The 72,089-nt window shown below is 39.0% G+C and overlaps 1 protein-coding gene and 1 long non-coding RNA gene across 3 annotated transcripts; both read left to right on the plus strand.

The window, feature by feature from the left end:
* Window positions 1–26,073: 26,073 nt before the first annotated feature.
* Window positions 26,074–26,919, plus strand: LOC104220170 (uncharacterized). The gene has a single exon (XM_009770988.2). The coding sequence runs from the start codon at window positions 26,197–26,199 to the stop codon at window positions 26,806–26,808; it is 612 nt and encodes a 203-aa protein (XP_009769290.1). The 5' UTR covers window positions 26,074–26,196; the 3' UTR covers window positions 26,809–26,919.
* Window positions 26,920–32,331: 5,412 nt separating this feature from the next.
* LOC104220167 (uncharacterized) lies at window positions 32,332–34,629 on the plus strand. Of its 2 annotated transcripts, none has more exons than XR_709450.2 (3): window positions 32,332–32,557; window positions 32,638–32,708; window positions 34,403–34,629. It is a non-coding gene; the product is annotated as an uncharacterized lncRNA (long non-coding RNA). The 2 variants fall into 2 exon arrangements; XR_709449.2 differs by lacking the exon at window positions 34,403–34,629 and adding an exon at window positions 33,200–33,286.
* Window positions 34,630–72,089: the final 37,460 nt, after the last annotated feature.

Consider the following 72,089-nt stretch of genomic DNA (forward strand, 5'->3'; position numbering starts at 1 on the left):
TACTTTCTTTATTTAAGTGATTTAAAAAAATAACTTCATCTTTTCTTGCTGAGTTCCTAATTGATTAGAAGTTGTACTCCACTTATGTTATGTAAATCAGACTCCTTGAACACCTTAATTGCATTGGTTATAGAACCTATGAACTGAATAACATGAGAACGTTATTGTGTAAAGTGAGATAGAAATATGTGGGCACAAAGTGCCGGGTGTGCTAAAAGTTTGGTAATTGAGGTTATGATATGAGACATCGATCTTTGAGATGGCTGGGAATTTTGCATCAGAAACGATATGAGTTATTGAGCTGGCACCGCCTTCCTTGTTTGAGTACATTTTCCTTTACTTGTCTGTGTTCCAACTATGTTGGTGTTAATTTATTTGGTTATCTTCGTTTCCACCCGTGTTTCTCTTTATTATTTCTACTGATTGTAGTTCGCTCTTTCCCTGCTGTTGATATTACTATGTCATTTTTAGATTGATTGTTTATTATCAAATCTTGTTCAATTTATTTGACCAATAGGTGTCTGGACTGTTCCTCGTCACTACCCCACCAAGGTTAGTCTTGATACTTATTGGGCACCGCCGTGGTGTGCTCATACTACACTTCTATATATTTTTATGTACAGATCCAGGTATTTGATCGGTAGCAGCTGTGCGGGTCGTTGCGGTGGAGACTCAAGGTAAACCTGCTACAACGTTCGCAGGCCTTGGAGTCACCTTCATTTCTATTTATTTCCGTTTGTTCCTTTTTTTTCGAAGCAGTGATGTATTTATTTTGTATAACTACTCTTAGAAAGGCTTGTGACTTGTACCACCAGTTTTGGGAATTGTAATTTGTTCAGAGTAATTTAATTTAAAGTTAGTAAATATCAACGTTATTTCAGTTTATGTTAGGCTTACCTAGTTTAAAGATTATGTGTCATCACGACTCCTTCGGAGGATTTTTGGATCGTGACAGATAATTTCACCATTGTTCCAAGGCCCCTTCTAATAACTCTAAACAATGATAAATGAAAAACACCAGTATACCTTTATGATAGATAAACTTTGAGCTCGGATGATGAAAGTGACTTGATCTGGTAATGCATGCATGTGAATTGAGCACGTGCTAGCTGGAAAGATGGGTCTCATAGGAGTTGCTGTATTTGAGCTAAGCAACAGGGTCAGAAGAGCTGCTACATGATCAGTGACAATGATTGGTGCACATGTGCTCGGTCGAGGTGAATTTTACAGGGCCAGTTATGCGAAACTACGAGTTTGGAACCACAGTGTGATATTTTTGGACTCAAAGCATAAAAATAGGTAAAAAAAATAACATGCGACCATTTTATGGATAGCGCATGGATGTACCTTAACGACACATTTTTCTGTTAAGGTATAGCGCATGCCATCCATACGCTATATTTAAATTTTAAATGTTGGTCAAAATATAAGCAAAGCGCATATACTAAATACACAATACCTGAAGTTGAAAAGACAGGTGGGTATAGCGCATCGCATTAGGCGCTATACTTATATTAAAAATGGCCCAGCCTTCTTCCCTCAGCCGCCACTCTCCCTCCCCACTTTCTTACTCCTATTTCTTTCTTTTAATATTACAGCATTAATTCAAGGTGGGGAGAAAGATAAAGAGGATCAACAAGAGTGTATCCCCATTGCGATCTTCATTTATGGACAGAAATTCTAACTTGTTGGTTCGTCTCTTTCCCAGTAAGCTCATGTCTTTATATCATAGTATTTCTGAATCTTCTTACGCCTACTTGAGTTTGGGGTTTTTACTTCAATTTTACGGGTTATTCCAACAATTTGATAGATATTATGCCTTATTTTTTGATAAGTGGTGAGTGCAAGTTTAAAGATTTTGTGCCTTATACCTAATTGACTTGGGTTTCTGCTTTGATTGTTTGTTTTTGATTTACAATAGTCAAATCATCATTTTTTCTCAATTCAAAAAACTCTAAAACGAGGTATTCTGACTCACTTTTATATTAAAACTCATGTATATAAATTACTAATTAGTTGTTTTTACTGTGTTGTATGATTTTTGTGATCGTTTTTTTATATAGCTATTTTTTATTTTTTATCCGGATTAGTTTATTTATGTGAAAAATATGAAAATTATATAATGTTCTTTTGTTGAATAATTAGTGCTATATATGACTTTAGTATTGTACATATAATAATATGTGACTTTATTATTTTTAGTACCCTCTAGTGTTATGTTGTGCCTTATATTGTTACTTTAGTGCCCTTTAGCTTAGTAGAACTGATAATAAATTTTAGTTTATGTTAGTTAATGTTGTTTATGACAATTTAGAGCTATGTGACTTTAGTTCTCTTTAGGATTCTTTAGTCTAGAATAAAACCAATGTGCCCTCATTAAGTAACTTGGTTAGAGTACTCAATTATGGATTAAATGTATTACTAGATAATTATCAAATATTACATATGAATCATAAAATAATTACTTGACATTACAAAAGAGACGATGTCGTATTATTGGGCAAAATATAAAAGTTAACAAGCAAATCGTTACGAATGAAATAAACTGAATATTATTTAGTATTAAATTTGTAGTATTTTTTATATGAATAATTATTAAATATATCTTGATTAGTTATGAAAATTAAATATTAATTATTTTATAACCAAAAAATCTAGAAAACAAATGACAGCTTAAACAAAATCCTTCCGAATTTTAGTCAAAAAATGTAAGAAACTAACATATAAAATATTAATATAAAAAAATTATCAACCTAAATATTTTTTATATGAATATTTATAAAATATATCTTGATTAATTATGAAAATTAAATATTTAATTCTCTTATAACCCAAAGTATCTGAAAAATATATGAGAGTTCACAATGCATCCATGTGTTTGTTTAGTCACTATCGCCCATTATTCTATGCTTCAACCACTGAAATTTTTCTTCCGGCCAATTATATTCTTCTTCTGCCTCTTTCAGTTTCTCCTTCACTGCCACAAGTTGTTCTTGCAGTTTCAAGATCTTAAGTTCGTACTCACCGGTCAGATTTCAAATGTTTAGCAAACATGATTTGTAGTACTCCTGATTAATGGGTTCATCATACTATTCTTCAAAATCACATTGATTTTCGTCCTACAAATAGGATGACAACAAAATACTATTAATTAACATGTTTTAAAAAATCTATTAACCAACATAACTTTCAATAATAATAGCTTACAACTTGTTTACACATCGATGCCACCAATGAGCATGCTTCATATGTGCAGACTCCACCTCTTGTTAGATTCAGGGTGTACGAGTCCCATGTGCCCTTTTATTCAAGGGTGTTATGTGTATTGTCATGTCGACCTGAAAAAGCTGTCGACTTGAAAAAGTTGCACCGACTTGTACCATAAAGAATCATTTGCACGCGAAACATAGCGCATCAATAATATGTATTATGTAACCTAAATCATTCTTAGCTGCATATAAAATCCCGCGCATTTTGCATTATTATTTTCTGCGTAACCAAACGAAGAAAATAACTTTCCACAAAATTTTCAAGCTTGATCATTACGACATCTCTAGACGCAATTGTGTGTGCAATTGAGTAAAAATAAGACCTTCAAGTTGCTCGTTTTTACTGCACAACCAATAAAATAATGAGTTTCTCAAATTCATCGTAACATTATATATTAACTTTATCTCTTAACTTACAATTCATAATCTGTTGATATCCCATGATGCACATTATCGAGTTATTGATGACTCCCGGATGGACTACCATGATTCAACACACCAAAATTGGACATATTCCAACTATTTGTTGATTCATAACTTGCAAAATTCATATCTGGACGGTACCCCCTTTGGGATATATGAGTGTTAGTACGAATATGTTACATAAAAAAACATACTAAGACAAAGGAAAATTAAAATTTACCATTCGGCGTGTGAATTATATAAACTTGGGGAGAAATTATGTTCTTGCTCCTCATTCGCCCGTGGAGATAAGTTTAGATCTGGCCAAACTCTTTCAAACGGAACCTGCTCGGATAAAATTGCTCCAAAAGCACCACCCAATGATCGAGTTCTATCCGTATTTACGAAACCTAAATATTGCAAACGTCTTCAGACTTGACGTACATTTTTAGCATTTTTATCACAAGAAATTTTCGGTGTTCATCCGGAGTCCTCAAAAAAACTTTCAGAGTTTCATCGTCTTTGTATATGGTCAAAATCAAGGAACCCAATTCGAAGTCTTAAATTGGGCTATAAATGCGAGTCCGGGTGACTTAAAGAGGGGGTCGGGTCTGACTATGAAGCACATACATCGAGGGAGAAAATCGAAGGCCTGACACGACCTACATTGATGGCAGTACAATTTCGATGACACTCAAGAAAGAGCAAAAATTTCTCAAGGGAGCGTGGATCAAGGCATGAATTAAAGGATAAGATTTGTACGAGTCGGTAGAGGTCGGTACTAGGTTGTTGTACACCTGTACCAATAGAATTCTTTACCACAATTAGGAATGTACTATATTGGAGTTTTCTCCGCCTATATAAAGGGGACCCCAATCATTTGTAAAAAACACATCTGATTCACTATAATAGAACATTCTACTCTGTTTTTCTCGTGCTCCACTATTGTTCTTCAGCTTTATTGTTTTAACTTTATTGTTCTTACTTTATTTGCACTTAACTCACCTCGAGGCCCCCAAGATAATCGAGCTCGAGGTCCCCGTTGCTCTGACAATACTGGTTTGGTTCATCAATTCTTCTTACTTAAACCTAATATTACTTGTATATTTATTGGTATTGGAATAAATCACATATCTTTAAAACCACAAATTATATTTAATTGTTACTCACATTTTTTGAGGTAAACAATTTGGCACCTACCGTGAGGCAAAAGATAATAGTGATTATTTCTTTACTAATTCTTGTTACACACGCTATCTTTACACTTTTTCTTGTCAAGATTTTTTGATTCTCAGGCTTAGACATGTCTAGCACATAGAATGCATCTATTCACAACGACGAAGGACTTGGAGAAAACAACGGTATAGGGGTCGGTTTACCACCCATAAACCCTGAGGAAGTGCCAAATATGGAGCTAGTTGATATCGGCTTGCATAATGCTCTAAACGCGGATTCAGGTGCAGACCCGTAGGGAATGCGCAGAAAGAAGCCCGACCCGATGGCCAAAGAACACAAGGAATGGAAGAAGGAGGAGTCATCATCCAGGTGATATTCTAAATGTTGCAAGCCCAGCAAGTCGCCATTGCTCAACTTCAAAGTCAAAATAAAACTCCAAACATAGCCGAACCAGTGAACACTCAGTGTGCTGAGCTAGTGCTTGAAAGGCCCACTGAAATCGGCTCGGGGACTGACCCCACGGTTTTGAGAATTCTCAAAGAGCTTTCCAAAAGGATCGAGACCGAAGAAAAAAGATTGAAGAAAATGACAAAAAGGTGGAGACATATAACTTTATGGTCGACCAGATACCGGGAGCACCTCCAATTTTGGAAGGACTGGACTCGAAGAAGTTCGTGCAAAAATCATTCCCCCTGAGTGCGGCTCCAAAGCCCATCCCAAAGAAGTTTCGGATGCAAAATCCCAAAATACAACGAAACCACAGATCCCAACGAGCACATCACCACATATACTTGTGGCATAAAGGAAATAATTTGGAAAACGATGAGATTGAGTCTGTTTTGCTAAAAATGTTTGGGGAAACTCTGTCTAAGGGTGCCATTATTTGGTACCATAACTTATCCCCGAACTCTATTGATTCATTTGCCATGTTGAAAAACTCTTTTGTAAAGGCACACGCCGGTGCCATAAAAGTTGAAACAAGGAAATCCGATGTATTTGAAATAAAGCAAAGGGAGAACGAGATGTTGAGGGGGTTTGTTTCCCGTTTCCAGTTAGAACGAATGGAGTTACCACCAGTCTACGATGACTGGGCCGTACAAGCCTTCACTCAGGGGCTAAATGAACGAAGTTCGATAGCTTCGAAGCAGTTGAAGTAGAACTTGATCGAGTATCCCACCGTGACTTGGGTGGATGTGCATAACAGGTACCAATCAAAAATTAGAGTCGAGGATGACCAGTTGGGAGCCCCCTCGGGCTTAGTTTATCCAAAAAGGTTACTATCAAATGAGTCAGGAAATGTAGACAGGGGGTCAAGGACGAGTAAGGAAAGATATCAGCCATACATCGAGGATTGAAAGACCATTCCAAGGCGTATCGTACCTCGGAATGATCGTAGAGTAGATCGAGGTCAAAGTTCCCAGGGGCTCATGAGCAAAATCGGGTTTGATAGGTACTTGGGACCGGCGGAGGCACCCCGATTATCGGAGTACAACTTCAGTGTCGATACCTCAGGTATCATCTTAGCCATTGGCAAAATTAGACATACTAAATGGCCCAAGCCTATACAGATTGATCCTTTTTAGAGGAACCCCAACTTGATGTACAAGTATCATGGTACACATGGTCATAGGACCGAGGATTGCAGGCAGCTTAGAGAGGAGGTAGCCCGGCTATTCAACGAGGGGCATCTTCATGAATTTCTCAGCGACCGGGCTAAGAACCATTTCCGAGAAAGAGATGCAAACGGGAAGAATAACCTGAAGAACCTCAACATGTCATTCACATGATCATCGATGGAGTCGATGTCCCATAGGGACCTATATTCAAACATACCAAAGTATCCATCACAAGGGATAAACAGACTCGGGACTACATGCCCGAGGACACCCTCACATTCAGCAAGGAAGACATCGAGGCCTTATCTCAGCCTCACAATGATGCACTAGTAATTTCTATCCTTTTAAATAAAGTTCAAGTTAAACGTGTTCTCGTGGATCCAGGTAGTTCAGCAAATCAGATCAAGGGTCGTGGAGCAGCTCAGGCTGCTTGACCAAATCATACCTGCCTCTCGCATCCTGAATGGATTCAACATGGCTAGTGAAACGACGAAAGGGGAAATCATCCTCCTAGTCAATGTGGCCGGAACCATACAAGACACCAAATTTCACGTCATCGAAGGAGATATAAGGTATAATGCTTTACTTGGAAGGCCGTGGATCCATAGCATGAGGGCAGTGCCATCAACCCTTCATCAAATGATAAAGTTCCCAACAAAGGATGGCGTGAAAACAGTATATATAGAGCAGCATGCAGCTACAGAGATGTTTACAGTACACGAATTGGCACCGGTATCGACACCATCCACATCGGAGAAGTTAAAGGACAAACAGGTCGCCAAATAGCAATCATTGCCCATACCCTCGGTTGAGCCCGAGGGACAGGTGGCTGATGAACAGGTGGTCGAGGACGAAGAAGAAGATTTCCTCACCCTCTGAGCCTTCGTTGCCCCCGAGGAATCGGATGCGATGAAGTTCGTAGTTGAAGAACTCGAGCAGGCCATATTGATCAAGCATCTTCCAGAACGAAAGGTATACCTGGGGATGGGGTTAACCCCCAAACTCAGGAAAAAACTCATTCAATTTCTTTTTGATAACATTTATTGCTCTGCTTGGTCCTACTTAGATATGACAGGGATCCCACCGGAGATAACTACCGATCGACTAAGTGTCGATCCCAAATTTAAACCGGTGAAGCAAAAGAGGAGACCTCAGTCCGAGGTAAAGCATGCATTCATCAAAGAAGAGGTAACCAAACTTCTCAAAATAGGGTCCATTAGGGAAGTAAAGTATCCCGAATGGCTAGCTAACGTAGTAGTGGTCCCTAAAAAGGAAAACAAGCTTAGAATGTGTGTAGACTACAAAGATTTGAACAAAGCATGCCCTAAAGATTCTTTCCCATTGCCCAACATCGATCGTTTGATCGATGCTACATCCAGCCATGAGATCCTTATTTTTCTCGATGTTTACTCCAGGTACAACCAAATTCAAATGAACCCGGAGGACCAGGAAAAGGCTTCGTTCATCACGAAGTATGGTACATATTTTTATAATGTAATGCCCTTCGGGCTAAAAAATGCAGGAGTCATATATAAATGCCTAGTTAATAAGATGTTCGAAAATCAAATAGGCAAATTTATGGAATTTTATATTGATAACATGTTAGTTAAGTCCCTACGTGCAGAGGACTATGTGACTCATTTGCAGGTGACGTTCGATATACTAAGAAAGTACAACATGAAGCTCAACCCCGAGAAATGTGCTTTTGGAGTCGGCTCGGGCAAGTTTTTGGGGTTCATGGTGTCTAACAGGGGGGATCAAGATCAACCCCGATAAAATCAAAGCCACCGAAGAAATCACTATGGTGAACAATGTGAAAGTCGTACAACGACTGACCGGAAGGATAGCTGCCCTAGGCCGATTTATCTCGAGGTCATCAAATCGGAGCCATCACTTCTTTTCCCTACTCAAGAAGAACAACAACTTCGTATGGACTCCGGAGTTCCAACAGGCCTTGGAAGAATTAAAACGGTACCTCTCGATCCCACCCCTACTCCATACTCCGAAGGAGGATGAAACACTCTACTTGTATTTAGCCGTGTCCGAGGTGGCGGTAAGTGGCATGTTGGTTCAAGAAGAACAAGGTAGGCAATTTCCTGTCTATTATGTGAGTCAGACCCTAGGAGATGCTGAGACCAGGTACCCACATTTGGAAAAGTTAGCCCTTGCATTGATAAGCGCATCTAGAAAGTTAAAACCATATTTTCAATGTCATTCTATACTACATACCCACTTCAAAATATCTTGCATAAGCCCGAATTATTAGGCCGGTTGGCCAAATGGGCCATCGAACTTGGGGGTATGATATCGTGTATCATTCCCGAACGGCTATCAAGTCTCAAATTTTAGCAGTCTTCGTGGCCAATTTTTCGCATGCCCTCGTACCCGAAGTAGAAAAGAAACTCTTGCTAAAAACGGGTACGTCATCAAGGGTATGGACCCTCTTCACAGATGTTGCCTCGAATGTGAAAGGATCCGGGTACGTTATCAAAGGCCGAGTATGAGGCCATGATTGCAGGTCTAGAATTAGCCAAGGGCCTTAGAGCAGAGGTCATCGAGATAAAGTGTGACTCCATTTTGGTAGTAAATCAAGTAAATGGGAGCTTCGAGGTTCAAGATGATTGAATGCAGAGGTGTGAGCACGTGATTTTTGCCCTACGAGAACTACTCCCAGAAAATTCAAAATAAAAATAATTTTGTGTTGTTTGCAATTGTTGTGAATTTTGTATTGTTTGCATTCGTTTGTGCCTGTTTATTTGTTAAATTAAGAATAAAATACCAAAAAATATGTCATTTGCATTTAGGATTTGATTTTACATTTGTTTAGTTAATCAGAAAATTGTTGTTTTGGCAAAAATGAAAAAATCACAAAAAGATAATGTACTTTGCATTAGCATTTAAGGTCTAGTTGTGTGATCTTATTTTTATTGGTACTTAATCATGTTTGATAATTATTATTAAGAGCTAACTAGTATTTTAATAAGTTACTTTGATTTATAATTTAACTTAGAATTTTAGTTTTAACAATTAGAAAATAAAAAGGAAAAGAAAATTAAAGAAAAAGAAGGAACAAGATAAAAGGGTAAGAAACCGGACTGGGCCAGTTTTAAAAGGGAAAATGTTCAGGCCCAAAGTCACACCCCATGTCCAGGCGCAAAGTCACACCAAGAGGCCATACCAAACGACGCCGTTTTATCACCAATCAATCTCGACCGTTCAATCATCCAATCCAACGGTCCAGATCACCCCTCCCATAACCCGTGTTGACCCATTCCCCATACCTGTTCCAGTACCCGGACTGCCCCAGTACTACTCCAAATGACACCGTTCCTCCTTAGTGAAGAGATCAAGGTCGTTGATCGTAAATGATCCAACGGCCAAGATCAAATCCCCACCTCCACTATATATTCCTAAACCATACCCCGCCCCTAAGCCATACCCCCCCCCCTTTGCCTTCGTCTCTAACCTAGAGACATGCCCCTACACCGCCACCTTCAACCACCACCTTCCGCCCACCGGAAATTGCCTCACGGTGGTTCCGGTGGTCCAAACAGCCCCAAAATTACACCATAGCCTCCCACGACGTCCTCTTTCCAAATCCTGTATCGGTTTCCCTCGAATCAGTACCCAACGTCTCGAATATTCAATCGAAGAATCATCCTAAAACCTCACCTCCTCCGATGACTACCAAATTAACACCCCTAAGCCATCTGACCACCCTCGTTGCAAATCCAGTATTCGTTTGCTTCGAATCATCCTCAAACTTCTCGAATCTTCATTTGAAGATTCGAGCAAAACCTGGACCTACCCCAAGCCGCCCTGAACTCACACCCTGGCACCCCCTAACCTCCCTTATGCCCAAAACACACTTGGTTTGGTTCGAATCTGACCAGAACCGTTCGAACCCCAAATCGAACCCCCAAGAACCCTATAAAACCAAAGGCTGAAATCTGTCCAAATTAAAGGAAGTTGGGTGTCTAGTGGACCTTAGTCGAAGTGTTCTCAGTTGAGAACACTCGATTAAGGTCCGTTCGACCTCAATTAAAGGTCCGAGTCAGAGTCCAAGTCAGGGTCGTCCAGTTTCTGAGTTCCTGAGGTATTTTCCTTTTTCCTGTTTGTTTCCATTTTTGTGTTTGTTTGTTCAGTTTACTTTGTTTAAGTGTAGCTTTATTGATTTTTCAGTTTTTTGTCGATTGATTCTGTCCTTCTTCATCAGACCTTTTAATTGGTCCAATTTCATTATTGTTTCTGTTTGTTGTCGATTGTTATATGTTATAATTTGTATAAGCGTCGTCGATTAGTCTGTTATGTTTGAATGGTAGATTAGCATGATAATAGTTTAAGTTTTGGTTCATCCCCGTAGGTTTCCTTTCCTATTTCTTCTCTGTTCTAATGTTGTGTTGAAGTAAGCCTATTGGTATCAGTTGTCTCCAAGTATTCCAATTTCCCTTTCTCATTGTTATCCACCATGTTTTTTTTCTTCGTATGAGTTCAGTTTGTTTTCGTTCAGTGTTCATCTATTTTGTCTAGGTTAGAATTGTGTTAGCTTAATCCCTGTATCAACGCGATGTTTGAATCAGTTTCGGTTTTTGCTTCAATGATTCTGTTGGGGTCTGTGTGGTGTTAATATGGTTTTGATTCAAGTTCAGTCTGTTGGTTCCAGTTAGAATTCAGCCTTAGTCATTTAGTTGTTAGAAATTTGGTAGGCTGGATTGATTATAGCTGTTGTAGTTTGTTGAATTCAGATTAGTTAGTGGGTAGATTTGAATATGTTAGAGTTGAAAGGTTCAATGCAGAATGAAAGGGATTGGGTAGGACAAAAGTTTCAGGACTTTAGAGGGTAATTTGGGAATTGAAAACAGGAAGAAATGGGTAGTTTGAGTGTTCTGTCCACTAAGTATTAAAGTACCATTAAACTAATGAATTGTTTAGTATTAGTGGGGAACAAAACATAAAAGCATGGGGGATTAATTGAATAGTGTAAGATGCCCATACCTTTGGGCATAGGACACTTGATAATGGGCTGTAAGGGAATATCATGGGAAGAAAATCTGATAGGGTAGAGGGGGCAGGGTCAGTGTTTGGTGATAAATAGAGTCACTTAAGACAGATTCGGGGGGATTCCTTCTAAGAAAAAGATCTGGAGAGGAGGTTTTTACACAGGATAAGAGGATAATTTCTGAAAATCTGGGGAGAAACCTTAGATTGGAAAAAATCTGGAGAGAGTTTCCCTTCTTGAACCATTTTCTGAGAACTGGAACTCATAGAAAGATTTGAGGATCAGTTGTCTTGAGAGCTTTTAAAACTAAATTCTTCTACACTTTAGAACCTTAAGAGCTTGAGAGAGTGCTTTAGACAATCAGCTCACACTGTTACATTAATTGCAAGAGCAGAAATAGTTCAAATCTCTCTGTTCTTGTTCTGTACTTGGGTGTTCAGGACACTTGAAGGAATTTGGTGATTTATTTGAGGGTTGTTGGGTATTATCTGATTGTTAAAAGGTGTTCTATTACTGTCTAGTCTAATTCCTAGTAGATTCAGTGTTTTGGGTTAAGCTTACTTTCTTCCTGGGCTTTGTGACTATGGTTTGGTCTTGAGCTTGGCCTTGTTTGTTGCTGCTGTTGTTGTATTGCTGTGGCTGATCTCTTCTTCTTCTATTGTAACTGATTTCTAGGTACACAACTGTAACTCTGGCATTTGTAAGCTGAAAACATGGAGTTCGAATATACGTGAAGAGTTGAAATTTTGTTTTGGTTTCTATATGACTGATGTATTTAAATTATTCAGTCACTGCTGTTAGTATATAGATCCCTGTTGGTATGTAGTAAGTGGACTGAAATGGAGTTGTATGAGAATTTTTTTTAAGTTCGTACTGAAACATGTTAGCATATGGTAACTGATCCCTGTAGTTAAAAATGAGCTTGATGGACTGTTAAATTAATTGGGACTGTGACTGTTAGATTGCTGGATCATTGGATTATGTTCGACTAAGTCTGAATGTCAGTTTTTATGCCAATGGCTAATTCTGGAAAGTACCACATCAATTGAAAGGAAAAGGAAAGTGTAGAATGCAAATAGTATTAGAATTCTGTTAAAGCGTCGATTGTAGGCATTAGCTATAGTTAGTTTAGTGTGTGTGTTCAGTTTAAATATTTAAAGCTAGAAATAACTGGAATTAGCATTCTATTTTGGAACCTGTGATATTGTGTTTGCATTAAGGGCCGTTGTTCAAATTAGTAATAGTAGTCATGTAAATATCGAACTAGATGTTAGGATGGCAGTGGCATAAGACGTTGGCTGGTCCGTTAGTTAAAAACAGAGTTGGGGTGTCAATTGCATGTTTTGGAAATATAAATCATTTTGCGAGTTGTTTACCTACTTTCAGTGCATTATTAACTCGTTTTAATTACAATAGGTAATGAATTAGTGAATTGGTATTAAACTAATGGCTTAGAAACTTCATTCAGGACCGTTTAAGTTAATATGAGCAATCGGGGCCATACCGTGGCCCAATTGTACGGATCATTCGAATTTGGTAACAAGCCCATTCCCCCTTAGGCCTCTAACATGTTTGCTAGCCCGATGCTTTGATCAAAGGCCCCAAAATTGGGAATTTTTAAACACGCGGGTTTATTTTAATATAGTAGTTCATAAATTAACTAAGTTTTTTTTATTATTATTAGAGACAATGATATTAAATAGAAAATCATAGTCGCTTTTAGGTTTGCCTTTTAAATAATAAATGAGACGAGCCTCGATAAATAGAACACATAAGTCGCGGGGCCCTCATCAAATGTATATTTGAAATACTTAGATTTCGGGGCGAGCCGTTTAGTGAATTTCATGGTCTTCCCCAAAATAATCATGCGTTAGTCTCTTTAGGCGCGCATTTTAATAACGTTACCTCCTTAAACCCGGGTGCACATTTATGTGACCCAAATCCAAATCTCAACGAAGTCGAAATATGTCGACAATCACGGGTGCATTGATTGTGACGTGATTCGAGATGCGTTTCCATGACATTGCAATTCTTTTTTAATAATGAATGAGACGAGCCTTGACAAACGAAATACATAAGTTGTGGGGCCCTCTATAAGTATTTGTAAAAGTCCTTAGACTTCGGGATGGGTCGATTAGCAAAAGTTCACGGCCTTCCCCAAAATGACGATGCGCTAGTCGCTTTAGGCGCGCCTTTAATAATTTACTTTCTTAAACTCGGGTGTACATTTATGTTACCCAAATCCAAATCTCAACGGAGTCGAAATGTGTCGATAACCACGGGTACATTGATGTGACGTGGTTCGAGATACGTTTTCACAACGTTGCAATTCTCTGTTAAAATAATAATGATAATAATAAAAGCGGTTAAAAGTTAAAATTTGCACATAGGTTCATAATTGTATAAAAATCAGATAATTAAGCCGAATATGACAGTTGAGCGACCGTGCTAGAACCACGGAACTCGGGAATGCCTAACACCTTCTCCCGGGTTAACAAAATTCCTTACCCGGATTTCTGGTGCGCAGACTGTTAAACAGAGTTAATCTTTTCCTCGATTCGGGATTAAACCGGTGACTTGGGACACTACAAATCTCCCAAGTGGCGACTCTGAATCTTTAAATAAAATGTCGTTTCGATTGTCCTTTAATTGGAAAAACTCCCTTTACGTCCCTTCACGGGGGTGTAGGTAAAAAGGAGGTGTGACAAGAGGTACTTAGACAAGCTTCAAGTGACATTGCACTGCTTCCAGGAATGAACACCGAACCATGTACCTCGAGAACAGAATAGCGAGGCTGATGCACTTGCAAACTTGGGGTCATCGGTTGAAGAAGATGATATCGTCCCGGGGCTGTCGTCTAACTATCGAGGTCGGTGGTCGAGGAAGGCCGTGCAAAAATTAATTCAACAAGCTTAACGTGGGATTGTAGGAATAAGTACATTGACCACTTGAAACACGGAAAGCTCCCCACGGACCCAAAAGAGTCGAGAGCACTTCGGGCCAAAGCAGCTCGATTCTCACTCGATGAAAATGGAACATTGTATAGAAGAACCTTCAATGGACAACTGGCAGTATGCTTGGGACCCGGGGACACCGATTATGTATTACAAGAAATCCACGAGGGCATTTGTGGGAACCATTCTGGTGCCGATTCTTTGGTTCGCAAGGTGATCAGAGCAGGGTATTATTGGGATAGCATGGAAAAGGATTTGCACCGATGATCCATCAACCCAATGAACAACTCCATTCGGTCCTATCCCTGTGGCCATTCATGAAATGTGGGATGGACATCGTCGGCCCCCTACCAATTACGCCAGGTAAAGCTAAATTTATTTTGTTTATGACTGACTACTTCTTAAAATGGGTAGAAGCGCAGGCCTTTGAGAAGATAAGGGAAAAAGAATTCATCGACTTCATATGGGACCACATCATATGTCGGTTCGGGATACCTGCCGAAATAACATGTGACAATGGGGAACAATTCATCGGCAACAAAGTAACAAAATTCCTCGAGGACTATAAAATAAAAAGGATTCTATCAGCGCCTTACCACCCAAGTGCAAATGGTCAGGCCGAGTCCACAAACAAAACAATCATTCGAAACTTAAAGAAAAGGTTAGATGATGCAAAAGGGAAATGGAGAGAAGTATTGCCTGAGGTGCTATGGGCATATCGAACGACGTCAAAGTCGAGCGCAGGGGAGACCCCATTTTATTTTGTATAAGGGTCCGAAGCATTGATCCCGGTCAAAGTCGGGGAACCCAGCATCAGGTTTCAGCATGCCACCGAGGACTCAAATCACGAAGTTATCAACACTTCTCTCGAACTACTAAATGAAAAACATGAGGTCGCATTAATTCTAATGACCACGCAAAAACAAAGAATCGAAAGGTAATACAACAGAAGGATGGACCTTCGATATTTCAAAGTCGAGGACTTAGTCCTAAGGAAAGTCACCATCAACATTCGAGACCCAAACGAAGGGAAACTAGGCCCCAATTGGGAAGGACTGTACCGTGTCCTCGGAGTCGTAGGGAAAGGATCCTACAGACTTAGCACAAAGGAAGGCTAGCAACTACAAACAATTGGAATGTATCGTTGCTCAAACGCTATTACTGCTGAGGTATGACTTCCTCCCCTTTTTTTCTTTCGTATTTAAATCTAACTCCTTGCAGATGTTTGATTGGAAATATCAAGGCACCTTTCGGCTCGAAGACCTTAGGTTTTAAAGCATGTGTTGCACTCTTTTTCCCTTAGGTCGGGTTTTATCCCAAATGGGTTTTACCGACAAGGTTTTTAACGAGGCAACACCAATATGCTACCTAAGGAATATTCAACAAATATTCAAGGCTTCTTTTCAATCAAACTTGAACACTGGAGGGCATCACCCTCGGAGGACGCATCCTGGAAGAAAGCAATTCATGTCAAGAAGGGCCTCGATAGGGGAATGTTATAATGGGCCAAACGGTCGAATGAACCGTGTCCATATAGAATAGCCGAGCCCCCCAGCGGCAAAATATGTACGAACGTATCAATTATTTGAAGAGGCACTCTTATTATATCAAAACACTTTGTGCCTCAAAGAAGTCTACTATTTTCACATTTAACGGTTCAAGGGCCAACCCCAAATGCACCCGAATACTTGGGAACTGTTATCGACAATCGACATATCGAGTATTGAACACTCGAACTTATAAGACCTCAAAGAGGTACACTCGAACTTATAAGACCTCAAAGAGGCACACTCGAACTTACAAGACCACAAAGAGGCACACTCGAGCTCACAAGACCTCGAAGAGGCATCACCCTTGATATTAAGGCCAAGGCCATCACACTCGGGGACTAAAGGCTACGGCCATATAAAAGACTACGGTCATATGAAAAGGCTATGGACGAAATAGTGTGGTTCGGAGATGTCCGACTTCCGCCATAAAACTAAAGGCCTTCAAGTGCTTCAGAAAAATCAGTTAAATCAGGCTACCCTCGGCAAAAGCAAATTATAAGGGGCTTTGATAAAATCAGCCCCAAATAATACGAAGGCTTCGATAACATCAGCCTTCAAAAAAACCTCAAGAGGTATTCGATAAACGTTGCACATCAAATTACAAACGAGGTTCCAATCAATTGAACCTTCAAAAAAATCGAACGAATATGAATAAAAAAAATACATGCTAAGACATACCAAAATTTTCACTACGTCTTTAGCCAGAAAGAGGGAAAAATTTATAGCCATTTTAGAGGCCGAATTGGTCCTACCTAAAGAGCCTAAGGGCCAATCCAAAAGAGCCTAAGGGCTAACCTAAAAGAGCCTTTGGTCCAACTCTAAAGAGCCTAAGGGCCGATATTTAAAAGCATAAGGACTAATTAAGGAGCTTAAAGGCCAAAGCACACTATGCTCGAGACCTTACCTAGCTCGAACTCAAAAGTCCTTCACCCCGAGCTGACGTCGAATTAACTTAAGACTCGGCTCAAAGTTCGAACCTTAAGGAGTAACCTAAGGGTATTATATTCTAAGTCCAATACATCAGACTGATTGTCAACAAAACCAAATCTCATTTCGAAAGTAAAGGCAAGGCGAAATTTAACACAAAAACAAAGATGAAGCAAAAGTCTTTTATATTCAAGAGATGGTCCAAAACACATTTACAAAACTCCCCCATAGAGCCCTTACATAAAAATAAAAAGGACCTAGTCTACCGTCGGGGTCACTCGCTCAGGGACAGCATCTACCGAAACTAAATCTTCGGTGATCTGACCTTCAGCAGCCTGATCTTCGGGGCCTCTTTTCCCTCGTGGACTTCATCTTCATCCTCCCCACTCTCGGAGCCGCTAACATAATCCTCATCAGTAGAGAGTAGTGTAGATGCCTCTTCTTCCAAAGCCTTCATCTTCTCAATTTCTGTAGAAAGGTCAAAGTCTTTGGCATGTACTTCCTCGATAGTATGCCTTTGAGATTTCAGTCGGGCATGGTTGATGGCGCAGGATAACTTGAGCTCAACTACAGCAGATATCTCCCTAGCCCGAGCATTAGCAGCTTCGGCATCAGTTCAGTGAGAAGACATGAACACATCAGCATCGGTTCGGTGAAGCTCCTTAAATTTACGGCCTTCCTCCTTTACACTCCAAAGCTGACTCTCGGCCGAGACCAGCTGTTCCCGAAGACCGTCTTTTTTAGAAGCCAAGCGATCCATATTTTGCTTCCACTCGAGGGTTACAACCTCTTTGGTCTTAAGCTCATCCTGGAACTGCTCCACTAGGTCAGCCTTTTCCTAAAACTGAAAAGGTGGAACATTAGACACCAAAACAAATAAGTACAAATTATGCCCACAAAGGCTATATTACCTTTTCAACGAGCTCGGTCCGCTCTTGGGAAGCCTTCATAGAACTGGCTCGAAGATCATTGAGTTCCCCCTCTCTTTTGGCATAGAGAACCCTGAGTTCGTCCATCTCTGACATAAGCTTCCTGAGCTCATCTTATCATAGGGCAAGCTTAGCCCGAGACTTGGAAAAATCCTGATCGAAGAGCATAACAGACTTAACACAAAGGAAGGGGGTCAGAAAAGCAAGAATCAAACTCTGAATGAAGTTGATAAGTCAAAGTTTACCTGCTTTCGAAGCTTCTCAGCCTCTTCGAGAATGAATGAGGCGTCAAGATCGGGGCCCTCTTCGATCCCGGCAAGATATTCTCCAAATATGTCATTCTCCCCGTGAGATTCTCCCACATCAGAAGTCTTCAAATCTTGGGCATCCCGTATTTGCCCCTCAGAAAATGACGGGCCTGGCGGAGAGTCATCTACATCAATCACCCCGAGTGGCTCTAGCGGGGCCTTCTCCCGCCTTCAAGGAACCTCAGGACTAGGTTCTCGAAATTCATCGACCAAGTGCCCTTCAGGACGAGGCGCTTCCTCGCCACTAGTCGATTTAAGAACCTTGCTCGAGCTCCCCTCGGGAACTATCTCGGCTTGAGGTTAAACCGCTTCGGTGGCCTCCGACTCAGCAGCCTTTGAAGGATCGGTGCCTCCTTCTCTCCGAGTTATTAACGGGTGAGCATCTTCGTCCTCGTCCTCATCTCCCTCTTCGTCCTCAGCACGAAGACGTGCAGCAGCTTCCGGAGTCAAGGCCACCGTATCGGCCCTAGGTTTTCAAAGCCTGGCTTTTTTTGGCTTCGGGGACTCCGCCGGCGACCCTTTCCTTCTTTTCTTGTCCTTGGCAGGTTTTTGGGTCTCTCTCTCACCAGCTAAGGGCGACCTCATCGAAACAACATTTTTGAGGCATGTACAAGCGCAAAGTTAAGTGTATGGTTGAGGAGTATTTCACTAAGGGATTTGAGTACACAAATAATAAGGACTCACCGTGGTTTTTGGCCTCCCATCGGCCTTTGGCCAAATCGCGCCAGACGCGCTCGGCATATGTGAAAGTGGAAGCTAGTTGTCGAAACCAGCCTGGGAGGTCCACAACCGCACTTGGGTACCATTCAACGGCTGCATCATCAAAGGGGAGTTAGTTCAAATAAAAGGGAAAGGTCTAAGTAATGAAACATGCTCGATAGGTCTGTACTTACGCTTCATATTCCATTTATCGGGTAACGACATCTTTTCGGTAGGAATTAGATCGGAGGTCCTGACTCGAACAAAGCGGCTCATCCACCCTCGATCTTTATCCTTATCGATGCTAGCGAAGAAAGACTTCGGAGATCGATATTGCAATTTTATCAGACCACCTCGATAGAGACGAGGGCTAAATAACCTGATTAGATGGTCGAGGGTAAAAGACATCCCCTCGACTTTGGTTGAAAAGTACCTAATTAGGTGAATAATCCACCAGAAGGAGGGATAAATTTGGCCGATTGTCACTTGGTATTGCCGACAGAAATCGAGGATCACTGGGTTTGGAAAGGGCAAAGAAGGATCTACAGGACCTAAGGTAAATGGGTATGTGTATACACTTTGGAACCCCGCGTTGTGAGTGGTAATATCCTCATCGGGTGAAAGGATCTCCACGTGCACTTCATCCCCCTAACGACAGTCTGCCTTCACTTGTTTAAGTTTGATTATTAAGCTAATATACCGATACATGGGATCACATCGTCCTGGAATCAAAGTAGGCTTGTCGACCTTGAAATCAGAACACATATCACAAAGCCCAGGGGTGCACTCCTCAATACTGGGGGGTACCACCATTTTATTCTTCGACGGGCGTGAAGACGAAGAGGCATTCTCTTTTTGTAGAACTGACTTAGAAGTTTTGGCTATTTTTGTTGTGAAAATTCAGAAGGAGCTGGTTAAGAAATAGGCATAAGGAAGGAATAAGTGCAGAGAGGATTTGATGGTATTGTAAAAGCAAAAGTTTGAAGAGTGAAGATTGAAGTATTTATAAAGGATGTCTAAGTGTGTTGGAGAAGTTAAACGAACGACCAATAACCGTCTTTCATTAAAGGCTTTTCAAAAACTGTGTAGGCGTAACTTTTGCACGACTTTTCAGTCGCACGGGCCGCCGACCTCACTAGACTGACATCATGATTGGGACATCGAAGGAGCGAGAATCAGATCGTTTCTTATCTTTTCATTCTAAGAAACGCGGGGACTATCCGTATACGGTCAAAATCAAGGAGAACAAATTCAAAGTCTTAATGTGCTATAAATGCGAGTCTGGGCAACTCGAAATGGGAGTCGGGTCCTACTATGAAGCACACACCTCGAGGGAGCAAATCGAAGGCCTGGCACGACCTACATTGAGAGTAGTACAATTTCTATGACACTTAAGAAAGAGCGAAAATTTCTCAAGGAACACGTGGATCAAGGGATGAATTAAAGGATAAGATTTGTACGAATCGGTACATGTCCGTACTAGGTTGTTGTATACCTGTACCAATAGAATTCTTTACCACAACTAGGAATGTACTATATTGGTATTTTCTTCTCCTATATAATGGGGACCCCAATCATTTTTAAAAAACACATCTCATTCACTACAATAGAACATCCTACTCTGCTTTTCTTGTGCTCCACTATTGTTCTTCAGCTCTATTGTTTTAACTTTATTGTTCTTACTTTATTTGCTCTTAACTCACCTCGAGACCCCCGAGATAATCGAGCTCGAGGCCCCGTTGCTCCAACACCGTTGGTTTGGTTCATCAAGTCTTCTTACTTAAACCTAATATTACTTGTATATTCAATAGTATTGGAATAAATCACATATCTTTAAAACCACAAATTACATTTAATTGCTACTCACATTTTTTGAGGTAAACTGTCTTCGATGTTAAACTCAGCTTAATAAGCAGCCCCTTGCGGAGTAAGAGAATATGAATATCTTCCGGTTACTTTAATATTAACCGAACATTTTCTCACACGCATTTTTTACGTAATAACGATACCAATCCATCGTACTCCAATGTAAGCGACAACTTAACAATATACTGTATAAAACAAATATAGTGTACTGAGTTATTCTCCACGACAACCTCACCCAACGGTATAATGCAACCCTAATTTTTCACTCTTCAGATATTATGGCAATATGCAGAAAAAGTAGAATTTTTGAAGAAAAACTTGAAGCTCCTTAAATAAGCAAAAAAAAATGTGCAGGGGGTACAATAATTGGAGGGTATAGCACATTAATTAAATGCGCTATATATAGCACAGTAAAGCTATGCGTTATGCCCACCAATTATTGTGGGTCAGTCAATTAAGAAGTGTAGCGCATGATGGCATGCGATATACCTTAACGGATAAATGTGCCGTTAAGGTATAGCGCATGCTATCTATGCATTATACATAAAATGGTCACAGGTTGTTTTTTCCACTTATTTTTATGCTTTGAGTCCAAAAAAGCTACACTTTGGTTCCGGACTCCGAAACTACTAGACATGTGTTTGCGGTTCACTATCTTGTTTTAGTAGCGGATTCAAGATTTAAAATAAGTGAGTTTTTTCTTTTATTTTTACCTTTTTTTATTTCTACTCTACACCATTCATGTGTTTGGTGATTATTGAGCTCGGTTCAAGAGTTTTGCAAAGTTTGTTTTTTCATAGAGGCAGCATGGTTATAGTACCCATATTGTGCCAGCCATACAATTTGTACTGCTAGAATAGCAAATCTCATATATTTATGATCATCGATGATTTAGTTGTTGGACAAAAATGGTTTAAAGATACTTTTAACATTATGAGATACTACCAATTTTGTGCGACGCTCGTACGATTTTCCTAAAAGATCTCATACCATTAAAAGTATAATCTTTTTTCCTTTCTACTTTTCATGTGGGACTTTGTTCACACGCACCCAATAATCTCCCTATTAAACTGAGTTTCACATGACCTATTACCATTCATGGGCTACTTTGGAGATTAACTGTGTGTCACCCACATGATCTTGAGTATTTATGGTCACTGAAGCCCAAAGGCTGTGTATGTGTCTTCAAAGCTACGAGTAAAAGTTGTTGGGAACTCTAGATACGAGCAAAGGCACTAAACTGGGCCCCATGCCATACTTCGCCATCTCCATAGTCCAGCCAAATCGTTGGCTTGGATATCAGTTGTTAGGCTAAAATAATTCAATGATACTCATAATATGGTGTGATATTATTTGCGTTGGACTAAGCCTCCACGATTTTCGTCAAAAGGTCTCGCATCATTAAAAATATCCAACTTCTTTTAAGTAGAATCTTTTTCCTTTTTACTTTTCATTTTGGAACTTGTTCACATACTCCTACCAATTGTAAGGTTGCACAATTATTTTTTAGTACAATATTGTAATTGAACTTCACTTACTATAAAAGGAAAGTTGTAACTCGCAAAATGATATTATTCTCCATGTAACAACGCAGGATATGAAGTTTCTCCCTGCCCAAAAGGAAGTCAAAACTTATATAAATTCTAATTCGAAATGAATGTACTCTGTGCAACTAGGAAGTTGCAATATCACTAATTTGACTCTTCAAACAAAATTAATAAATACTTCCTCTTAAAATATGCCATCAAAGCAAAAGCTTCAATTGTTGACCCGATTTTGTCAATTGTCAAGACTTCATTTGGCCCTATATTTTGCAACCCTATAGACTTGGCAGTTCCTCCCAAGAATCTTCCAAACCAAATTAAACTTTTTTCTTTTTCTTTCATCTTTTTTAGTGAAAGGCAATATATAGGAACTACAATAGTGAAAATAGTACAAAGGGAAATTAAAGCGTCGTGCTTTATGTGTAAGATAGCAGTCTTTCATGTGACTTTAGACGAATCTCTCTTTTGCAATTTGTCGATTGCAAATCTTTTATTTTAGTGAAATTATCGGTCTTTGTGCTCCTTTTCAATTAATAAAAAGACATTTCAGAAATTGAAAGCATATTTTTTTCTAATGTGGCCATACCCACCAAGGAGGAATGTTGGGATGGATGGATTAGACACCTCTACACAGGGGCGGATTCAAGATTTGAATGTGACGGGAGCGCTACTATAGAATAAAACTTGAGCAAATGCTAAAGTGGGAATTGAACTCAGACAACGCATTAAAAGTCATGTTATGCCCCTCAAATCGACCAATATAGCTACCTAAGTTTTGATTCTTAAGGTGCTAATCAAAATATGTATATGTTATTTAAGATATATATACATATGCACATATATTCCTTTCGAAGTTACCGGACCCTATGGGTAGGTCCGTGTCTGCCTCCACACTTCAGACGTCTTGAATTCGAATCCTAGAAAGAAAACTTTTCTGATAGAAAATATTTAACCCTTAAATAATCCTAGAAGGTGTTATTGCCGAATATAATTAAATAGGAAAAAAATAATGGAGGCATTAGTCACACGAAATATTATGAAAATATCATATGGGATTTTGGAATAAATTGAATATGGCGTGTGCGTAAAATAGCAGCCAACCAAAACTCAAAAAGTATATGCCGTTTCCTCTAAGCAAATAGGTCTAGCGGGAATAGTGGACGTATCTTTTGGATTGCTTGAATTATTGGATGTATGCAATACTATATATATGTCGAAATAACGTGCAATGACTTATTCGAATTAATTGCAGGGGTAAAGTCGTGTATCCACACCTTTTGGAATAATATAATTTGGAACCATTCCACTAAATTTCTCTCTTGCTTTTGAGAGTAGAAAGCTAAGAAAAGCAAAAGAGAAAAAGAAAAAAAAAGATAAAAAGTATGAGGACATATTTAATAAAACTTGATATTTCTTTAAATGATTTTCAATGTGAGATTCTTCTGAAGACCAATTTAATTTCAATCACTTGCGAGATAAGCTATACACGAGTTGAATATATAAACAAATGCAAAGAAATATGAAATTCTAAAGTACAAATAATTTCCCACTAAACATGTATCACATTCATTTCTCACACTAACATGAGAGTTTTTCCTATTCATAATTTTTTATGTCAATGGAGTCCGACCAACTTATGCTTTGGCTATTTCGTCGAGTATTTGCCAAAATATGTGTCAAATAACTCTCTCCATCAATATGTATAATTGTATACATATAAAAAGAAATCATCTAATACTTCTTATGTATTGAGATTTAAAAAATGATCTCTCGGATGTTTTTTTAGAACTAGTAAAATATAAAAGCATATGTAGTTGGACGAGCCTCAAACTACTAGAGCAAATCCATGGTTCAAATTATTATTCTCCTAATTGTGCCCTAACACCATTACAAAAATGAATAAACATATAGTTTAGGTTAGGTACACATTATTGGGGTTTTAACCTAAAGATACGAAAAACTATGTCCTCCTAAATTATCAATGTAACATATAACTAAAATATGACAACGAAAAGTCACAATTTTAATAGAGATTCATCACACAACCCCACATAAGCACCGCCCATCATATGATACGAGTGGCCATGATCTTCCCATATCTTATTTTCTTATTTTATTTTTAGTTTAATTCAAAATATAACCTCTCGTATTGAGTAATTTTTTAATTTCAACTGTTTTTATTTTATTATAATAACACCTCATTGTAGGATATTATGAATTATTTAACACTAAAATTTAAAGAGTATTTTAAATATTTATATACACATTAGCAAAGGCAAATATATCTTACCTCAAGTAGTATTATATGACACGCTTCATCGAAAAAATTATAATACTAGATATGCAGACATAAACAATAAAAAAAAATTAGTATAGATATGAAAAATGACATTACAAGTTCTTATAATAATTTATTTATTAGTTTACTTTTAAAAAAAATTAACACTGCTCATCACAAATCTTGCGTATGCCATTCCACTTTACTTTAAGCCACTTTTACATTTTAAAATTTTGTGCTAATGATACACATGAAATGAAAAGGAGAAAAATAATTCATTATTGCTTTATTCGAATTTCGAAGTAGACATAAATAAATAAAGAAACTATGTGTACGTGGAATCTATGGGGAGTGAGTCACTAAAGCTGATAAGGCACGTGGCAGTCTATTTGTGCCCCCACTACAACACTGGCCGTTAATCAAACGGCAAACTCCCTTGTCGTTTTGTCTGGTTATCAGCTTATCCCAAGCCCGTGGTTTCCGAATTTCTAGGTCCTGTTACTCTCAAAGCTATGGTTAAATTGTTCTACTCTGTGCCCACTTGCTTGGTCAAGAAATTGAATTCCCAAGGAATTGAAAATGTCTTATTTGCATCCTCACCCTTTATATTTCTATAATTTACATTTAGTGCCACTATAAGTTTAGATATTTTTTCTTTGCTACTCCATCCTTTTCCGTTTATATGAATTTATTTATTTTTTAATTCGTTTCTAAAAGAATGACCTCTATCCAATTTAAAAATAATTTAATTTAAATTTCCAATCTTGCATTTAGTAAGAAAAAATTATAGTCACATAAATATTATGACATATTTAGGTCATAAGTTTCAAAACAATTATACCCAGACAAATATGATGACGTATTTAGGACCATTAAATTTAAAAATATTTATTTCTCATTAAACTATGCACCCAGTCAATATATTCACATAAATTAAAATGGAAGTAGTACTATTCGTTTAGGCTAAAGGGTTTTGACATATTTACCAAAAGTACAAGGAAACCAATGATATTACTAAATAAGACGAGGTTTATGTAGAATTCAAACGCAAATAAAGATTACTAAATAAATTTTGTGAAGTATTTTTTTCTTGTTAATATTGGTCCTTCAAATATTGAATATTAAAATTGGTCCTTCAAAAGTTTCGACAACTTTTGCAACAAAAATTATCCTTAATAATGTAATTTTATCTGTATATGATAGTATATAATTTTTTTCACAGCTCTTGTTACTTTTTAACTATTCACCTAAAATATCTTAATTTGGATTTTGGAGCATTAAAGGATCCAAATATTACCGACATACAAAATTCCAAATTGTTATGAAGGAAATATCTGTTCATTAGAATTGACATGATGTGCATAGTGTATTTATGACTTATACTTAACCATCAAGTATTAGCTGTAGTATTATCACAGACTTGCATTTGGACCAAACACATATTTCAAAAAAGTTGAAGGGTTCACCACGCAATTAAAGGAAAGTATCCCAAACCCAATAAGAAAAGGAAATAGCAATTGGACTCCTATAAATAGATACCTCGAGTGGTGCTTAGGTTTGCCAAACCAAATAGCCCAAACGGGTTTAGAAAAAAAGAAGGAAAAAAACTCTTCAAGTTAAGTTTTCTCTCTCTCTCTCTTCTAGATTCCTCTGCTTTTTCTCTAAACAGTTACACAACAATGGCGGCTACTCGGAAGTCAAGCGGACCGGTTCTCCGGTCACTTTCACCGGCCGGAAGATTTTATTCTCCAGGCCAAAGGACCGGTTCTGCTTTTGCTTCCTCAACTTCTGGTTTTTCAACCGGTTCACATACAATTCTCCACAGATCAACTTCTCCGAATCGTGTGAATTTATACAGCTCAAGGTCGTCATCTCCGGCGTCATCCGTACGGTTCTCTCTGGACCGTTCGACTTCACCGAGTCGGTCTATTTCTGCTTTAAACCGGAATCACGTGGTCCAGAACCGGAGCTATAAATCCTTGCCTAGTAGCGTTCAGAAAAAGACGTGTATGTGCTCCCCGACGAATCATCCAGGTTCGTTTCGATGTAGTCTACATAAGAATATTGCTGCAAGCGGTAGCCGTGCGCCGTCGTGCAATCCGAACCAGTTGCATATGAGGCGGTCCGCCATGACGAACTCGCTTGTGAGAATCGGAACTGTAGAAGGTGATTTGGTGAAAAGAGCGTTAGCCGCTTTGATTCGTCCTTCGTCTCATCAACAGCGCCGCCGAGGCGATTTCCAGCATAGACCTAGCCGGCTTTCTGTCATGTCCAAAGCCGAGGATTCGTAAAGCAGATAGCCGTAGAAAATCCTATGCCCTAAGATCCGACTGTGTATAGACTCTATAGTTACGTTTTTTTTTAACTATAGCATAAAAAAATCCTCTAATTTTTGGCGTTTTTGTCCATGGAGCCTCAAATTCTGATAATATATCGGTAAAATCAAACTCCTAAGGCCCAAATTTAATTAATTTAATTGATAACAATTCAGGACCAATGTCTTCAGTGTTTTTGAGTATCATCATCCATCCATTCACTGGCCAAACTAGTTTATCACATCAATTGAATTTGATTTACCGATATCCATTCTCCATTCTCCGTCACCGTTATCCGTTATCCGTTCTCCATTTATCTCACCGACATCCATTCTCCGTTACCGTTACTGTTACCGTAATCCATTCTCCGTTACCGTTATCCGTTCTCCCTTCTTCGTTTTGTGTTTGGTCAGGCTGTACGCCGTATCTGTCCCGTGTGGTTGTATGCGTGATTTCCGTGTATAGGTCAAGGTGGAATATATACGTATCTAGGTACTGCGGAATATATATATGTATATACGTACGTGGAGGTGGAATACATACGTATAAAACGTATTTTTTGTTTTTGTTATATTGATTTATTATCTGGCACTTTATTTATTACTCTATTTTTATTTATAAGATTTGAAGTTGTTGGCTGACAATATTTGTTATTTACTTTGCAGGTATTTTTCGTGATGGTTAGATTCGTTTGGCAGGAACTGAACAGTAATCATGAACATTATGAGAGACCTGAATGAACAGAGGATAATTAAAATTTTAAAGATATTTTGGACAACCTTGATTTTTGCAAATAGATAATTAAATGATTACAAAGATGCTTAATTGAAGTTAATCAATTTTAAAAACAAATAATGGTGAAAAGTACTCTTTTAGCCATAAAAACAAATAATGGTTCGGGAGACCCTTTAAGTTGGTTTGGTGAGTAACTTTGTCATGATTATATTTATTACCTTTTCCTAATAGGATTTTCTTTCCAACATTTACAAAAGCAAATTAGTAATCATGACGTTAAGATTATAATTTGGAACAGATGGAACACTTCGATTGCACACAATAAAGGAATAAAAATATAATATACTTTAATGGTAACTAGATTTTTGCATTGTATATATAAGCTATTTTCTTGTAGTTAACTTGCCTTTGGTTCATTTGGTCGAATAGCTACCATGAAGTACTCCCCGCGTCTCAAATTATATTTATCGTGTTTTTACTTAGGAGGTATTTTCGATCATTTACCTTTATTTATATGTTATCCTTATTTATATGTTATTAGTATTTGAACAATTATAATATTAGCTCATAATTGAGGTGTTTGTAATTTTTAAGAATAATTATTACTGAAGCTAAAATAGAAAAATAATATAATTTATTTTGAACTTCTAAAATGATAAATAATTGCAATAACTATATTTAAAAATTACGACACCTAATTTGTATTGAGGGAGCAGCATTAAAAAGATATCAAAGCGTATCTTTTATTGAAAGTGATTTAAGCCTTTAAATATAAGTTATGTTTTTTACTGTGTTAAAACATGGTCGACTACTTTGAGTTAAAAGATGGTTTCACAAAATATTCTTTGTTGTCCATGTTTGACACTTATCTTTTTAGTCATTAGAAAAACTGATCATCTATAAGTTTGAAAGTATTTAACTTAGATTTGTTATTGTAAAAATACAAATACTATAACAAATCTAAGAACACGAGTTCTAAGAGTCTTAAAATCACCTAAATTATAAATGTTATATTCAAGTTCATATATTTTAAACCCTTTCGTTTATTCTTTATTTCCATACGTGATAAATTAGTTCATCTAAATTAAATTGGAAAGAATATTAGTAAGCACTACTATAACGTATGAGTTCAGCAATATCTTAATTATACCGTATAAATAACCTGTACGTATTTCCAATTTAAAGCGTATCATTTTTCAACCACTATGTTAGTGTACACGACGTCACTAAAGACAGTCGTCGAAAGTCAGGAGCTGCTGCCCATAGTACAACACATTAGGAGAGACTGAGAGAATAGACAATTACAGCTAACAATGTGCTAAACCCATTAAATTTACATTGGAATAATTGACATTGGTTATTTATTAGGAATCCTATACTGAAATATCTCAGGTTCTCAACTTAACCATTAATATTGTGGTAGAATAAATAAAATTCGTTCACTTTAATTAGAAATTTTGTGTTTAATTTATGAATGGAAAAAAATATACAGTCAGACGTCTTTATAACAACATTCCTATATAACAACATTTCACTATAAAACTCAAATTTTTTGCAGTAGCGTAGCAGAATTTTTCAGAAGCGATGTCAGTGTTTGATAAAATGAAAAAAAGAATAAATCAATATAATGATAAGCAGTGTTATTTTCTATATTTATACTCAATAATTTCATCTTTCTATACGTATATTTAGTAAAATTCTGGACCAAACGGTGTCACGTGACACCGCTTGAGAAAGGGTGTGTCCGCCACTGGCTTTTCGAAAATCAATTTTTATGTTATGTTATAATCTATATTCTCTATAACATCACTTTGTTATAACATTCAAAAATATTCGAAACAATTGAGGCTGTCATAGAGAGGTTTGGCCGTAACGGAGAACAATATTTGCGAATCCGGCGTGGTTGAAGTACCAAAACAAATATAGAATGAAAAACCAAAAAAAAAATCTCAACCTATAGCATTGACTTTTCTGTAACAAAACTACTAATATAGGCACCTAAAAGGGGGTGGAGGTATGAAAGGTTTACGGAAGTACTTTTTGTTATAATCTCAACAGCTTCAAACCTATTATTTAACAACTTCAACTCAGTTCATAACTTCATATCTACTTCGTTATAATTTATAGTATTGCTTCCTAATGTCAACAAAAAAAATGATAGTATTATATTTGAAGTGTCAAACATTTTTTTAACCCCAGTTGTCGGATTTCTCGCTAATTATAAGAATCTGCTGTTACACTACTCTATGTATTACGTGCTGTTCTATAATGTAAATCTTAAAAGGAATTAAGAAATCGACAATAAGTAGCATTGTAATTTATATGTCTATACAATTCTTTTTTAGACATAGGGAATAGTATTCTTTTACGAGAACAAAGAAGTAATCAATTATTTCTTTTGTTTCAATTTATGTGTCATTATTTTTCTTATTATACCATTTTGTTTTAACAAATATATTTTTGTATTTAAAAATAATTAACTTCAATTTTTTTATTTTATCCCTGATGAGAAGTCTTTTATTGTCAAATAAATGTTATGGTATATTTAACCTTACATGTTTCAAAAAATTTATAACTACATAAATATTATGGTATATTTAAAATTATAAGTCTTTTTGTATCAAATTATATGCCTTAAATTGAAACGGGGGTAGTAATAAATATTGAGGCAACAAATGGGTTTTCTATAAATATGAAACAGTGGCCTTTCGATATAAGTAGAAGCCAAAATAAGTAATTCTCATCTTAGACTTTGCCGTCTTATTCTTGAATGCCAAAAAAATAGTTGGCTAGGCACTGTCAAAGTCTTAAAATGAATAGGCAAATTAAAGCACTCTACTTATATTAGCTATTTGACAAAGGCAAAGAAACTTAAATTCAAAACTCAAAGATAAGGTTCTGAAAATGAGGTGTGTGGATGTGTCTTGTGAGGAACATTTTGCCTTCTTTGTGTTGTGCTTGTGCTTGCTTTTCTATACCACAAGAAAGTGAAATGTTAGAATCTGACCCATTTTTGTATAGCAGTAAATTTTTTGGATTCCCAATCGATGTCTGATATTCTTATTGGGATCCGATTAAATTCGTATTCGTACTGGGAAGTTTCATATTGGAGGTAAAATGTTCTCTAACAATGACGTCTCCGTACCCAAGACTCAAACCTAAGACCTCTGGTTAAGGATGAAGGAGTACTTAACTCCACCGTAATTTTTGTTGGTGGATAGCAGTAATGCTCCTCATAAATACTTTTTACAATTTAGTCTGAAACTTTAACTATAAAATTTTTACATATCAATTTTTAGAAAGATTTAGTTGGATCATTTTTGGTCTTCTACTCTTTGCCTTTGGGCAGTCAAAAATTGTCTTTTCCAACTTTTTAATTTAAATTCCTTATGAATTTATAATTATGCCGTTTGATAGTTAAAAATATTTTTCAGAAAACAAAATTTGATGTCTAAATATTATTAAGCTTTTGCGAGATTTTTCTACACTCAAAAATGATGAAATAACTTTCAATATCAAGATATAGGTAGTAAGAGTACAATTTTTTCCAATTTCGTTGTAAAAGGGTAATTTTTTTATTCTCCAAAAACAAATACAAAAACAAAATAATAGACATCAAAATATATTTAAGAAATGTATTTAAAAGAAAGAAAAAAAAGTAAGCAGGAAGATTAACATTGTGTATACGTATTCTCTTGGTTATTGTGGGCCCTTGTTCGGTCCAAAGCTGGAAACAGGCAAAAAACAAGGGGCCGAGCCCACTAAAAGATAATGGGGTACATAACGTAATCCAAATACTAGTGGGCCCCCGATAAATAGTAGTGTCACTTTTATATTATATTGACGTTTTCCTTTGACTACTTTAAGAAATTCAGTTGGACATTACGTCTGATGGATGGCCTACCAGGAATAAAATTTATCTGATGACCTAGTGGATATTCTCGTAATAGTAATAATAATAATAATAATTAATATAACAATAATAATAATAATAATATTATGTAAGCAATAACAATAAAGAGATAATCACAATGTTAACAAAAGGCAAAAAGAAATAGCAGGGGTGCTGCATCAATCGGTTTTCCCTATTTTGGCCCACAATCCAATTCGAGGCGTGAGAGGTTGGCAATGATGGGTTCAAGGAGAGGCTGAGGTAAATCAATAAATTAGATAATTAGGTAGGACATGACATATTTTCAACTTTACTAACAACATGATCCTTAATAAGAAGACGTGGAGGTTAAGGATTAAGTTAAGGTTAGTAGGTAGTCGCGCGTTTTTCTTTTACATACGAATAGTATTAGTATTACTTCCCCACTTCCTTAGTTCTTAGTTTTCTATTACTACCTCTTAGTTTTTTTTTTTGTTTCGATTACCTTATTTTTCTTGTTATTATGTACCACCCCGGAAAATTTTAAAGTACTTAAGCGCAATTAAGAAAGTTGATGTGTGCTAATTATATTATTTTGTGTGCAGACGAGGATTATTAATATGATGGATATTAATTTAGATATTATAATAAGTGTACGAGTCATATTATAAGTGATGTGGGGTCTAAGGAGAGCCCTAAGTCTAAGCCAAGTTGGAAATTACATGATAGACTAAAGTTCCAAATGAGTACGCACAAGACCAAACTTTGGACGAGCATATCTACATGTATATAAGGATTTATGTGATGGACAACCTATCAAATAAAAGATCTTCGAGTCTACTTTCTAACGCTTCAAACCGTTTGTCATTTAGACATTCCTACAAGAAGTTATGACCAAATTACGCTGGCGGAGGAATCTGCAGATGCGAAACATCCGGGGCCGCTCCGAAAGAGTGGCTGGCAGTGAAGTGCTGCCATAGCATCCAAGGCTGAGTCCGAAACCCAGAAATCCGGGCTTATAAATACCAAGTCGGGGAAAAGAGTATTTTGAGTATTGGGGGTTAGGGTTCTTGAGGTGAATAAGCGATTTTAAGCTCAAATCAAGTCTTATCAACCAAGGTAAGTTGTTAATGTTGTTTTGGGTTGATTCTTACTCAACATACATGAGTTCTAACATCATTCTTGCATCCAAATTCTAGATTTCATCATCAAATCCTCAAGAACACTAAAATCATCAAAGTTGTGATTTTTGAAGATTGAGCTACTAGAGGTAACTTCAATGCTTCAAACTCGTTTATTATTAGTAGTTAGAAGTATTTGAAGCATTTGTTACAAGTTTTAATGGTTGAAAGATTGGATTATAAAGCTCTAGTTCATGGCATGAATAGTACTTTTGAGAAAATAAGAGAGGAGATGAATGGTAATCTTGGCGATGAAATTTATGAATACAATGAACCTATGAAATTATTTGTTAGCAAAAGATGAAAGTGATCAACTAAGTAATCACCCGAATAATATATTTTGCAAGTGTAAGATTATGGAAGATGATGAATAGTAACTTGGTGGCAATGGACAATTGATGTAGTATCATTAAGACTTTGAATGGATATTAAAATATAAGAATGAAGTTGAATGGTTTAACTTATAAATCTATTTGGCGATTTGAGTTGTTGGAGGCTTGTAGCCAACTTATGAGCCATATATGGATATTGATTAATGTCTTAAGTCATATTTTGATATATCTAGGATATCTAATTGTAGATATCGATTGTTGGTAATGTTGAGCATTTTAATCAATATTGGTATGATGGAGGAGGATTGAACGCTTGTGAATGTTAATAAAGCAAAAGTGAGGTAAGTTGATTAAAACTTACTCTTTTTGAGGGACTTTCTCTAAAATTATATTTCGAGTTAATACTTAAGTTGTTGCAAATATGCTTTCGTGCTTGTGGGGACAAACAAGTACAGATGTGTCCATGTACTAGAATATTATGTTGCATATGTAGTTTCATGTCGATTTATAAAATTTTATTTTAAATCTTGTTGGTAAAATGACACTCAAGGTAAATATTATAAGTTTTTATCAAAACTTACGTATTTACAAGAGTATACATATTTGAGTGCTAAAGATAAGTTTTCATGGAAAGTATTTCTTTTGAAAATTGACGAACAAAATAGCACTTGTGGTATCTTTTGAAGATTGATGTTAAATTGCTAAAGGCTTTAGCATGTACAAGGTTGTTTATTTAAATTTTATTAAAATAATTTAGATTTTCTATAAATGTTATGAGTTGATAAAAATAGATCCTTTGAAGCTAATATGCTATGTATCTATTTTTGAAGTATAAAATATTTTGGGAGTTACTTGTGTTCACCGATATTGACTTTGGATATATTATGTCCGCCGTCATGAAACTACATGTGCCGGTGTAGGCATAGATGGCCACTTTGTGGTATAGACTATGGCAGAGTGCTCTCCCTCGAGATGGTACTATTTTTGCTATTATTAGCATGACTGAGTCGATTCGTACGGAACTACGATGAGACGATCTGAGCAAGTATGGTATATGATACTTTCCACTAGGTACATAACCTAGTTGACCTTCTTATGTCGGTGATGGTATAGTACTCCCAATGAAAGGTAATGATGTTTTTCTTATGTTTAGGCCTAAGGAGCCGAAAGTGATTTCGATGACTTAAAGCAAATGGAATGATTTTGCATGATTTTCATCCAAAATCTTGGATTGATGTAAATGTTTTAAAAGTTTATACTGTGGGTTATATCTCAGTTGGTTGTTATTTAAAATAACAAGGGTCATGAATTGATAAAATTTCTTATCGTTTTATACCAAATATTGGTGCATTGTTTTTATAAAGTTTGTCCCAAGAACTTAAGTTAGAGAGAGTCTATGACATTTATTGAGTATCACTGTAGTGTACTCAGCCCTTAGGGCCCCCCTCCAGGGTCCTGCTTACTTTACATGTTTCAGGATGAGGTATGATACGTGGCACGCGGTCGGAACTAGGATGACTCTCTTCCTGAAGTATATGGTGAGGCACCACTCCTATTTCGTGGTAGCTATCATGTTGTTTTTCTTAATTTATGCTAGTCGGGTATTAGCCCAAATGATTAATTCTATTCTTTGGTATAGAGGCTCCATAGATAGTTGTGAAAGATTGTAGTAACGGTGTTGTACACGACATACATGAAAATATATTTGTTTTACTTAGTCTCATTGTTATTATCATGAGAAGTGTGTGATTTCGAATTGGAAAATATTTTATCATTTAATTTAAAAATGTATATGATTTTCAAGGAGCTTTCGCAGTTAAATTTATTTTCATGCATATGATTTGGATGCATCATATGGGTTGGTTCACTCGGGTCGGGTAGTGTGTCGGGTGCCGGTCACGTAAATTTGGGTCGTAACAAAATTGGTATCAGAGCACTAGGTTCTAAGTCGAGTCCTAAGAAGTTTATGGGGCCGTGTCAAGTAGAGTCCCTCTTATCGGTGTGTTGCTGGCCATACTTATATCGGGGAGACTACAATGGCATCTAGGAAGTTTCACTTTCTTCATACTCTAAATCGTGCTTTTGTGCCTGAAGTGAGAGTACGAATTCTCAATCGTATTGATTACCTTTTGTGGATTGAATCTCATGGAAAAGTTGTTACTAAGTTATACTAATTCAGTCATAAATTGTCGTTACACAAAAGTTCATTTACAGTAGTTTTCTATCCGTGTATGATATAAGTAGGGTCAATTTTTAATCTATTTTTGCATTATCATTTGCTTGCGATTTGCTCATATCCGATTCGACACGTCCATTTTAACACAACATGATCACACCATTTTGAAAATGAAACCTAAAAGGAAAATGTGGTTCAAGGGAGCCCTACGAAATTCCATAAAGGGAAAATGTGATAAACCATGTAACGATGATAGGGTAGAAATAAATAATTATCCCCTCAACTTGTATTCCATTTTGCAAATTACACACTTTTTAAAGTTTGCGAGAGTCCTATCACTCTCCTACATTTGTTTAAAATGGAATTATTACTCCTTTATTTCCTGGTGTGATACAGAAAGTGCACTTATTCAACACTCGACAATACATTAATTAATATCGAAATCAATATCTAGAGTAGTACCCTAGTGATATTGTATTATGCCTAATATATAACGAAGTCATAATTTGAACTTATAGGTTGGAACTCTAAATCTTTTAAGTTATTGAATTGTAAATTAATAAATTATATATATTCAATAAATTTTTTAAGATAAATACATAGTTTAGATCAAAATTATTGGATTCGACTGCCCGTAGATCTACTCTCACTCTGCCGATATGTAAAAGCCATGCAGATAGTGATAGTTGTTTCACTTTTTTGGTGCAATGGGATAAGGATGAAGTTTCCAAAGTTTTCTATTAGGTCCTACTATATATATTGTGGGCAAGCTAAGCTATAGCCCATTTTCCATTATCCTGTTTTTAGTACTCCTATTAGAGAGCAGAAAGAAACAATGAAAACAGCTAGCAAATGCCACTATCCAATTTAGTTTTGCCTTGTAAAATTGTCTTGTCTGTGTCTTATTAGTTGTTGTGTCTTTTCAGTTGTTAGTCAATTGGGGTAGTGGAAGATAAGTAAAATTAATTGAAATAATAAAATTTTAGTACCATCTTATTCTTTGTTTGTTATTAATTTTGGAAAAAATTATTTCAAAATTAAAATAGTATCAAGAGAGTGAAATAGTAATTACAGAATTAAAATAGTATTAAAATATTTGTCAGAGAGTAAGGGTGGCAAACGGTCTGGGCCCGGTCCTAAACGGCCCGATTCTATGTGGGCTCGGGCTTTGTGGGTCGGGATTTAAGCCCCGGGCTTCGTGGGCTTTTGGGTGTAACCAGACCGGGACCACGGATTAATGGTCCCGGGCTATGTGGGCCGGTCCCGGTCCTAAAAGGGCCTAAGTGGGCCTTGACTATTTTTAATTTTTTTTTTATCTAAGACAATTTCTTATAAATTATATATATATATATATATATATATATATATATATATATATATATATATATATATATATATATGGGCCTAAGTGGGCCTATTTATTTGTTTAAATTTTTTATTTAAGGCATTTTCTTGTAAATTATATAGTATATATATATATATATATATATATATATATATATATATATATATATATGTGTGTGTGTGTGTGTGTGTGTATGTAGGCCTGGTCTATTTTTTTTAATTTTTTTTATCTAAGGCAATTTCTTGTAAATTATATAGCTTATATATATATATATAAGCTATATACATATATATATCACGACCCCAAATACCGGTCGTGATGGCGCCTATCACATTACTAGGCAAGCCAACCAATCAACTAACCACGACCCATTTTCCTTTAACATTTAATCCATTTTCTAACACAAGTTTTAAATACTGAAGTTATTATAAGCGTTAAAATAACAGAAATATGCGGAAGGTCAAAATAACAATAACTACACTGCTCCAACAATCTGGTGTCACGAGTCTAGAGCCTCTAATACAAGTCTGAATACCTAATACATCAATAGTCTAGGAAATGCGAAAAGATAACAAGATAAGAGGGAGAGAACAGGGCTGCGGACGCCATGCAGCTACCTCGAAGTCTCCGTCAAATACTGAAACAGCTGAAAGCCCTCACTCGGCCGCTCGGGCACTTGGATCTGCACACAAGGTGGAGGGAGTAACGTGAGTACGCCAACTCAGTAAGTAACTAGAGTAAATAAGGATTGAAAGCAGTGACGAGCAGTTCAAAAATACATAACTGGATAATCAACAAAATATCAGGTCATCTTTACAACTTAAATTCAGTTTTCGTTATAGAATCACATTTCCAGTTTAAAACATTGAAGTTAGTTGCTTAGCAATATATCCAACAGAGGCTTATTTAAAAGAAGAGTGAAAACAGTGAAAACATCATAACAAGGCCTCTCGGGCAAGGAATCACTCAGAATATGGCCCCTCGGTAGCCTCTCAGTCACTTGTGACTCGACTCTCGTCACACAGTACTCACTCTCAGCACTCGGCTCTTTAGTCTCTCATAATAATAGAAATCATAGTAACTGCTGCGGCGTGCAGCCCGATCCATGATTTATAGTCGACTACGCTCACTGGGGGTGTACAGACTTCGGGAGGGGGGGGGCTCCTACAGCCCAATATTGTTGCGGCGCGCAGCCCGATCCAATATATATATCGTTGCGGCGTGCAGCCCGATCCAGTATATATATCGATGCGGCGTGCATCCCGATCCATATAAGTATCGCTACGGCGTGCATTCCGATCCATAATATATACATATCATATCCTCACTATTAGGTTCTCAACCTCTCTCATCCATTAACCTTACAGCCTCTCGGGAACAACAAAGAAATTAGGGAACTCAACCCAAACAGTCCTCACAATTAGAAGTGAAAAGATAAAACCAGTTTTAAACATTTAAACAGGTAAGACATGACTAAGGATATATTTTTAGCAAGTAATAGTGAGGAAACATAGTCAAAATGCCCCTAAGGGTTTCTACAGGTCGGCACAAGGCCCCAAACATAGCATACAACCCATAATACAATATAAATATCCAAAATACAGAATAATGTAACGTTTCCAAATCAAATACGCGGCTTAATAGTCGTTACGAGACGGACCAAGTCACAATCTCTACCGGTGCACGCCCACATGCTCGTCACCTAGCATGTGTGTCACCGCGTTTATCAAGACAAATCAAATTCTGGGGTTTTGTACCCTCAGTTCCAGATTTACAATGGTTACTTAACTCAAACCGGTGAAAATACTACTCTGCGATGTCTTTGCCCCTCGAATTGGCCTCCACGCGCGTCGAACCTATCTAAAATCAGAATGAGCACGTCAAAATATGCCAAGGGAACGAAGCCCAAGCGAAAACAATCAATAAATGGCACAAATCCCGAAATTACCAAAACCCGACCCCCGGGCCCACTTCTCAAAATTCAGAAATTTTTAGATAAATAGATTCCATGTCTCCCCACGAGTCTATGCATATCAAGTACACTAAAATCGGAGTCCAAATGACCCCTCAAATCCTCAATTTAAGGCCTCTTAAACTCAAGCCCTAATCCTCCATTTTTAGCCCTTTAATTCCTTTAATTGCAGCCTTAATCCATGAAATACTACCATAGAAATGTGTTTTAGGTCCAAAAATCCTTACCTTACGAAGTTCCCTTGAAATCCCTCTTCCAAATCACCCAAAAAGCTCTAAGTCGAAGTCCAAAAATGGTGAAATAACTTAATTTTGCGAAATGGAATAACTTATATGTTCTGCCTAGACATTTTCGCATTTGCGACTCTCCAACTGCTTCTGTGGTACTGCATTTGCGGTCATGCCTCCGCTTCTACAGAAATCACTTAAAGTCTAAAAATCGCATCTGCAATAGTCCATCCGCACCTACGACTCCGCAGGTGCTGTCCCACACCGCATCTGCGGTTCCTGAAAAATCTCAACACCCGCTTCTGCGGTTCATCTTCCACACGTGCGGCGCCTCACCTGCGGTCCCCAAACCTCAAGTGCAAAAACACCAGAGGCAGTAAAGTTTCTGCACTTCCACAAGTCTCAAACCTTCCCTTTAACCTTCCAAAATCACCCCGAGGCCCCGGGACCTCGACCAAGAGCACAAACATAACCCAATACCTTATAAAAACTTTTTTCAATCATCAAAACACTTCAAACAACATCAAATCAATTAAAACACCTCGGATTCAAGCCTAAGTTTCTAAATCTTCCGAAATACTCTTTTGATCAAAAACCCAATCAAACCACGTCTGAATGATCTAAAAATTTACACACACATCCCAAATGACACGACGGAGCTACTGCAACTCTCGGAATTCCATTCCGACCCCTATATCAAAATCTCGCCTATCAACTGGAAATCGCCAAAATATCAACTTCGCCAATTCAAGCATAATTCTACTCCGTACCTCCAAAACCCATTCCGATCACACTCCCAAGTCATAAATCACCTTCTGAAGCTAACCGAACCATCGGAACTCACATCCGAGCCCTCTAACAGGTAAGTCAACATCCAGTTGACTTTTCCAACTTAAACTCCCCTAAAAGAGACTAAGTGTCTCAAACTTTACCAAACTCATTCCGGACTCGATCCGACTAACTCGATACCACAAAACACGGATAATGAAGCATAAATAAGCATAAATGGAGGAAACAGAGCGGTAACTCATGAGACGACTGGCCGGGTCGACACACACACACACACACACACACACACACACATATATATATATATATATATATATATATATATGTGTGTGTGTGTGTGTGTGTGTGTGTGTGTGTGTGTGTGTGTGTGTGTTGGGGGTAAAGGCTGGCCTATTTTTTTTAAAAAAAAATTATCTAAGGCAATTTCTTGTAAATTATATAGCTTATATATATTATATATATACTATATCTATATCTATAATACATCTATATCTATATATATATATATATATATATATATATATATATATATATATATATATATATATATATATATATATATATATATATATATATATATATATATATACTAAGTGTATAGTATATAAGCTATATTCGAATTTCGATATAACATTAACTATATTAAGACACACACACACACACACACACACATATATATATATATTAAGATGAACTCAGTATCAAAGTTGCAAATTAATGTTTACATTTAATACTTCAAATTAAAGTTCAATGCCTTCAACATAATTCTTCAAATTAATCTAACAAACTAAAACATTAAGCATAATACGTCTAATAATTTTAAAATAACACAAATTGCCTCAAATCAACTTAAAAAGCTTAAATACGAATGTCTGGAGAATGCGCAAGACAACTCTTTATATGCCTCCTTAAAAGCCCGTGCCCTCCAACTTTGGACGATGAGTGTAGACTCGACCACTGTTCTTGCAAATTATTATGTAAACTTCTTCATTTTCTTCTACCACTGTCATGACCCCAAAATACCAGTCGTGACGGCGCCTATCACATTACTAAGCAAGCAAACCCAAACATTTAATCACAACCCTTTTGCCTTATAATAAGCCATTTTCTAACACAGGTTTAAATACCAAATTTTCAAATAAGCATTTAAAACAACAGAATATATGCGAAAGTCAAATAAACATAAAACTACATAGCCCCAAATATCTGGTGTCACTAGTCTAAAGCCTCTAATACATGACTGACTGTCTAGTACATCATAAGTTTAGAAAATGCGAAAAAAATAAAGATAGGAAGGAGAAAACAGGGCAGCAGATGCCATGCAGCTACCTTACAATCTCCAGTAAACTCTGGATCAGCTGAGGACCCTTACTTTGCTGCTCGGGCACCTGGATCTTCACACAAGGTGCATGGAGTAACGTGAGTACGCCAACTCAGTAAGTAACTAGAGTAAATAAGGACTGAAAGTAGTGACGAGCAATTAAAAATCATATAAATGAATAGACAACAGAATAACAGATCAAATTTTACAGTTTAAAACCAGATTCATCGTAAAATCATTAATTTCAGTTTAAATACTTGAAATCATATACTTAGAAATTTTTCCAACAAAGGCTTATTTTAAAAGAAGAGTGAAATTAGTGGAAATATCATAACTGGGCCCCTCGGGAAATGTATCACTCATAATATGGCCTCTCGGGCAGCCTTTCAGTCATTCGTGACTCAACTCTCGTCACTCAGTACTCACTCTCAGCACTTAGGCTCATTAATATCTCATAATACAAATCATAGCAACCGCTGCAGCGTGCAACCCGATCCATAGTTTATAGTCTACTACGCTTATTGGGGGTGTACAGACTCCGGAGAGACTCCTACAGCCCAAGAATCATAACGCTGCGGCCTGCAGGCCGATCCAATAAATATATTGATGCGACGTGCAGCCCCATCCATATAAGTATCGTTGTGGCGTGCAACCCGATCCATAACTCTTATATATATAAATACCCTCACCATTAGGTTCTCCACCTCTCTCAGTCATTAACCTCACAGCCTTTCAGGCACAACAGTAAAAATTAGGGGACTCAGTCCAAACAGTTCTCACATTTAGAAGTAGAGTAATAAAACCAATTTTAAGCATTTACGCAGGTAAAACATGACTGGGGATATGCTTTCAACAAGTACAGTGAGGAAAAACAATAAAAATGCCCCTAAGGGTCTCAACAGGTCGGCACAAGACCCCAAACATGGCATACAACCCATAATATAGTATAAATGACTAAAGTACGGAATATCATAAGGTTCCAAATCAAATACGCGGCTTAACAGTTGCTACGGGATGGACCAAGTCACAATCTCTATCGGTGCACGCCCACACGCTCGTCACCTAGCATGTGTGTCACCGTATCTATCAAAACAAGTCAATACCGGGGTTTTGTACCCTCAGTTCCAGATTTACAATCGTTACTTACCTCAAATCGGTGAAAATACTACTCCACGATGCCTTTTCCCCTCGAATCAGCCTCCACTCACGTTGAATCTATCCAAAATCAGAATCACGGCGTCAAAATATGCTAAGGGAACGAAGCCCAAGCGAAAACAATCAAATAATACCAAAAATCCCGAAATTGGCCAAACACGACCCCCAGTTCCACGTCTCAAAACTCGATAAAAATCATATCAACGGAATTCTTATCCTCCCACGAGTCCATACATACTAAGAACACTGAAATCGGAGTCCAAATGACCCTTCAAATTCTCATTTTAAAGTCTCTTAATCTCAAGCCCTAATTCCTAAATTTTAAGCTTAGATTCCATGACTTATTAGGTAGATTTCACATTAGAATCGAGTTTTAAGTCCAAAATTCTTACCTCCAAGTGATTCCCCTTGAATCCCTCTTCAATCCCCTTCAAAAAGCTCCAAACACGACCAACAATGGAAGAAATAAGCCCTTAATTCGCGGACAAGACAACTATTTAAACCTTCTGTCCAGGCCTGAAATCCTTCATCGCGATCGCGGGACATCCTTCGCGATCGCGAAGCACAAATTCTTAGCACCAAAATTAACCCTATACGAATGCGTAAAATCCCACCCGAATGCGATGCTCAGGCATCTTACATGATCGCGGACTGGCTACTGCATTCGCAAAGAATAAACTCCAAGCCAAGACCCCTGGTCCACTTAACTCTATGCGAACGCGACCATCTCTACGCGTTCGCGATCAACAATACCTCCACCTTATGCGATCGCATCCCCAGCTTCACGAATGCACTGAGCAAACTGGACTACCCCCACAACAGCTCTACGGGATCGCGAGACCCCCTACGCGATCGCGAAGAGGAAAAACTCAGCAATAGCTGAAACCAAAATCTGCAACTTTTCTTTAACTTAAAATGATTTGTTCAACCCTCCGAAACTCATTCGAGGCCCCCGGGACCTCAACCAAAGGCACTAACATATCCCAAAACCTTTTGTACCAATCTTCAAAACACGTCAAACAATATTAAATCAACCAAAACATATCGGATTAAAGCCTAAGTTTCCAAAATCTTCTGAATTCCGCTTTTGATAAAAAAACCCAACCAAATCACGTCTGAATGGCCTGAAATTTTGCATACACATCCCAAATGACACAATGAAACTACTACAACTCTCGAAATCCCATTCCGGCCCCAATATCAAAATCTCACCTACCAACCGGAAATCGCCAAAAATCAAATTTCACCAATTCAAGCCTAAATCTACTAGGGGTGTCAATGGTTCGGTTCGGCCGGTTATTTTATAAAATTTGTACCATTACCAATTTTTAGGTTATTATATTATGTATAACCAAAATTAGACTTTTCGAAACCGTCCCAATCATGTCGGTTTCTCTTCGGTATCGGTACGGTTCGGTTAATTTTCAGTATTTTTTTAGTATCATGTAAAATTCACCAGTAGAAGTAGAATGCAATAACATACGTTCTTTTAGAGGACTTAGCAAAACTCTCTAGATATTTTTACTGTTTAAAGGGTGATGAATTAAAAAAGAAAAAAGAAAGATGGCTAGAGTATAGATCCATCAACTATTCTACAACAATGTAAAAGAAACCAAACAAAGCAAAGAAAATATAAATCACACGGGTTGAAAAATATACCAAGTTGGGACTCAAGAATAAAGTCTATAGAAGATTAAATATTCAAAAAGATAAATCTAAATTATATGAAAGAAAACATATTCAATACATTGTAGTTTGCTACTCATAATCGCTAGAATACTTTGTGTCTTTCTAATAGAGATACTTGGAATAACTTAATTTAAGTAGAAGTAGCATAATAGGTTTTAGGAATTAGTATTTTGAGTTTAATTACTTTTTGGCTTGTAATAGTTTTTATAATTCCAAGGCCCAAAGAAAATTTAATGCATTATTATTTTTAAACTTACTAAATAAATATATTTTTCACATGTAAAATTTTTTCGGTACGGTTTGGTATTTTTTCGGTTTGTTTTTATAAAATAAAAAACCTACCCTAATTATCGGCACGGTTATAGATCTATATAAAAACCTACGCTTTTTTAAAAAGAAATCTAAAAATCGGTTCGGTGCGGTACGGTTCGATCGGTTTAGTCGGTTTTCGAATATCCATTGACACCCCTAAAATCTACTCCGGACCTCCAAAACTCATTCCGATCATGCTCCTAATCCCAAATCACCTCCCGAAGCTAACCAAACCATCAGAACTCACATCCAAGCCCTCTAATATATAAGTCAACATCCAGTTAAGTTTTTCCAACTTAACCTTCCTCAAAAGAGACTAAGTGTCTCAAACCTTACCAAATCCTTTCTGAACCCTAACCAATCAACTCGATCATATGTAGAACCATTATACAAAGCAATAAGAAGCATAAATGGGGAAAACGGAGTGGTAACTCATGAGACGACTGGCCGGGTCATCACATCCTCCCCAACTTAAACAAACGTTCATCCTCGAACGAGTCAAGACACGTACTTGAAGCCTCAAACAGGTGAGGATATCTGCTCCGTATCTCCCGCCCGGTCTCCCAGGTAGCCTCCTCCACGAGCCGACCTCTCCACTGCAATTTCACTGAAGCTATGTCCTTTGACCTCAACTTTCGAACCTAACGACCCAAAATAGCTACTGGCTCCACATCATAAGTCAAATCATCATCCAACTGAACCGTGCTGAGATCCAGAACATGAGATGGATCCCCAATATACTTTCGGAGCATAGAAACATGAAATACCGGATGCGTACTCGACAAGGTGGGTGACAAAGCAAGCTCATAAGCCACCTCCCCAATCCTCCGAAGCACCTCAAAAGGCCCAATGAACTGAGGACTCAATTTACCCTTCTTCCCAAATCTCATAACACCCTTGATGGGCGAAACCTTCAATAGAACCTTCTCGCCAACCATGTAGGACATATCTCGAACCTTCTTGTCAACATAACTCTTTTTCCTCGACTGCGCTATACGAAGCCTCTCCTGAATTACCTTCACCTTTTCTAAGGCATCCTGTACCAAGTCTGTCCCCAATAGCCTAGCCTCACCGGGCTCGAACCAACCAACTGGAGATCTACACCGCCTCCCATACAAAGCCTCACACGGAACCATCTGAATACTCGACTGATAGCTGTTGTTATAAGCAAACTCTGCAAGTGGTAGAACCTAATCCCTGCCATACCTCCTTTTTACCTACATCCCGTAAAAGGGTATAAGGGGAGTTCTTTTCCAACTTAAAGTGACAATCGAAACAGGATTATTTATTTATTAAAATCACAGTCGCCACTTGGGATAATTTATGGTGTCCCAAGTCACCGGTTTAAAATCCTGAATCGAGGAAGTTTGACTCTATTTATGGTCTGCGAACACAGAAATCTGGGTAAGGAATTTTGTTAACCCGGGAGAAGGTGTTAGGCACCCCCGAGTTCCGTGGTTCTAGCACGGTCTCTTTGATCATACTTGGCTTATTAAAATTGTTTAATTACTCATTTTAGAACCTATGTGCTTTTACCTCTTTTAATTAAGAAAACATCTTGAAACAAGTCAAGCGTATGTGTACCCGTTTGTCTGGCATGGCAAAAATCGTGTCACGCAAACGTGTCCACAATTAATAACACTTTATTATTATTAGGAAAATTTAGTCGAAGTTGCGCGAACGCATACTCCGAATTAGTCTTTTTAAAATCGTAATTATGTTACGCGAACATATACACAATCACGGTGGCATATTAAACGGGCCTAAAGCAAACTACAAACATTTGTTGTTTACATCTAAATCACAAGAATTAATAGAGGGCCATGCATTTTAAGGTTTTATCCGGCATGGTGCACCTCAATTCCAATTTTAAAAGGGAAATTCAGACTAAATTTTGGAGGGCCATAAGCTATTTGTGTTATCTAGTATGGCTCATCTCAAATTAATTACGACAACTAATTGAATTAATGTGATTTAAGGTCGAGACACGTGATCACTAGAGGAAGGGAAAGGGGCGTTGGGATTTCAAGAGTTGGACTGCCCATGCTTGTGAACATTAATATCAATAATTAAACAACAAAAGCTTAACAAGGACCAGGCCCAAAAGTCAGCTAGGCCCAACAACCTGATTGGCAGATGACTAGTTGGTAAACATAGAACCCAGAAATGTAGCACACCCAAATGATCATTATTTCTAAAAGAAAAAGACTAAACAATGAACAAGGATAAGAATTCACGTCCCAATTTTAAATAGGATAAATTATAAACATACTACATGAAGTTCGAATCCCAATTATGACCTTGCCAACGACAATGAAAGCCTTGCATAGCTTAGAGAGATTTGTAACTTGTTAAACCATAAATTCACTGTTTGAATCATAGTTCTTCAAGAACACAAATGCATCCCTTGAATTCCAAAACAAGTGATGAAAGACTAAGATATAAAAACTCAGGTTAGAAATAGACTTTGACTATCTCAAAACTTTGATTGAAGATGGTAGACTAAGATATAAAAACTCAGGTTCTAAAACAAAAACTAAGCTAAGCCTGAAAACAAATTGGATCTTAAAGAAAACCAAAAAACATGTCCAAATTCCTGATGTAAGCGAGCAACCATGCATACGAATCAAGTTCAGACACTATAGTATTGTCCCTCAGCCCGACTTGCATAGTAGATCCATATTACAACAGACTTGATAACTTATCTAATACACATTTAAAAAATCCAGAACAACCTGAATCACGCCATATTTATACAGTTTTGAATCCAAATCTTAAACAAAAACGAGTAACACATAATAACTGCATCCCAAAGGCTTCATCCAATTTGGAAACCAATATATGATGTATTGAATATCAGTTTTCCAGTTACATATTTTAAAAAACAAGAGACAAAAATCGAAGATAAAACCAAAAGAGCTAACTATGACCACAGATGCTATGGCTATGAATCACAGCCCTTGATTTCCATTTTTAATTCCCAAGTCCAACTTTTACATTAAGTAAAGTGTAGAAACATGTACCTGAAGATGGAAAGAAACAGAAGGTGAAGGATCAGCAGTAATTTAGTATAAGGCAGCAGCAGAAATAACTAGTGAAACCAGTTTCCAACCCAGAAATGTTGTGAGGTACTCCAGAAGAAAATAATTTCAATTGAATAAGAGTCTAGCAGACTTTGAACCAAACTTTTAAACTAAACTCAAACCATTTCCAACCCCAGGTGAATCAGAATTTGTTTCAAAAAATCGAAGACTTTAACATTCACAGATGAAATGCAATGGAACAATGGTTATATTGGAATTTTTAGCCGTTTTTGTTTTTTTGAATTTTCAACTCCTCAATCTCTGCCTTGAAAGGCAAGTAAACATGCCTTTATAGGCAAGGAAGTAGGGCAGCCTTGAAAAGTTCAGCTTTGCCATTAGGCCCTTTTCCAGTTTTTGTTTTTGCCTAGATAGCCTTAGTTAAACATCTGAAAATCAACTTAAACCCCCCACCCAGCTTCCTAGAAGCTTCTCAAGCAGTTACCAAAATATTCCCTATGCCAATTACCTAGACTACCCCCACCTAGACTTCCCAAGTAGCCCCTAAACCCTTGTTAATATACTAGACACACCGAATGGGCCATGGGTCAATTTGACCCAACTGTTCAGCCCCAAATGATCCAGAATAGACCCAAACCCAACCCTCAAGATCAAAAATCTATTCGTCCCAACTAGCAATTATCTAATTAACAAGTTGTAAACACCAAATAACATAGGACAATTAAAACTTTAGCCTAAATGATTTACTAACTAAACTTAACCAAACTAACAATTTTAAAACTAATCTGATTACAGCCTAACTATACTAATTAAGAACAAGACTCCAATTACTCATGCATAAATGAACTCCGTAACAAATGAAGAATGATTTAAGAAGAGGAGAAGAAGCAGAAAACAGAAAAACAAACGAAAAATAGATTAAACCAAAAGAAGAAAAGAAGAATACCTAAGAAAAGTTCAGAAAATGAAAGAGGGGGCCTGGGTCTTCAAATCCTCGGATTTTCCGGCCAAATCTAATGTTAATCGTGTGCTCTTACGAAGAACACACGAATAAAAGCGGATTCGACACAAAATTTTGCCAAAGCTTGACTTGGGATTTCTGGGGTTCGTTTCTGATCTAAGATTCGAGGAACTAGGGCAATATTCGAGGGTAATGGAGTATGGATTTGGAAAGAGGGGAGTGAGGAGGCTATAGGGTGTGATTTTGGTGGCGTTTGGAGATGGTGCCGCCACCGGTGGACGGTGGGAAAGGGTGGCGGCTATTAGGGTTTACGTTTGGTCTCCGGTGTGAGAGAGATGACTGAGCTGGGGGGGAGGATTCGGACCTTTAAATATTAACGGGAACCCAGTTCCCGTCCATTGGAGTAGGAACGATCAACAACTCAAATCAAAGCTTAACGAAACGACGTCGTTTTGATTTAAGGGGGAGCCTGGACCGGGTCCAGGTGGTTTTGGGCCGGGTAAGGATGATGGGTAACGTTTTGGGCTTCGAATTAATGGCTCAGATCTGATTATTTTCTTATTTTATTCCCTTTTTCCTTTTCAATTTAATTTTCCAAAATTCTTTTTAAATTAAAATTTAAAAATAAAACCTAAATTAATCCCTAATCAAATAATCATTATCAAATTAAATTAACTAACTCTAAATAATTATCACAACTATTTAATTCCCAAATTAAAGCAAGCGACGAAATTCAAATGCACAAAAATAAACTATTTTTGTGATTTTCCTTTTTATAAAGCAACTTAATTAATTAATCCTAAAATGTCAACCTAAATCCTAAATGTCAATGTACGTATTTTTGTATTTTTCATTAGTTAAATAAAATAGACATGCACAAACAGATGCAAACATTTAACATAAAATACTACGAAAATCCATAAAATTGCAAATAACAAAAATAAATTATTTTGTTTTGAAATTATGGGAGCAGTTCATATAGGGCAAAAATCATGTGCTCACAACTGCCCCTCTTTGCTCGGAAACACGCAGAGTTTTCTGGCAAAAATAAAGTGAGCGGATACGAGCGATTTTTGCCTATTTGAATACTCCGTAGAAAGCATTTTTGAAAGAGTTGACCGCGCCCTACTTCTGAGGTTGCCTACATATCCTAAAGGAATCAGGTCAGTGTAGTTCAGGAATGTCTGGTAGCTGGGACTACCATGAAGCTGTGATTTCACTATTGTTGCTGCTGCTTATTGAACCCCCTTATTACGCCATGATAAAATAAAAGAAGCTAGCCTAGACTATGATCTATGCATTACAAAATCCTATCTATATATTCAGACTTGTTCTTGTGGTTCATGTTGCCTTGTTGACTTGTATTCTCCCGGTGGAATCCCCTTGTAGCCGCCTTGAATTGTAATCTGAGATGTTTCCCTTTCTCCAGGTGGACACCTGCTTGCTGAAACTTGAATGTGTTCCCTTGTTCTCCAGGTGGGCTATTGATTGCTGAACTTGAAATGTATTCCCTTGTTTTCTAGGTGGGCGCCTGATTGCTGAACTTGAAATGCATTCCCTTGTTTTCCAAGTAGGCGCCTGATTGCTGAACTTGAAATGTATTCCCTTGTCCTCCAGGTGGGCACCTGATTACCAAAACTTGAAATGTATTCCCTTGTTCTCCAGGTGGGCGCCTGATTGCTGAACCTGAAATGTATTCCCTTGTTCTCTAAGTGGGCGCCTGATTACCAAAACTTGAAAAATGTGTTCCCTTGTTCTCCAGGTGGGCGCCTGATTGCTGAATTTGAAATGTATTCCCTTGTTCTTCAGGTGGGCGCCTGCTTGCTAAACTTGAAATATATTCCCTTGTTCTTCAGGTGGGCGCCTGATTGCTAAATTTGAAATGTATTCCCTTGTTCTCCCGGTGGGCGCCTGATTTCCACAAAATAGGCAAAAACAAAGAAAAACTTCTACCCCAGTTTGGATGTTGGGCGCATTGAATCATGTTACCAAATATCTCTATGAATTTGAAAGTTAAATTCCATTATCCAGTAGAGTCCTGACAACTAAAAATTAAATTCCATTATCCAGGAGGGTCCTGACAACGAAAAATTAAATTCCATTATCCAGGAGGGTCCAGAAAACTTAAAACTAAATGTCATTATCCAGGCGGGTCCTGAACACTTAACTAAATCCCATTATCCAGGAGGGTCCTGAACACTTAAAACTAAATCCCATTATCCAGGAGGGTCCTGAACACTTAAAACTAAATCCCATTATCCAGGAGGGTCCTGAACACTTAAAACTAAATCTCATTATCGAGGAGGGTCCTGAACACTTAAAACTAAATCTCATTATCCAGGAGGGTCCTGATTACTTAAAACTAAATCCCATTATCCAGGCGGGTCCTGAACACTTAAAACTAAATCCCATTTTCCAGGCGGGTCCTGAACACTTAAAACTAAATCCCATTATCCAGGCGGGTCCTGAACACTTAAAACTGAATCCCATTATCCAGGCGGGTCCTGAACACTTAAAACTGAATCCCATTATCCAGGAGGGTCCTGAACACTTAAAACTGAATCCCATTATCCAGGAGGGTCCTAAAAACTTAAAACTAAATCCCATTATCCAGGAGGGTCCTGAACACTTAAAACTAAATCCCATTATCCAGGAGGGTCCTGAACACTTAAAACTAAATCCCATTATCCAGGAGGTTCCTGAACACTAAAAACTAAATCCCATTATCCAGGATGGTCCTGAACACTTAAAACTAAATCCCATTATCCAGGATGGTCCTGAACACTTAAAACTAAATCTCATTATCAAGGAGGGTCCTGAAAATCAAACGTCAAATCTTATCTTAAGAGTGACAATTCTTTTCTGCTGAATTGTGCTGCCCTACAACGGAACTTATACATCTTGTTATCTAATAGAAATCTTAAAGCTAGGTCCCATTATTCAGGAGGACCCTGAAAACTCCTACTAGAATCCTATCTCAAACATGCAAACTTTGAAACCATCTTACATTCCTTGGGGTACATTTATGATAGATTTTACTACTCATGATTGTTTTGAATTTTAAACTAGGTCCCATTTTTTAGGAGGGTCCTGAGAATTTCAAATTAAATCCCATTATCCAGGCAGGACTTGAGAGTTTACCGTCAAACCTGTTTGGTGCTCGCCTTTCTTTACGGAGGGTTTCCCTGAAACAAACGAAACTTTCTGCCCCTGTTTCAATCAAAGAAAAATCTTGTTAGTTTAAAATGTGGTGGTTAGTTGATGGCATTCTTTGCTGAAGGTTTCTCCACTGTCGTGTTTGGTTTTGACTGGTTTCCTCTAAACTAGCTAAGAACTGCCTGACTTCCGGCTAACTTTCAAACCCCCATTACTTTGGATGACCCGAGTGTTCTATACCCAAACCGTTGTGTTACATCTCTAACCCATCTGTTTGACCCTCTGTATTTCCCACGAAATTACCAAACCATTTCACCGATGGAACTTCCACTTGACCTTTTATACCCCATTTCACATCATACTACCTCTAGTAATGCCTTGTCTGCCCTGCGCCTTGTGCACCTTTGGAAGTTGGTAGTAAGCTTTGGAATCCCTTCTTATCAAAACTGACATTAGAACATCTTAGAGAAATGAAACCCAAAAGAAATGAAATACAATGACCTTGAGAGTTAAGGATAAAGAAAATCCAAAACTGGGTGACTTGCTAAAAACGGAAAGAGGAAAGAGACTTATCTGTGTGGAACAGTTGGTACCAATGATCATGACATGCATTTTGGATTAATCAGCCCAATCTGTCCAACCAATCAACTTTCAGTTGCCATAATTGTTGCCCCGGAATTTCCATAACTTGATTTCTTCACCAAAACCTTGACCTTGTTCAGCCTGCGGTGCCCTGAAGGGTTTTCACAAACAAGCCTCTCTCATTTGTTTATCTCTCAACTCATTTTTGCCTCAAGGTGACCGTGAGGGTTTTCACCACTAAGACTCTCTCATTTTTTATTTCTCTCAGCTCTCATCGCCTTACGGTGCCCATGAGGGTTTTCACCAATAAGACTCTCTCATTTTGATTTTCCTGCTTGGACCAAAGTGTTGCCCCTGATATGAATTGCTTCTACTTGCTCGACTTGGCATCCCTTGAAGACTGATCTTAAGGTCTTTCTTTGGACCGTAACGTAGGCTTTTGGATAGGATTAGAAAGAAATGGTATCAAAGGCTCAAAACAATTCAAATAGGTTCAAAATTACAACTTTTGGGATCAGATTTCCTACAACAACCACAACTTCTGCCTCAGTTTCTTGCTTGGGGACTTTTGAATTTTATTTTGATGGGACCAAACCGTGAGGCTGCCTACGTATCCTTAAGAGGAATCAGGTCAAACGTAGTTCATATCATAGAAATTGCTTTGTTTTTGTGCTTTTTCTCTTCTTTTATTTTCTCTTCCTTTTTCTTTTTGTAGTTTTGTTTTGTTGTTTTTTTTTCATTCTTTTTTCTCTTTTCATTTCTTTCTTTTACTTGTGGTTTGTCCTCGCGTTTTTGAATTTTACCACTGATTGCAAAAGAGGGGTATGAAAGAAAATAAACATAGCTCAAAAGGGGTAACAAAGGATAAAGTGTTTAGGTAGCAGAACAAAATGCCTTCGTCATTCCAATCTCCAAAATATGCCAAGTACAAACAAACCCAATTTAACCAAAGAAATCATACATAATATCTTTTGACTGCATTAGAGTTGATGGCCATTTCTACACATTTACCTTCTACATCTGTTAAATACAAATCCCCATTGGACAACACTCTTGTCACGATGAACGGCCCCTGCCAGTTTGGGATGAACTTTCCTTTGGCTTCAGCCTGATGAGGAAGAATGTGTTTCAATACTAACTGACCCACTTCAAACTTCCGTGGACGTACCTTCTTATTATATGCTCTTGCCATTCTTTGTTGATACAACTGGCCATGACACATTGCTGCTAATCTTTTCTCATCAATCAAATTCAATTGTTCTAGGCGGGTTTTAACCCACTCATCATTGTCAATTTTGGCTTCTGCAACAATCCGAAGGGATGGAATTTCAATTTCCGCGGGTATCACTGCTTCCATGCCATATACCAACAAATAAGGAGTTTCCCCTACTATAAGTACAAACATTAGTGCGATAACCCAACAATGCAAAAGGCAGCTTCTCATGCCATTGCCTGGACCCTTCCACCATTTTCCGAAGTATCTTCTTTATGTTCTTGTTGGCTGCCTCGACTGCTCCAGTCGCCTTGGGGCGATATGGGGTGGAATTACGGTGTGTAATCTTAAACTGTTGACACACCTATTTCATCAGATGACAATTGAGAATAGCCCCATTGTCTGTAATGATCACCTTTGGTATCCCAAATCGGCAAATGATATTTGAGTGCACAAAATCAACCACCGCCTTCTTGGTTAAAAACTTGAATGTTTTAGCCTCTAGCCACTTGGTGAAATAGTCTATGGCCACCAGAATGAACCTGTGCCCATTTTATGTTGATGGCTCAATTGGCCCAATGACATACATGCCCCAAGCGACAAAAGGGCCATGGTGCGGACATCGTGTGTCAGATGGTAGAGAATGAATCAAATCTCCATAAACTTGGCACTGATAACATTTACGCACGAAACTTATACAATCTCGCTCCATAGTGAGCCAGTAATAACCTGCTCGGAGAATCTTCTTTGCCAGCATGTACCCACTCATGTGCGGTCCACAGACTCCAGAATGTACTTCGGTCATAATAGTTGTAGCCTGCCTAGCATCTATGCATCTCAACAGCCCAAGATCTGGAGTCCTTTTGTACAAAACCCCTCCGCTGAAGAAAAAACTGCTTGCCAACCGCCTAATTGTTCTCTTTTGATCGCCTGTCGCTTGTACTGGATACACCCCCATCCTGATGTATTCTTTGATATCTTGAAACCAAGGCTCCTCATTGAGCTCTTCTTTTACCATATTGCAATAAGTGTGCTGATCGTGGATTTAAATCTGCAAAGGGCCCATATAAGCCTTATCGGGATGGTGCAACATTGAAGCCAGAGTAGCCAAAGTATCGGCAACCTCATTGTGAATCCTTGGAATATGCCTGAACTCTATTGATTGGAACCGTTGACAAAGATCCCGCAAGCACTGTCGGTATGGTATGAGTTTTAAATCTCGTGTTTCCCATTCTCCTTGAATCTGGTGCACCAAAAGGTCCGAGTCACCCAAGACCAAGACTTCCTAGACACCCATATCCACAGCCATCCTCAAACCCAAAATGCATGCCTCGTATTCAGCCATATTGTTAGTACAGTAGAACCGAAGCTGAGCCGTAACAAGGTAGTGATGCCCTGTTTCAGAAACAAGTACCGCTCCTATCCCAACGCCTTTCATGTTAGCATCCCCATCAAAGAAAAGTTTTCATCCTGGCTTTTCAATTTGTTCCAATTCATCAATGTGCATTACCTCTTCATCAGGGAAACAGGTCTTCAAAGGTTCGTATTCTTCATCCACAGGATTCTCAGCCAAATGGTCGGCCAATACTTGTGCTTTTATCGCAGTTCGAGTCACGTAGACAATGTCAAATTCCATGAGCAAGATCTTCCACTTTGCGAGCCTTCCCGTGGGCATAGGCTTCTGAAAGATATACTTCAACGGATCCAAGACAGAGATGAGGTAAGTAGTATAAGATGACAAATAATGTTTCAACTTCTGGGATACCCAAGTTAGAGCGTAACACGTCCTCTCAAGAAGAGTGTACTTAACCTCGTAAGATGTGAACTTCTTGCTAAGATAATATATGGCCTGCTCCTTCCTACCAGTGATGTCATACTGTCTCAACACACATCCAAATGAATTGTCCAAGACCGTCAAATACAGAATTAGAGGTCTCCCTGGTTCTGGCGGGACCAACACAGGTGGGTTTGACAAGTACCCCTTTATCTTATCAAATGCTTCCTGACATTCATCTGTCCACTTGACCGCAACATCTTTCTTTAACAATTTGAAGATAGGCTCACAAGTTGTCGTGAGCTGAGCAATAAACTTGCTGATGTAATTAAGTCTCCCCAACAGACTCATCACCTCAGTCTTATTCTTTGGGGGTGGCAATTCCTGGAAAGCTTTGATCTTTAATGGGTCTAATTCAATACCTTGGCGGCTCACTATGAATCCCAACAACTTTCCAGACGGAACTCTGAACGCGCATTTTGCAGGATTGAGCTTGAGATTATACCTGCGAAGCCTTTGGAAGAACTTTCTCAGATCTCTGACATGGTCAGACTGCTTTCTAATCTTTACAATCATATCATCCACATAAACCTCGATCTCCCTGTGTATCATGTCGTGGAATATGGTCGACATCGCCCTCATGTAGGTTGCCCTAGCATTTTTCAAACCAAATGGCATGATCCGATAGCAGTACGTTCCCCATGGCGTGATGAATGCCATATTTTCTGCATCTTCCTCATCCATTAAGATCTGATGATAGCCCGCATAGCAATCCACAAAAGAACCAATCTCATGTTTGGCACAATTATCGATCAATATATGGATGTTCGGCAATGGGAAGTTATCCTTAGGACTTGCCTTGTTGAGATCTCGATAATCAACACACAGACCCTGGTCTTTCCATCCTTCTTCAGCACGGGCACAACATTGGCTAACCAGGTGGGATACCGGGTGACCCGAATGACTTTGGCCTCAAACTGTTTGGTGACCTCTTCCTTAATCTTCACACTCATATCAATTGTAAATTTCCTCAGCTTCTGCTTGACAGGGGGAATGCCGGGTCAGTGGGCAATTTGTGAACCACCAAGTCAATGCTTAGACCCGGCGTGTCATCATAGGACCATGCAAAAACATCTTTATACTCGAACAGTGCTTTGATTATCTCCTCTCTGAGTTGTGGTTCAAGATGGACACTTATTTTAGTTTCCCAGACATTATCTTGGTCCCCTAAATTGATTTCTTCTGTATCACTCAGGTTAGGCTTGGGTTTCTCTTGAAAATGGCTTAATTCTTTACTAATCTCTTCAAAGGCTTCATCCTCGCCATATTCCGATTCACCATCACACTCTATTTCTTGAATTACTATTTCAGAATTAGATTGGCTTTTTAGACTGGGCCAGAGATTCCTCATGCATGCCATATCATTGAAACCAGCATAAAAAGAACTGTACAAGGAAGAAAAGAAAAACAAAAATAAAACTATCAGGAAGGAAGAAAAAGGGAAATTGCATTTCATTGAAATTAAAGATAACAAGGTTTATACATCCAAACGGATGGAACCTAGAATCTGAATTACAACCCTGGAATAATCCAGATAAACTGAAAGAAAATCAAAGCAAACTACCAAAACTCCTTCCTGGTGGGGAGAGGAGTAGCTTCCCAATTGTTAATCTTTGCACTGGGCCCAACAAACTGCACATCCACTTTACTCGAACCCTCTCCAGCTTCCAACATGTTCACATCGGCGAATAACCTCTCGAACTTTTCAATCAAATCTCTATCTACATCAACCACTGAACTGGGAACTGTTGCCACTGGGCGTTTCTTGGTGCCAGGCTTAACAAATGATCTGGAGAGCTGTGGGATGGGCTTTGGGAGGATCCATGCCCTCTGTTTTAACTTTCTAGTTCTTTTCACATCTGCAGCTATGGGCTTGAACCCCAAACCAAACGTATCCAAGTTTTTTGGGAGAGACACCGATTGTACGATACCTTGCAGAGATGCACCCAAACCCTTGCCCGGTACAAAACCATTTTTTAACATTTCGGTAGCTACCATGACTGATGCAACAGCTACCCTCGGGGTTGGAACGCACTTCCCTTCTAGAATTTTTTCTACCGATACCGTGTCAAAAACCTGATAAACCTATGGCCCCTTGTCGTCCTCGAACCCTATGAACGGAACAATGGCATCGTTGGGAACACACCAATTATCTTTGTCGTGCACAACGATTTCCTGTCTATCCTATTCAAACTTGACCATTTGATGCAGAGTAGACGAGATCGCTTTGGCAGCATGAATCCAGGGTCGACCTAACAGCAGATTATAAGAAACAGCCACATCGAGCACCTGGAACTCCATGGTAAATTCAACTGGCCCTATTGTAAGCTCAAGCACTATGTCCCCGACTGAATCTTTTCCTCCACCATCGAATCCCCGAATGCAGATACTGTTCTTGTGAATTCTTTCATCATCCACCTTCAACTTGTTCAGAGTGGAGAGAGGGCAAATGTTCGCGCTGGAATCATTGTCAACCAGCACCCGAGTAACCACAGAATCTTCGCATTTCACTGTCAGATAGAGGGCTCTATTGTGCTTGGTACCCTCTATGGGCAACTCATCATCAGAAAAAGTGACTCTGTTCACCTCAAATATCTTGTTAGCTATCTTTTCCAAGTGGTTTACTGAGATTTTGTCAGGAACGTGGGCCTCATTCAGGATCTTCATCAAAGCCCGACGGTGCTCGTCTGAATGGATCAATAATGACAATAATGAAATCTGAGCCGGTGTTTTCCTCAACTGCTTCGCAATGGAATAATCCTGCACTTTAATCTTTCTCAAGAACTCCTCTGCTTCTTCCTCAGTCACAGTTTTCTTCACTAGCACTGGGTTGTCCTTGGAGCTTTTAGTTTTTCTCAACTCTTTGGGGGCAAAGTATCTCCCCGATCGAGTCAAGCCATGGGTCTCACATACTTCTTCTTTAACTTATTTCCCCTTGTAAGTCACTGTCACTTGTTCATAATTCTACGGGACCGCCCTGCTGTTGACTATTGGTAATTGAGTTACCGGCTTGATAATGAAAGGGTCTATGCGGGCACCTTCCACAATTAGTAAAGGCTTGTTCGCCACTCCTGGCACAACCACTTTCGCTCTTTCATGTTTCCCTGCAACGTCACTTGAGGAACCCTTTTTGACCACCACAGATAGTTCACTATTTTCCCCATTCAACTTGATCGCAGACTTCTCACTTATTGACTTTTCGAACGGTCTGGCTTCACTGGACTGAATCATCATGACAATTTGTGAAGGCTTCTTAGGCTCCCCTTTCTTATGCACTATCTCAATCATATTCGTCTCTTGATGAGCTGGCAATGGGTTCTGGTTGATATTAGGTGCCTCCGGAGCTTGGACCTCAATTTGATTAGTATCAATGAGCTCTTGAATAGTTGTTTTCAATTGCTGGATCTCTGTGTCATGACCCGGGGCACCAGAACAATATTCGCAACTTACGGAGTGATCAAGATTCCTCGGGGGAGGATTTGGAAATTTTGGTTCAATCGGACTCAGCATACCCAATTGTCTCAACCTGCGAAACAAACTGGTATAGGATTCTCCCAGTGGAGTGAAAGTCTTCTTCTTCTGCAACCTCTCATTCTTGGTGGCCTGATTGGGCCGAAAAACTATTCCAGGAGGATTTCGGTAGGCTCTTGGGGGTGGATAGGCATTTTGTGGAGCTGGGTAGATACTTTGTGGAGCTGGCGCACGCCATTACGCGTGAGCGGGAGGTTGAGTGTATGTTTGTGCATAATGGACAGAAAAATGGGGATCTGGCTGTGGGTAGTAGTGTCGTGGTGGGCTATATGGAGTGAGGTGGTAAATTTGGTGATAGGGTCGAAGCTGGTTGTAGTAATGTGAAGGGCCCCTGGATCCGACCCAAGCTCCCGACTCAATTTTCGCAACATCCTCTTTCTTCTTCTTCCCGAGTACAACCCAGTACCGTTTTGAATGGCCTAGGTGGTTGTTTTAATTGCTGAGTAGCTCATGATTTTATTATACTTGAGTCCCTCTTCTACCATGCCTCCCATTTTTACAACCTCATTAAAGGACTTGCCCACTGCTGACACCAAATGACTAAAATAAGTGGGCTCCAAAGCCTGCAAGAAATAATCAACCATCTCGCTTTCTTTCATCGGAGGGTCAACCCTCGCTGCTTGCTCCCTCCAACGGAATCCATATTCCCTGAAACTCTCACAAGGTTTTTCTCAATCTTTGTCAATGACAGACGGCCTGGGATAATTTCAAGATTGTACTGAAAATGGCAGGCGAAGGCTTGGGCCAAATTATCCCATGTGTACCACTTATTGTGATCTTGTCTGGTATACCATTCCAATGTTGATCCACTCAGACTTTGGCTAAAGTATGTCATCAGTAATTCATCTCTTCCGCCTGCCCCTCTCATCTTGCTACAAATCCTCTTAAGTGTGCTACTGGGTCACCATGCCCGTCGTACAGATCAAACTTAGGCATCTTGAACCCTGCTGGTAACTGAACATATGGGAACAGACATAAATCCTTATAGGCCATACTTACTTGACCTCCGAACCCCCTCATATCTCTAAACGATTGCTCCAAACTTTTCACCTTTCTTATCATCTCCTCATATTCGAGATTTTTGGGTGGCTTCTCGGTCTCTGCCGGGAGATCAAGATGAGAGGTGTAAGGATATGGTTCCGGGACTTTGAAGGTGGGCTCATGGGGATAATATTGGTTGTCATGAGTTTGGAACAAAGGCTCATTGGAAGACCGGTGTAATGCAGCAGGTGGAGGTGCCATAAAGACGGGCGTGACTAGTGGAGGAGGGTATGGGACTTGTTTGGATGGTGGAGCTCGTGATGTATGGGAAGTGGTGCCATAGCACTGTTGGTAGAGGGGAAAGGCCGGAGATGAGTTCATAGTGGGAGGTTCCTGAGGTTGAGCCAATGGTGGGATATAAGCAGGGTTGGCGGGATAAACTGGTGGTGGATGCCCCTTTGCCCAGGCTGGTACATTTCAGCCATTTGCTGATTTAACTTATACATCTCTTCCTTTATCGCATTAATATCCAATTCTTTCACCTCTTTTGATGGATCAACAATACTTGCCTCCGGTTCTTGGTTGGCCATGTTCAGCTTGTCTTTTGATCGGGTGTTGTAGGAATGAGTTGCCAGAATGCCAATTAACTAACCACCTGCCTGGACTCAATATACGAACAACAACCTTGTTAGCGATTATGGCTTTAACAGATTGGTAACCGCACATTTTGGGGAATGAATGCACCTAAGCAGTTAACTGTTTCTATTATGCATTTGATCGGCTGCTTGCGTCATCCCGACTTTTCTTTTTTCCTTTTTCTTCTTTTCTTTTCACTCTTGCCTTTGATTTCTCTTTGTTTTTATCCTCTCATTTCCCTCTTGTTTTGCCATTATTTCTTTGTCTTGGTTTTCTTATTTGTCTCTCTTTTTCTTTTCTTTTTCTCTCTTGTTTTTCCTTTCTTCTCTTTTTTTAGGGTTACGGTCGAATCCTACGGAGATTGCCTACGTATCATGACCCTGTATGAATCAGACCAAGCATAGTTTTGGGAGAGATAAAAATAAATAACAAAATATTTTGGGATTTTCAATTTTCATAAAAAAAACAAATGCTATTACAAAGACTCAAAACTAACAAACTCGAAAGAAACTAACAAACTATGATGAAAGAACGAGATACAGACTCTAAATAAGCTAATCATACTCCAACAAAATAAAATACAAACTCAAAAACAGATAACAGACTCCCGAAGAAAGAAAGTACAGACTCAAGTGAAAATCACGAATACATCAGTGCCTCCAACCCTGCCCTAGGAACACCAACCGGCCTTGCAGCGGGCCTGCTTGCCATGTCATCTTGGAGCCAATAGAGTTCTTCCATTATCTGACGGACGAAGATCATTACAGTGGCAAAAAACATGGACCTAGTCATGTCCTCACACGCACTGCACTTTATGGTAATGTAGTCAGCAATCCTTCAAACTCTCTCTCTCATAATGCCCTTTTCTTGCAACAGATGGCCAATCTGACGGGATCTAGCCTCTAAGACCTGAGTGGCAGAGTGGTTTTGTTCTTGCAAGTGCCGCAGGTCCTCTTCCAACTATGCCATTAAGGCATAACAATGTTCTCTTTCAGTCTTAAAGCTTTTGGCTTGTTTAGCCATTTCTCCTTCAAGGTTGCTGATTGCCTTTTCCTAACCTGTGACCCTTTTTCATATCTTTCTTTCATCTGTTGAACGAAAGTTGCACACCTTTCGGCACTTTTAGCCAACTTTGCTTGTGCTTTTGATAATTCAGACTCAGCTTTCTACAGGTCATCTTCATAGTCAGGTACCTTTTGAGTAAGGTTATAAATGAGCCTTTCATCTTTCCTGCTTCGGCCTGGGTTCTCGGCTTCAGTTTTCAACTGTCGAACCTGGGCTCTGAGAGCTTCATTTTCTCCCACCAATCTTCTCCTCTCACCCTCTGCCTCTTGTGCCTGTAAATCATTGTTGAAGGTGACTTTTCTCAACTTTTCTCGTAGATCATGGATGGTTGCCTTATATTCCTTTTCCTTTTCCCCCCAGGCTAACCTCTCCTGAATTTTATCATCAAAGGCTTGAACATGGGGCCTTTTGGTGGGCCTCTCGGGCTCTGGCTCGTTATTTACACAAGACATTTTCTCAAACCAAGCAGCATAATTTGGATCTACTTCCCCCTTGGCGTTGTCTGGTACCTGGGTGCCATTTTTTAGGTACCGACAGCTATTCCAATCCTGTTGAACCTACAGCCTCAGGCAATGCAGCTTATGGATGTAACTCTATGACCTGGGTGCTTAGATATTCATCTTCGGGCACAATCTGATACCTTCCCAATTGCCTCAAGACCCTCTGCGGTGCGTATGGCTTGAACCATAACTCATGAATCATAACTCTCCTCGTAGCTGGCGATGAAGTTACCCGGGCTTGAACCATAACTCATGAATCTGGGATGATGGCGAAGGATGCTACAACCTTCAAATAACTGAGCTCCTGCTTTTCATAAAGTCAATGCTCGATAAATATCCGCCAGCACCAACGGGGCAAGTGTATGATCTTCCTTGGTAGTGAGGATTTGTGCAATTATAGCCATACGAATGTCCACCGTCCCTTTCTCATTTGAAAAAACCATGATCCCAAGAATGCCACAATAAATGCGTACCGGCGATGAATTTGCCAAAGGCCCTTATCTTGTTTGTTGCTCAGACCCTTTTCATGCGTTTCAAAACTAGCCAAGTGTCCAAACCTGAAGTATAAGAAATAGAAAGCACAACACCCGTTGCTCACATGCTCTTTATTCGTCTGTTTACTAATATTCAGGAGGTCAAAGAACTTGTGCACCGACGGAGCCCTTGGAAATATAAGTTGTTGCTTCCTCAAATCCCGTCCAAATTCAATGTACCCGACCATTTCCTCCAAAGTAGGGTGATCTCAAAATCCGAGAAATGAAAGACATTGTGGATAGGATCCCAGAAAGTTACCAAATCCTTGATCAGATCTTCCCGTGGTTTGATCTCAAAAATGTTTATAAGAGCACCCAATTGCTTTTTCACCCATTTCTGACCATCTTCATCTAAATCATTCCACCACATACGCAAGTGCAACTAAGCCTATTCCCTGACCACTTCTGGCGAATCCTGGATGGTATTCATTTGTTTCTGTGGAAGGTTAAGGTTATGGTCGACTCTAGTGGACCTTTTGTAAACAGGTTTCCAGAAAACAAATCAAAGGACCATGATTTCTTCCTCTATATGCCAATTTTAGCCAAATGACTGTTTTTGCAAATGTGGCCCCTTCCCAATTTTGAGTCCGAGGAGGATTATTTTATGACACTTCACAAACTTGTCCGTTCTTCTACGAAAATTGCCTTTCGACAACTGAAAAATACTCTAAGGCTATCTCGGCAAGAACGGTTTAAGACATTGCCGAAGTTGGATCGGATTATTTGACCAAAATCCAAATTGTATTCATTTGACCACTTACTCTCTTTTTCTTGTTGTTGTTTTTTTTCAAAAATAAGGCCGAACCTTATGTAGGTTGCCTACGTATCTCACGTCCGGTGAGAATCAGACCTGCGTAATTCGGTCAGTTTTGACACATTTGGAAGAACATAGTGTTTGACTCTTTTGAACTAACTCTTTTTTGAAACATTTTGGCAGAGTTTCGGGACGTTTTTCAAATACTGGGGTTTTCTTTAGAACCGGGCTTTATTTCCTTCCCTACATCACTCTTGGTTTTCTTTTTGCTTTATTTTCCCTGGCCGGTTAGCATGCGAGACAAAACAAATAAATGTTCACATAGCACATAGAATGCATCAGGATGGTCTGTCATTTCGGGCACACCTGTCCTAGACGGACCTAACCCCTGTGTTGAGTCCCCTAAGTCAAATGCACATGATGCAAACAAATGTTCCTACTAGGGATTCGGTATGAAGCTGTGTTTTTCTAGGTTTAAATCCCGAGTTTTTGGTCCAGACTTGGGTACCCGAGTGGACAATTGGGGGCGACGTACCGGGAGCACTAAAGTCTACTCGGCCTTGTCGCTTGCCCAGCCTCGATCTATTTGGTATAATTTCTACAGAAAAGGTGGGCCACGCGAATGTGTGCACCATTTTCAGAAGACTCAGAGGGGTGGCGTAAGAAAATAGTTATATACAATTTAAACAATATTAAAGCGGTAAACAAATAGCATTTAGCACAAAAGGTCCACAGAAGACAGTAATATCAACAATAAATGAAGCCAAGCAAAATCATATTAACAAGCTCGAATTCTGAACCCTGAACCAGAGATTCTGGGTTGATTCCCCAGCAGAGTCGCCAGAGCTGTCACACCTCCTTTTTACCTATATCCCGTAAAAGGGTATAAGGGGAGTTTTTTTCCAACTTAAAGTGACAATCGAAACGGGATTATTCATTTATTAAATTCAGAGTCGCCATTTGGGATAATTTATGGTGTCCCAAGTCACCGGTTTAAAATCCCGAATCGAGGAAGTTTGACTCTATTTACGGTCTGCGAACACAGAACTCCAGGTAAGGAATTCTGTTAACCCGGGAAAAGGTATAAGGCACCCCCAAATTCCGTAATTCTAGCACGGTCGCTTTGATCATACTTGGCTTATTAAAATTGTTTAATTACTCAATTTAGAACCTATGTGCTTTTACCTCTTTTAATTAAGAAAACATCTTGAAACAAGTCACGCGTACATGTACCCGTTTGTCTGGCATGACAAAAATCGTGTCACGCGAACGTGTCCACAATTAATAACACTTTATTATTATTAGGAAATTTAGTTGAAGTTGCGCGAACGCATACTCCGAATTAGTCTTTTTAAAATCGTAATTATGTTACGCGGACGTATACACAATCACGGTGGCATATTAAACGGGCCTAAAGCAAACTACAAGCATTTGTTTTTTACATCTAAATCACAAGAATTAATAGAGGGCGCATACATTTTAAGGATTTATCCGGCATGGTGCACCTCAATTCCAATTTTAAAAGGAAAATTCAGACTAAATTTTGGAGGGCCATAAGCTATTTGTGTTATCTAGTATGGCTCATCTCGAATTAATTACGACAACTAATTGAATTAATATGATTTAAGGCCGAGACACGTGATCACTAGAGGAAGGGAAAGTGGCGTTGGGATTTCAGGAGTTGGACCGCCCCTGCTTGTGAACATTAATATCAATAACTAAACAACAAAAGCTTAACAAGGACCAGGCCCAAAAGTCAGCCGGGCCCAACAACCTGATTGGCAGATGACTAGTTGGTATACATATAACCCAGAAATGCAGCACACCCAATTGATCATTATTTTCTTAAAGAAAAAGACTAAACACTGAACAAGGATAAGAATTCACGTCCTAATTTCAAATAGGATAAATTAAAACATACTACTAAATTCGAATCCCAATTATGACCTTGCCGACGACAATGAAAGCCTTACATAGCTTAGAGAGATTTGTAACTTGTCAAACCATAAATTCACTGTTTGAATCATAGTTCATTAAGAACACAAATTCATCCCTTGAATTCCAAAACAAGTGATGAAAGACTAAGATATAAAAACTCAGGTTAGAAATAGACCTTGACTATCTCAAAACTTTGATTGAAGATGGCAGACTAAGATATAAAAATTCAGGTTCTAAAACAAAAACTAAGCTAAGCCTGAAAACAAACTTAAACTGGATCTTAAAGAAAACCAAGAAACATGTCCAAATTCCTGATGTAAGCGAGCAGCCATGCATACGAATCAAGTTCAGACACTATAGTATTGGCCCTTAGCCCGACTTGCATAGTAGATCCATATTACAACGGACTTGATAACTTATCTAATACATATTAAAAAATCCAGAATAGCCTGGATCACGCCATATTTATACAGTTTTGAATCCAAATCTTAAACAAAAATTAGCAACACATAATAATTGCATTCCAAAGTCTTCATCCAATTTGGCAACCAACATATGATGTACTGAATATCAGTTTTCCAGTTACATATTTTAAAAAACAAGAGACAGAAATCGAAGATAAAACCAAAAGAGCTAACTACGACCACAGATGCTATGGCTATGAATCACAGCCCTTGATTTTCATTTTTATTTCCCAAGTCCAACTTTTACATTAAGTAAAGTGTAGAAACATGTACCTGAAGATGGAAAGAAACATAAGGTGAAGGATCATCAGTAATTTAGTATAAGGCAGCAGCAGAAATAACTAGTGAAACCAGTTTCCAACCCAAAAAATGTTGTGCAGTACTCCAGAAGAAAATAATTTCAATTGAACAAGAGTCTAGCAAACTTTGAACCAAACTTTTAAACTAAACTCAAACCATTTCCAACCCCAGGTGAATCAGAATTTGTTTCAAAAAATCGAAGACTTTAACATTCACAGATGAAATGCAATGGAACAGTGGTTATATTGGAATTTTTAGCCGTTTTTGTTTTTTTTGAATTTTCAACTCCTCAATCTCTGCCTTGAAAGGCAAGGAAACATGCCTTTATAGGCAAGGAAGTAGGGCAGCCTAGAAAAGTTCAGCTTTGCCATTAGGCCATTTTCTAATTTTTGTTTTTGCCTAGATAGCCTTAGTTAAACATCTAAAAATCAACTTAAACCCCCACCCATCTTCCTAGAAGCTTCTCAAGCAGTTACCAAAAGATTCCCTATGCCAATTACCTAGACTTCCCAAGTTGCCCCTGAACCCCTGTTAATATACTAGACAGACCGAATGGGCCATGGGTTAATTTGACCCAACTGTTTAGCCCCAAATGAGACGGAATAGACCCAAAACCCAACCCTCAAGATCAAAAATCTATTCGGCCAACTAGCAATTATCTAATTAACAAGTTGTAAACACCAAATAACACAGGACAATTAAAACTTTAGCCTAAATGATTTACTAACTAAACTTAACCAAACTACAATTATAAAACCAATCTGATTACAATCTAACTATACTAATTAAGATCAAGATTCCAATTACTCATGCATGCATAAATAAACTCCAGAACAAATGAAGAATGATTCAAGAAGAGAAGAAAAAGCAGAAAATGGAAAAACAAACGAAAAACAGATTAAACCAAAAGAAGGAAAGAAGAATACCTAAGAAAAGTTCAGAAAATAAAAGAGGGGGCCTGGGTCTACAAATCCTCGGATTTTCCGGCCAAATTTGATGTTAATCGTGCGCTCTTACGAAGAACACACGAATAAAATCGGATTCGACACAAAATTTTGCCAAAACTTGACTTGGGATTTCTGGGGTTCGTTTCTGATCTAAGATTCGAGGAACTAGGGCAATATTCGAGGGTAATGGAGTATGGATTTGGAAAGGGGGAGTGATGAGGCTATAGGGTATGATTTTGGTGGCGTTTGGAGATGGCACCGCCACCAGAGGACAGTGGGAAAGGGTGGCGGTTATTAGGGTTTAGGTTTGGTCTCCGGTGTGAGAGAGATGACTGAGCTAGGGGGAAGGATTCGGACCTATAAATATTAATGGGAACCCAGTTCTCGTCCGGTGGATTAGGAACGATCAAATGCGCAAAAATAAACTATTTTTGTGATTTTCCTTTTTATAAAGCAACTTAATTAATTAATTAATCCTAAAATGTCAACCTAAATCCTTAATTCCAATGTACATATTTTTGTATTTTTCATTAGTTATATAAAATATACATGCACAGACAAATGCAAATATTTAACATAAAATGCCACGAAAATCCATAAAATTGCAAATAATGAAAAGAAATTATTTTATTTTGAAATTATGGGAGCAGTTCATATAGGGCAAAAATCACGTTATCACAATCCCATGGCCCTCTGAAATCAATGACACAAGCACGCAACATGTCCTCCAATATCTGAATGGTGCACTCGGACTGCCCGTTCGTCTAAGGGTGAAAAGTTGTGCTCAACTCAATCTGAGTACCCAACGCTCACTGCACAGACCTCCAAAACTGTGAAATAAACTGAGTGCCCCTATCTGAGATGATGGAAACTGGGACATCATGCAAACGAACAATCTCCCGAATATAGATCTCTGTTAACCGCTCTGAAGAATAGGTAGTACACACAGGAATGAATTGCGCGGACTTGGTCAGCCGATCCACAATAACCCGAATAGCATCGAACTTCTTCAAAGTCCATGGAAGTACAACTACAAAGTCCATAGTGATCCTCTCCCTCTTCCACTCGGGAATATCCATCTGCTGAAGCAAGCCAACTGGTCTCTAGTGCTCATATTTCCCCTGGTGACAATTGAGACACCGTGCTACAAATCCTACAATGTCTTTCTTCATTCTTCTCTACCAATAATGCTGCCTCAAATCCTAATATATATTCGCAGCACCCAGATGAATGGAATACCACGAGCTATGGGCCTCCTCCAGAATCAACTTTCAAAGCCCATCTACATTGGGCACACAAATCCGACCCTGTATCCTCAACACCCCATCATCACCAATAGTCACATCTCTGGCATCATCGTGCTGAACTCTGTTCTTAAGGACAAGTAAATGTGGATCATCATATTGGTGCTCTCTGATGTGATCATATAAGGAAGACCAAGAAACCATACAGGCCAATACCCGAGTGGGCTCCAAAACATCTAACCTCACGAACCGATTGGCCAAGGCCTAAACATCAACTGCAAAAGGTCTCTCCCCAACTGGATATATGCCAAACTCCCCATACTCACCGCCTTTCGGCTCAAATCATCGGCTACCATATTGGCCTTTCCCGGATGGTACAATATAGTGATATCATAATCCTTAAGAAACTCCAACCACCTCTGCTGCCTCAAATTGATATCCTTATGCTTGAACAAGTGCTGGAGGCTACAATGATCAGTAAACACCTCACAAGATACACCATACAAGTAATGCCTCCAAATCTTCAATGCGTGAACTATGGAATCCAACTCCAAATCATGAACGGGGTAGTTCTTCTCATGGGGCGTCAACTGAATAGAAGCATAAGCAATAACGCTACCCTCCTACATCAATACACAACCAATGCCAACTCTCAAAGCATCACAATACACGGTATATGAACCTGAAGCTGATGGCAAAACTAACATTGGAGCTGTGGTCAAAGCTATCTTGAGCTTCTGAAAGCTCTCCTCACACTCGTCCGACCATATAAATGAAGCACTCTTCTGAGTCAACTTGGTCAAGGGCGATGCGATAGATGAGAACCCCTGAACATACCGGCGATAATAGCCCGCCAAACCAAGAAAGCTGTGAATCTATGTGTCTGAGGACGGTCTAGGCCAACTCTAAACCACCTCTATCTTTTTCGGATAAACCTGAATACCCTCGCTGGACACCACGTGCCCCAAGAAATCCAATGAACTGAGCCAAAACTCACACTTGGAGAATTTTGCACAAACCTTATCCTCCCTCAATCTCTGCAACACAACTCTCAAATGCTCCGCGTGCTCCTCCTAACTACGCGAATACACCAGAAGATAATCAATGAATACTATGACAAACAAATCGAGATAAGGCTGGAACATGTTGTTCATCAAGTGCATGAATGTTGTTGGGGAATTTGTCAGCCCAAAAGACATTACCAAGAACTCATAATAACCATATCGGGTCCTGAAAGCTGTCTTAAGAATATCCGAGTCCCAGATCTTCAATTAGTGATAACCTGAACGGAGATCAATCTTGTAGAACACCCTTGTTCCCTGATGCTGGTCTTCATAAATAGAACCGGCGCATCCCAAGGTGAAACATTAGGCCGAATGAACCCCTTATCAAGCAATTCCTAAAGCTGCTCCTTTAACTCTTTCAACTCCGCTGCTGCCATACGATACGGCGGAATAGAAATGGGCTGAGTGACCGGCACCAGGTCAATACCAAAATCAATATCCCTGTCCGGTGGCATGACCGGCAGGTCTGCAGGAAACACATCGGGAAAATCCCTCACAACTGGGATAGAATCAATACTGCGAGTCTCTGCACCGACATCCCTCACAAAGGCTAGATACGTAAGACAACCCTTCCCATCCATACGCTGGGCTTTCAAGAATGAGATCACTCTACTGGGAACATAATCAGTCAAACCTCGCCACTCAATCCGTGGCACACCCGGTATAACCAATGTGACTATCTTGGCATGACATTCCAGAATAGCACGACACGAAGATAGCCAATCCATGCCCAAAATGACATCGAAATCCACCATACACAATAATAAAAGATCCACTCGGGTCTCCAAATCCCCAATAGTCACCACACACAACCGGTACACATAGTCTACAACAACAGTATCGCTCACTGGAGTAGATACATGAATAGGTAAAATAAGAGACTCACAGGGCGTATCTAGATAACAGGCAAAGTATGATGACACATAAGAAAGGGTGGAACCGGGGTCAAATAATACAGAGGCATCTCTGTGGCAGACCAAAACAATGCCTCAAATCACGGCATCTGAAGCAGCAGCATCTGGTCTACCTGGGAGGGCATAGAAATGAGCCTGACCACCACCTGATCGACATCCCCCTCTAGGACGACACCTAGCTGACTGACCTCCACCCCTAGCTGGCTAGGCGGGTGGTGAAGTAACTAGAGCAGAAGTCAAGGGATGACCCCTCTGCTGAGATAGACCATCATGAAGACGAGGACACTGCCTCCTCATATGCCCAAACTCTCCACACTCATAACAACTCCCTGGTGCTGGAGATGGGGACTGAAGGGAACCCCTAACACCGGAATGACCAGTAGAATGACCTGGAATAGAAGAACCCTGAACTGATGGAGCACGGAACGAACTCTGGGCTGGAATGGCATTGAGTGATGAATGGCCCTGATGAGAACTGTGAGATCCATGACCCGATGATGCCTCATGATAACCTGGGCGAGCTGATTAAGCCTGCCTGAATAGACGGTCTCTGCCCTGCTAGAACTGACCCCTCGAAGGAGCACTACTAAAGAACTAGATCCTTACGGCATCTTGGCCTCCCTCTCCTCTCACTCCTAGCGGTAAACCAACTCAATCTCACAGGCGATTTCATCAACATCCTCGAAAGTAGCACATGTCACCCTCTCCCTAGTCATGAGAATCCAAAGCTGATATGTGAGGCCATCAACAAACCTCTTAATCCTCTCTCAATCTGTGGTAACCAACCAAACCACATGATGGGCGAACTTAGAGAACCGCATCTCATACTGCGTCACAGTCATCTCTCCCTGATGGAACTGCTCATACTGCCTGCGCAGCTCCTCTCGGCGAGACAATGGCACATACTTCTCCAAAAAGAGAATAGAGAACTGCTGCCAAGTAAGGGGTGCTGCACCAATAGGCCTACGCCTCTCATATGCCTCCCACCAAGTGAAGGCAGACCTAGAAAACTGAAAGGTGGTAAAAGCTACACCACTGGTCTCTAGAATCCCCGTTGTACGAAGCATCCTCTGGCACTTATCTAAGAAACCCTAGGCATCATCTCCCTCTACATCGCTCTCTCTAGTCGATGTTGCTCGTCGTCGGGCATAACTGGTACCAAAAACTCCTGAGTTGGTGCAACCGGCTGGGCTGGAGGTGCCCCCGGTGTCTAGAGTCCTTGCACAACCTGCTCAGGTGTGCGAGCAACGGGAGTCTGGGTGCCTCCCCCGACCTGAGAAGTAGTTGTGGCCGTAGTAACTGAGACCGCCTGAGCCAAACCGGTATACACTGATAAGATCTGAGCTAAAGCCTCCTGAAGGCCTGGGATCATAATAGGCACAGCTGGTGCCTGAGCTGGTGTTGTTGTAGCGTCCATAACTGGGACCTGATCCTGAACTGGGGTAGCTGGTGGATCTGCAGTGCTGCCCTAGCAGCTCTACCCCTACCACAGCCTCGACTGCGTCCTCAGCCTCTAATGGCCCCAACTGGTGATACCGGTGGTCGTCCATCCTGCCCGGTAGCACATGTCCTCATCATCAATGAGAGAATGGAATAACAGAAGTTTAGTACTCAGATCAACAGATTCGCACGACAAGAATTTAAAGAATATGAAGTTTTTCCTAAAGGTTTTGCAGCCTCTCGAGGATAAATACAGACGTCTCTGTACCGATCCACGAGACTATACTAAATCGGCTCATGACTAGAGAGACCTATGTAACCTAGGCTCTGATACCAACTTGTCACGACCCCAAAATACCAGTCGTGATGGCGCCTATCACATCACTAGGCAAGCCAACCCAAACATTTAATCACAACCCTTTTTCCTTATAATAAGCCATTTTCTAACACAGGTTTAAATACCAAATTTTCATAATAAGCGTTTAAAACAACAGAATATATGCGAAAGTCAAATAAACATGAAATTGCACAGCCCCAATTATCTGGTATCACGAGTCTAGAGCCTCTAATACATGACTGGCTGTCTAATATATCATAAGTCTAGAAAAAGCGGAAAAGAACAAGATAGGAAGGAGAAAACAGGGCTTCGGACGCCATGCAGCTGCCTTGCAATCTCCGGCAAACTCTGGATCAGCTGAGGACCCTCACTCTACCGCTCGGGCATCTGGATCTGCACACAAGGTGCAGGGAGTAATGTGAGTATGCCAACTTAGTAAGTAACTAGAGTAAATAAGGTCTGAAAGCAGTGACGAGCAGTTAAAAATTATATAAATGAATAGACAACAGAATAAAAGATCAAATTTCACAATTTAAAACCAGTTTCATCGTAAAATCATCAATTTCAGTTTAAATACTTGAAATCATATACTCAACAATTTTTCCAACAGAGGCTTATTTTAAAAGAAGAGGAAAATCAGTGGAAATATCATAACTGGGCCCCTCGGGCAATGTATCACTCAGAATATGGCCTCTTGGGCAGCCTCTCAGTCACTCG

The sequence above is a fragment of the Nicotiana sylvestris genome, chromosome 11 (assembly GCF_000393655.2).
Source record: "Nicotiana sylvestris chromosome 11, ASM39365v2, whole genome shotgun sequence".
Lineage (NCBI taxonomy): Eukaryota > Viridiplantae > Streptophyta > Magnoliopsida > Solanales > Solanaceae > Nicotiana > Nicotiana sylvestris.

Excerpts from the sequence above, each read along its gene's own strand:
- LOC104220170 (XM_009770988.2), top strand. The coding sequence starts at position 26,197 with ATGGCGGCTACTCGGAAGTCAAGCGGACCGGTTCTCCGGTCACTTTCA.